Raw genomic sequence first — 72,089 nt, 5'->3', positions numbered from 1 at the left:
TTTGGATAAACACGCAAAGGTTTAGCTGCTTGATGGAGCTGGATGGTTCACGGGATTGGGACTGGGACACAGCACCTCTATGCCGGCAGATTACTGGTACGGACAGGGCTCAGGCGAGTTTGTGGGGCAGAGGAAGGACTATTATTGGCTGAAGATGATTGGCTGATTGAAACCATTCAATTCAAACCTTTTTTTAGTTGTAAACCAATTCTTTTAGTTTTCTGGTTAGGTTCAAGGTTCCCCCTGTATTACCCTTCAATAATTGTCTTTTACTGAACACCAAGTAGGATTTTCAAAAGGACCTAAGTGACCTAGGAACACAAGTGCTATTGAAAGTCAGCTCCCGAATCACTATGACTCTTTTGACAAACCCTATCCTGAGACAGTGTTCATGAATTTCACAGAGAAATTGCAAATTACCAGCATGATCTCAGCCGCGTCTCTACCCTTTTCAGTAGAGTTTGCTAAAGAAAGTGCCCTTTAAACACTGACCTTCAGAACATGCTTGAGTTGTTGCTATAAAGACAGGGATCCTTTCCTTCAAAAAGGCAGCTTGGATTCTCTCAAGAACACATGGGTCTCTTGGGAAGGTCATATCTCCTCCCTCTCTTCTCAGTGCCTTCGTCGTGCTGTGGTTCACTGAAGACAAGCTGCCAAACCGAGAACAGCAACTGCAGACAATTGTGCAGCACAGAGTCAGGGCCCCATCCTTCAACATTTACTTGGCAATGAAAAAATGCTTGTAAATTTCATCCGGCTCAAGACTATAACAGGGTTCAAAAAAGAACTAGATGAGTTCATGGAGGATAGATCCATCAATGGCTATTAGCCGGATGGGCAGGGATGGTGTCCCTAGCCTCTGTTTGCCAGAAGCTGGGAACGGGCGACGGGGATGGATCACTTGATTCCCTGTTCTGTTCATTCCCTCTGGGGCACCTAGCACTGGCCACTGTTGGAAGACAGGATACTGGGCTAGATAGACCTTTGGTCTGACCCAGTCTGGCTGGTCTTATGTTCTTATGTTCTCAACCTAAAGTTCAGCTTTTTCTCTGCTGCATTTTCTTGATGCCAGACACAGCAATCGCCTTTCCTGTATATTCTTCAAACTGCTCTGGATCTTAGACTGATCTTTCATTTTCCTCTTGCATCCATCTATCCGCAGTGCCTGCTCTCTCTGACAGCATACAGGATAATAAAAGTAACTAATGGCGGGAGTCACAAAGTAGCACCATTAAATAGCAGTGAACTGTGACCAGGGGTGAAAGTAAGTATAGTGACTTACCGGTGCAGGGCTGGGCTGGGGCCGGCTCTGGTCCCCGGAAGCGGCGGGGCCTTGGGTGGAAGGGGCGGGGCTGGGGGGAGGTCAGCGCCAGCCCCAGCCTCCCCCGTACCGGCAAGTGCCTCCTTCCCTGGGCTAACAGTGGCAGCTGGGGGCTCTGGCAGCAGTTTAAAAGGCTCGGGGGGGGTAGCAGCGGCCGGAGCCCTGGGCCCTTGAAATCGTCCCCGGAGCCCCGCCGCCGCTTCCCCAGGGCTCCGGGGACGGGGCTCCGGCCTCCACTACTGCCCCAGGCCCTTTAAATCGTCCCCGGAGCCTGCCGGAGCCCTGGGGAAGCGGGGGCGGGGCTCCGGGGACGATTTAAAGGGCCCAGGGCTTGGCCGCCGCTACCGCCCAGGGCCCTTTAAATCGCTGCCCCAACCCCGCTGCCGCTTCCCCAGGGCTCCGGCAGCGGGGCTCTGGCGGCAATTTAAAGGGCCGGGGGCTCCAGCTGCTGCTGGGTGCCGCAGGCCCTTTAAATTGCGCCTGAGGAAACCGCTCCACCCTGGTACGGCGCACTGGCTCTTGCTGGTATGCCGTACCGGGACGTACCGGCTTGCTTTCACCCCTGACTGTGACGCTCTTGGTACAGTGCTCTAAAATAAGGCCCACACTTCAGATGTGCTGGGTGACTGCAGCTACCGGACATGACAGGTCGGAAATAATTCCCCCCCCCCCCCGCCAGCTCTAACCGCACCGGCACGTTTCGGTCGCCTGCTGTGGAGAACAGGCCAGTCCGCTCCCTGGAGCAGCACAAGTGCTAAGTTCCTAGTGACGCCCCCCGGCTCAGATGGGTAACTTGGTAGGGATCTGGGTCAGAGTCTGAACCTTTTCCTCCTCCGAGCAGCAGGCTCATCTCAGTGGCATCCCCTAGAGGCAGCAAATGCTCCTCCGTCTCCTCCTCCAACGATGGAATTTCATAAGGCTCCAAGGAAAAGACAGAGTGTGCTGCAATCCGGCACCTGTGATAACAGGAGGGAGAAACTGATCACCCGTATGATTTGCCCTGTACAAGAGTATCTTGGAACACTGTAGTATTTTCTCTTTTGTAAGGTCAGTGGATCCTACTTTGGCTATTCCCAGCTGTTGGAACGTTTGGGAATTTTGGTATGGTTCCAAGCATCTGAACGCGTGGAATAGGCAATTTTAATGCTAAATTAGAAAGACGGCTTTGCATAGAATCTGGTTTGGTAAACTGTTTTCTCTTCCTTATTTGGTTTATTTTCTGCCTGACAAACATGTTCAGATGAAAAGAAAAAATTTTGAATCAAGTCCCAGGCAAATATTGCTCATTGATTGACTTCTTGCAAAGTTATAGCTAAGATTCCTCAGGCTCTGTGAAGCACAGTTATTACGACAGATCATTTGCTGGATCAAAAAGGTTTTATGAAATGCTGTCTGCTGTTGGAAAGCGACAGACTTCACTTAATGTAATCCAGGTTCCCAATAGTTCTGACACATGTAGCTCTAGCGAGTTCTCTTAATTCTGAAAAGGAATTTGACTAAATCAGATGATTATACAAGTACTAGAAAAGTTTGTCTCTTTTTCATTCTATTGAAAAATGGAGTAAAACTGTAAATGCTGCATTTTTTAACCCTCTAATGGATTTTCAAAAGAGACATGAGCAGATCTGACCTTGGCACTCTTTCCTCTCGTTTATTTGCATTAATTATGTGCTGTGTATGTAACACTGGTAATTAAACAGGAGGAGGGTATATTCTCTACTAGAGAGGTGGAACTTTAACCTGCGCTCCCAATGGAGCTCATAGGAGATGCAGGCTGAGAATCCCAAGGCAAAAACACACAGGAGGCAAAATCCTGGGATTCTTTTTCTAAAACTTGTAAAACAGGGATACTAATACATTTTTCAAATGCAAAAAACAAAACAAAACAAAAATCCCTTAAACCCTGTTGTCAAGGTTCCTCCCCCACTCTGAACTCTAGGGTACAGATGTGGGGACCTGCATGAAAAACCTCCTAAGCTTATCTTTACCAGCTTAGGTCAAAACTTTCCCAAGGTACAAAATATTCCACCTGTTGTCCTTGGACTGGCCGCTACCACCACCAAACTAATACTGGTTACTGGGGAAGAGCTGTTTGGATGCGTCCTTCCCCCCAAAATACTTCCCAAAACCTTGCACCCCACTTCCTGGACAAGGTTTGGTAAAAAGCCTCACCAATTTGCCTAGGTGACCACAGACCCAAACCCTTGGATCTTAAGAACAATGAACAATCCTCCCAACACTTGCACCCCCCCTTTCCTGGGAAATGTTGGATAAAAAGCCTCACCAATTTGCATAGGTGACCACAGACCCAAACCCTTGGATCTGAGAACAATGAAAAAGCATTCAGTTTCTTACAAGAAGACTTTTAATAAAAATAGAAGTAAATAGAAATGAAGAAATCCCCCCTGTAAAATCAGGATGGTAGATATCTTACAGGGTAATTAGATTCAAAAACATAGAGAACCCCTCTAGGCAAAACCTTAAGTTACAAAAAAGATACACAGACAGAAATAGTTATTCTATTCAGCACAGTTCTTTTCTCAGCCATTTAAAGAAATCATAATCTAACACATACCTAGCTAGATTACTTACTAAAAGTTCTAAGACTCCATTCCTGGTCTATCCCCGGCCAAGACAGACTATAGACAGACACACAGACCCTTTGTTTCTCTCCCTCCTCCCAGCTTTTGAAAGTATCTTGTCTCCTCATTGGTCATTTTGGTCAGGTGCCAGCGAGGTTACCTTTAGCTTCTTAACCCTTTACAGGTGAGAGGAGCTTTCCCCTGGCCAGGAGGGATTTCAAAGGGGTTTACCCTTCCCTTTATATTTATGACACCTGTGAAACTATGAAAACTCTCCAGGGACCTTTAGATCATCTAGTCTGACCTCCTGTATATTGCAGGCTATTAAATGTCACCCAGATGCCCTTAGATTGATCCCTAGACTTTAGCTTTAAGCATTTAGTTAGACAAAACCATTGTGTGCCACAGGCAGAGAACAGGAGAGATGGAGTTGCTATCCATGCCTGAGGTCCCTGGGCCAGTGGCATAGCTAAGTAGTGAACCTAGGAAATCTGAATTCAGCTCTTCCCCTAACCTGCCATGTCACCTTGGGCTGAACCATTTAATCGGTTTCCTATCTGTTCTGTCTCTATTGAGATTGGAAGTGCTCTGGGCAGGGGCTGTCTCTTGTGTCCAGTGCCTAGAGCTCTGGGGCCCTGATGTTGGTTGTGGCTCTCTAGGTGCAACTATAAAACAGAAATGAATACCCATGATTTAAAAATATTTAGGTTTTACTAATCATCTTGATGTCTTTTATTAAGATTATCTTGATTGAAACCCCTATGGATTTTGTGTCTCATATTATTGTGTTTGGAGAATATTTGTGCTAACTTGCCATACATTGATTTATACGGTAATTTGTCCTTACAGGTGTATGTAAATTAGAATGATTTGCAACCTTAGTAAATAAGCATGTTCTGTGAATTGAAACATACAAAAGGATGATTGTTGTTGTTGTTGTTTGTTGTTAAATTATTATTTATGTATTTTATGGCATCTCATTTGCACAGCCTAATCCAGCCAGCTCTCGTGAGAATGTAGGGTGAGGTTTTAAAAAGCCCCCAAGCCCCTTGGTGTTTTGGGAAATGCCACTCAGCTTCTTGGCGGGTTTGCACTGGTGGAATGGGAGAATTGCATGAGTTAGTGAATGGGACCTGAATCTGAAGCTTCCTGCAGGTGGGTATATTAAGGCTCTCAAGCTGTGATAAATTGGAGAGAGTCCAGCGAAGGGCAACAAAAATGATTAGGGGTCTGGAACACATGAATTATGAGGAGAAGCTGAGGGAACTGGGATTGTTTAGTCTGCAGAAGAGAAGAATGAGGGGGGATTTGATAGCTGCTTTCAACTACCTGAGAGGTAGTTCCAGAGAGGATGGCTCTAGACTATTCTCAGTGGTGGAAGAGAACAGGACAAGGAGTAATGGTCTCAAGTTGCAGTGGGGGAGGTTTAGGTTGGATATTAGGAAAAACTTTTTCACTAGGAGGGTGGTGAAACACTGGAATGCGTTGCCTAGGGAGGTGGTGGAATCTCCTTCCTTAGAAGTTTTTAAGGTCAGGCTTGACAAATCCCTGGCTGGGATGATTTAATTGGGTATGGGTCCTGCTTTTGAGCAGGGGGTTGGACTAGATGACCTCCTGAGGTCCCTTCCAACCCTGATATTCTATGATTCTATGAAGCTGAGCCCCACTTGCTCTCATGGGGCCCATGCACAGACGCTGGCCTGTGAGCAAGATGTTGAGGAGCAAGACCTATGCTCCCATCTCAAAGGCAAGAGCTAAGTGATATTCTTATTAGAGGGGGAAAAATGAAGACTGAAACCCTGGCACCACTGAAGTCGTTGGCAAAACTGCCATTGACCCCAAGGGGGTCAGGCTTTCAGCCCCTGTGAGGTTCCCTGGTTTTAATTCAATCATCGATGAATTTCCATCTGAAAAACTTAAACTGCGCCATGGAAAGGCAGATTGTGACTGGTGCTGAGAAGGGCGGAGGAGTCTTCCCCTCCACTGGCACAACAGGCAAACAAGTTCAAGCTACTTTCCCTTCGAGCTCCTTCACAGCCTGCCCCTCTGTACTTTTCCGCTCTTAGGTCTTATCTTGTGCCCCACTGCCTCTGACATTGTGCTAACAACACCAGACTCAATCACCCCTTTGTCCACTTCCTCCCAATCATCTTTGTACTCTTTCACTCCACCCATATGCTCTCCCTGAGCTGGTCCTTAAACAATACCCTCTTTCCAAGAGCCACTTCTACTGCAAAGCCTATAGCAGACTGTCCAGCAAGTGATTAGGTTGGAGGGAAGTTGGCATTGCTGATTACTATGTATCCATACAAAAGATTATTAAACTGACTCTGTGTTATGTTCACATTATACCAACAGAGAAGCTAGCTAGAAACAGAAAATACTCTTGCTGGAAGGTTACAACATCACACTCCTCTATTTCCTAGGATTCAGAATGATAACATATATGAACCCCAAAACAGAGGGTGACAAAGCAGGCTGCTCCCCAAAAGAGCAAGGCACAGCTCAATCTACTTGTTCTAGGCTGGCTGCCTATAGACTAGCTGCTGAGGACCCAGATCACATGCTTCTCTACAGAGCCCCCTAGTCTCTGAGCAGGACCAGGAGCCCCCATCTTAAATTTAAAGTGACATTTTACAATTGTCAGTACACCACAATGGGACCGTTGGGGATCCTGGTGCCAACATGCAAGAGGGGAACTCAAACTAACCAAAGAAATCTGTGGGACGGTTCAGACTGATTCCTGTTGTTCTAAGCCAGCTCAATGCCAACCAGGGATTCCCTTTTGCATAAGAGGGATTTCCAGGTTACTCTTTAGACTGCCTTTGTGGTTGCTTTGCCCCGTTCAAGACAATTACCACTTTTTGTGGCAGAGGATGGCTTCTCCAGGCCACTGACTGGATCTGTCATTAGCTGGGCCATATAGGGAAGTGGCCCAATGGGACACATTGTGGGATCACACTGCCAAGTAATTAGTGTCACCTTCTCACATTCCCTAGAATTTCGCCCCGAGGGCTGGCGTACTGATATAAATAGACAAAATTAATCAAACAGGGATTGGTTTGATATATATATTCTCAGTGGACCTGGGTGAATATATTAAACATTGCAGTCTGCTTGATTTCTTTCATACAGTGCCTTACCTACTGAAATCCCTTACTGAGAGAGACTAGGCCTTGAACTTTTGTATACTTGCCAGCTTTTTTACATGCAAATACTGAAGGTATCCACTGTGTATGCCAAGACTGAAATCCCCCAGAGCTGTGGAAACTTGCTGTTATTCTCCAAATAACGGTCCTCCAGAATTAACATGGCAAATGGATATAGGCGGTAGGCCACTGTGTTCTGACATTTCCAATATGCTCTGTCTCCAGAAGATGCTGCCCCATCATCAACCACTCAGTTCTCACTGATACTGTGGAGTTTGTTCCTGGGAGTGTGTGAACCACTTCTGAAAAGGGGGAGTCCGATTTCAAAGGGATGAATTCACTCTGTGTTTTGACTAGTTCTTTACACTGGTTTAGGGCCAGCACACCATTTTGCATACCGTAACAGTGAGGCTGGAGACACACTGTTGTCTCTTAATTGTTAGATGCTCCGCAGCAAAGGATAAAAAAATCTCAAACACACCAAGGGTTGCCTTGGCCTTTTCACCCCAAGTGCCTAATTCTACTAACCAGCTTTGTGAGTTTAAAATGCTTTCCTGGTTTGGTGGAATCGTCGGGGGGCCAGATTCCCGAGGGCTGGGATCCAAACTCACTGAAGTCAGGGGGATTCTTTTCATTGGGTTTCGGTTTGGATCAGGGTCTGGATTTACAAGCAGGTAGGTCATTCCCAGGACACTGCCATGGTGAAACATCTGCCTTCAAATGCCTGGTACAGCAAAGATAAAGCTTCAAAGCTGCATCAAAGCAGACGGTTCTATTTTGAGTCACTTTCCTGTACTCAGCAGAGCTGGGTGGTGGTGGATTTAAGCCACAGTGCCCAAGCTCGGGCACAGCTGAGGCCCAGAGCCCCATCGCCTCCGTGAGGTGTGGCTGTGGCTTCACCCTTCTCTTGAGGGGCTGAAGGACCTTTCAGGTTCCTCCCCAGCTGTCAGTCACCCAGGAAGACTCAGTCAACGCCGGCTGCCAAGGAGGGCTGTGTCAGTGGATAGCTGCTAAGCATCACTGTCTGTCTGGGAGAGGACGGCGTGCACTGAAGTGAAGAGCCCCACCACAGGCCCGGTGTGCAAAGGGCACAGTTATCCCCTCCCCCAGGCTCTGCCAAGCTCCAGTGAACACAATTTAGAGACCTGTCCCACTCCCCCTCTCTATCCTGTGTGGTGGTGATTCCGCAGGAACTTGTGGGCAGAATTTGTGCAGGGCATTCAGGGGGTCAGCGGTGTCATTGGTTTGAGCTTCCCTGTCCTGGCTATGGAGCTGGTCTAGAAACCCTCTGCTTCCACTCTGCATGTGACCTGACTGTGCTTAGTACCATGCAATCACAGGCAGCCTGAAACGGGGAATGGCTATGAAAATAAATAGCTATAGCTACAGACAGGAACAAACAGATCTGCATACAGCTCAAATCCCAGCTTTGTCTCCCTTGTTTACCAGTAGTTTTCAGTAAAGACCACAGACATCTCTAGTGGCACTTGATGTTAGTCTGGCTGTGCAGAGAGCTATGTGCTTGTGAGCTAGGGCTTAAACTCCACTTGTTGCTTCCTAGAGCAAGGCCAGAGTTTGCCCCCTTATAAGGAAATAGTCACAAGAGTGTGTTTGTTATTTTCATTACTTTTCTGCCTGTTTGCCATGCTAATTCCTTGACATTTTAATGCCACAGATTTCGCAGCACCAGTGTGGGCAAATTGTGTCTATTTTGGAAAGCGTGATGTCAGTCCATGTCCCACGTTTGCACAGATAAATGTGTTCATGTTCTCCATCTGCCTCTGAGCATCCTTAGAAAAATACCTGAGCACTGACTGCCTTTAAAAAAGGGTGTCCAAGCAATATATAAATTATACTAAGATGTGAGGGCTTTATTCCCATCACCTGTAAGGCAAGGGAGAGGACCAACTAGTCATACTCCACAGCTGGGAGGTGATTGCCTCCTGGCCTGAGGAGGAGTAGCTAGGCTGTATAGCAGGAACAGAGAGAGCTCAGCTGGGAAGGGGAACCAGAAGAAAGAAGCGAGGGAGAGTTCCTTCTTCTCTGGGAAGGGCCAGTAGTTGGGATTGGCTGGGGTTAGAAAGAAGAGCTACAGGAGCAGGGTTAGCTGTTGTGTAGGGGCCCTAGAGTGGAAAGGGGTCCGGAACTAGGCTCTGGGAAGACCCAGGAATAATATGGAAGCCCAGCAGGGGGCAGAAGGCTAATTGAAGTGGGACTTGAACTCCCAGCAGGGAGAAGCCTGGGCATGTCAGTGCCCTGACGAGGGGGAGGAGTTGAACACAAGCCCAGGAGTGGCAAAGGACCTTTTTGTTTAGAGATGCACCCTGGGAGAGGATTGAACTGTTGTGTGAGTTGGCCAGGGCTGAGCCACAGAGGACGCAGTAAAGCCGTCTGGAGAAGGGACTGGCTGGGACTGACCGTTGTGGCTAAGAAAGTGGCCACCAGAGGGAGTGTGGGTGGCAAAGTCCCCTGCAATGCCGTGTCCAGGCAGGAGGAGGCACCCTAGAGGGAAGGACATGCATTGACATAAGGTTTTATCAAAAACTTAGTTATCTGCTTTGGGTGACTAGATAGCAAGTGTGAAAAATTGTGATGGGAGTGGGGAATAATAGGCACCTGTATAAGACAAAGCCCGGACTATTGGGACTGTCCCTATAAAACGGAGACATATGGTCACCCCATATCTGCTTCCAAGCCTAATGGGAGTCTCTGTCTAGGGTTATTGACTTGGGAAGTGACACCTATTGACAAGCAGATTTGATTTCTCTTTTAGGCCCATAGTCTTCCATCAGAGTTGCACCTTCTTGCTTCAGAGCTCAGTCTGGCCCATGGTCATTAATCAAGAACCAATTTCCAGGAACTGGGACAAAATTTTGTCTGAATAGGATGGTGAGATGAGGCTGCGAAGGCCTGCATTCAGGGAGAAATTAACCAGGGGGCCTCACCAAGCTACTGAGTCCATCACATTAATGGGAGCTGATTTTCCTCTTGTCTCCATGTTCTTCGACCATTACTTGTGGTGGTAACCAACAACTGGACTTGCAGCAGGGAAAGTTCGCTTTGTAGGGCCAAGCAGGGAGGTGTTCACAAGAGGATCTCCATTCAGAAGGTGCTCCGCACAATGCAAAAAGTCTGAGGGGGCATTGCCCTCGGCAACCTGGGCTCTGGAAAAGGTCTGGGGATCTCTCGGGCTGGGAGTACACACAATGCTAGTGTCTGTGAGTCAGAGGGAGTTCTGTTCTTGTATTTTTTCCATTAATTGGAATAAAATGGAAGAGCTCCCATTTCAGGAGGAGATGAGCCAATTCAATCCCGCACAATTAATGACTTTGTCTACAGAATAAATCCAATTAATCATCACAGTGCTGTCCTTGATTGGCTGGCATAAACTCTCTTGATAGATTGTCCACTGCAGGAATGCTTTCAAGCTTTGTACGGAGACAGGGCCAAATTCATCCCTGGGGAGACTCCATTAACTCTACTGGGATGGGGCCTGACTCCCCATTTCCTTGGGTAGTCTCCTACACCTGTTCACACTGGGTGATTCGCTGACATTTTACATCCTCTTTACACTCCCAGATGCAAATGTCTCCCCAAGGTGCAAGGCAGTAGAAGTGAGGTCTTTATAGGGCCTGAGGAAGGAAGACCATCAGCTCTGTCCCACACTGTGAGGTCTCTAGGGCAGGGACTGTCTATGTGCACTGTGCCTAGCACAGTGGGTCTCTGATTCCTGATGATTAGGGTCCTATATCTGCTGTCACCATACAATTAAATAACAATAAAGCTGGTTCAGAGCACTTTCCCATAGCACTTGTCTAATACCAGGCACATATGGACCACTGCCCAGATTGTCAAAGATATTTAAACACATAACTCGAATTGATTTCAAAGGAAATTAGGTGTCTAAATACTCGGGTCTCTCCAAATCAGCTATTCTGACACTGAGGAGTCGGCATCTCCTCTGACTTAGTGGTTTTATAGTTGCATCTGGGTAAATCAGGAGGGAGGCACCAGAGAACCTGACCCTCTGTTTTCAGAGTAGTGACCAGAGTATGTTTAGACTGCTAGGGTCCTTGCATTGCTGTGAACGTTAAAGGAAAAATCCATACTAGGCAAAATTGCCACTTTTTGCATGGCTTCCATTGGCGATAACCAATCAGCCTGTGGATGCTTAAATCTCACCCTATGCTTCCTGGAAGGCCTGTGAACCAAAGCAAATGGGTTGGCCTGAGTTTGGGGTTTGTAACGAACGGTGAAACTGGGTCAGCAGCGTCATGCAGCCCTGCTTCAGACAAGGGTCAGGCCTGGTCGATCTTTTAAAAATAACAGTTCATGATGTATCTTCTAACAAGTACAAGCAGGATTTGTTTGGCTGAGGCAAAGGAGAAACAGCATCATCCATCATCAAATACATCTGCGCTGATGAATCCTAGGAGGTACTGTCACTCTTCAGAACAGAAAACCAGAAGCTTCTGGCTTGCTACCTGCTCTGGAGCTCGCGTGGCTCCCCGAGCCTTGACACTCCTGCACGCCCTGCTCATCTCAGGCTGAGCCTCTGTTATAACCACCTCAGACACAACGAGCGGTCTTAATAATGTAACTAATTTAGCAGACACTCATCATTATTTTATTCTTTTCATTGACTGAAGGATGGTCTTATTTCTTATTAATGCCGGGGAGCACAATGGAGATCTGGCAGGAGTTGTAAAAATAAATAAAGAGAAGCATATCATGGAACCTTTTAAAATGTTAATTTGTCACATCTTTTTGTTACTCTGAAAACAAACCAAGCTCCTTGTCTCCATGCGGACGGCCAGGGTGGGAGCACGAGAGATCTAGGGGCAGCTGAGATTTCAGTTTAACTCTGAGGCTACGGCTACATTACAGAGCTTACTGCGACACTGCTATGGCAGCTGCTGTAAGCTGGCGGGAGAGCGTTCTCCCATCGACTTCCTTACTCCAGCCCGGCAAGAGCTGTGTTGGCAGGAGACGCTTGCTGCCATAGCGCTGTCCACACGTAGTTGGTGTAACTTGCGTTGCCGCGGGGGTGGCTTATTCACACCCCTGAGCACCATGCGTTATACCCACTAAGCTGTAGTACAGGCCTGGTCTCAGGAGGAGCCCATCTGGAGAAATGATCCCTTTTGTTGCGATCAGAGGGGGTGAGGCTCACACAACTCTGATTAACCCCTGCAGTCACACAAGCGAGGGCAATCAGTCCTCTTGCTTTGGGGGTAGAAACTGATCGCCAGCTGGGAAAAGGGAAAACATTCCTCCTGTGGCATAGGACCACGATTACCGCTGTGCACTTATGACAGGCATCACAGTAGCACCCTATGGATCAGGGCCCCGTTGTGCGAGGTGCTGTACCCACACCGTGAAGGATCATCCCTGCCCCATTCGAGGAGTGTGAAGAGCTTAACAAACCTTCGTGAGTGTAGAATCCCAGCCTCCCCCTCCACAGGAAGGCTGGGGCTGTACTTGGGGATCTGGCCTGGGCCTCAGGGTTCAGATTCTGGCTTTGGGGTGACCTGGACCAAGCGACTCTGGGTCTCCGTTCCCCCTCTGTAAAAAGGGGATGATCTTGCCTCCTTTCCCTACCATGGGATGGATGAAAAACAGGATGGATTTTCTCCCTTTTTTTTCAAAATTTACCTGAAAAATGTCTCCAGGATGGTGAGTTTTGAAAACTGTGACACTCCCTCCTCCTGCCTTTTGTGTGCTTAGGCAGTAAGCTCTTCAGGGCAGGGACTGCTGCTTGAGTTGTGTTTACACGGCACCTCGCACAGTGCAACCCTGGTCCTGGCTGGGGCCTCTAGACGCTGCTGTGATGCTACTAAGTGATTTTAAGGTGGCTGAATATTATCCCTAGTTCGCCAACATGGAGACTGAGGCAGAGGGAGAGCCAGCGCCCAGCCCCCTCTCGCTGAAGTAAAAGGTAAAATGCCCCTTGACGGTGATGGGAGCAGGCATGGGGTCTCAGGGAGTTGTGTCCAAGGGAACGCTCTAGCTTAGTCTGCACAATCATGCCTCCTCCGGCTGCTCGGCCCCAGTGCGGATGCACCCTGCCAGGGCTGCTCGTTTATCTGTCGTGGAAGGGCCCAGCTTTGACCCTGGCTCACCCTCGCGTCCTCTGTACGTTGCCACTTGTTTGGTCTGAGGGCACACGGGGGGAACGTGGGAGAGCTGGGTACAGAACCAGAGACTCCCTGCTCCCTGTGACAGCACGTGTGCGGAGACCTGCTGCTTGCAAGGCACAAGGTGATGGGGAGGATGCAGGTTGCTTTGGCACCCTCCCGAAATGATGTCCTTAAATGCGGCTTCCTGGAGCGGTCAGGTTAGCCAAGGCCTAATCCGATTGGCACCGAGCTCGTGACTGGCCAGGAGGTCTGCTTGCGGTGGTGCTGAGACAACTGACTGCTTCTCCCCAGGTGGCCCTTAGCACTCCCCTTACCGCTCAGAGACACTCGGAGCTATGGTAAGGAAAGGATTCAGCGTAAACGCCTACTCGGAGAGATAGAAGGGTCCTGGCTTGTAACTTGGGGGACGGATGTGCTCCTCCCAGACTGCATCGGTGCCACCGCGGAGTCGGTCAGCCTGGAGCTCTTCTGAGGTCAGCGTGAGGTGCCTCCCGTCTCCCAGCTCCTGCTCGCCCGAGGAGACAGCCTGTGCAGTCTGATCCGCGAATGATGGGATGAGTAACTGTGCAGCCCTCCCAGTCTCGCTCCTTCTGAGAGTTTGGGTTGGTTTGGATCGTTGAAGCTGTGCGCTTCCGTTTGTCACTATGCACGCTGCTATTGTCTCAGCTTGCTCACTGGGCAGCGACGCTGCACTTCCAATTGCTCAACTATTCGTGCAGGTGGAAGAGGCTGGTTGTGTGACGCAAACAAACAAGCGCTAGCATAAGGCACACTGGGGAACGGAAAGGGCAAAGGGAGGAGGGCTGATTAGAAATCTGCCCTGTAGTGCTTTAAGCGCTCGTGTGATAGGTTCCCATAAATGTGCATTGGGGGACGAAAATCATTTGAGAACCTCGCCCAGAGCTGATGACTCTGATAGGGAAAAGAAAGCAACAGTCTTTGCCCTAAATATCTTAGTGCCACTGTTTCTTTTGCAGCTAGTCTCCTGGGAGTCACACGTTTCAGGAAGCAAGTGCAGCAGGGACGTGGTATTTACAGAACCTAGATGAGACAGCAACATGTCTCTCTTAACTGATTTGGTTCAGAGTTCCTTTTAATACTTGGTTTTAGGTGGTGCATTGGGACTTCATTTTTAACCAGTTTCTGGCGTCATCTTCATCACTGCAGTATCTGAGCATGGACCTCTGGCTTATGCTTGTCATGCTTTATTGCACTTCTTGCTTTGTGTAGGAAAGTGATTTCTCTCTTCATGGGCAGGATTTATTGCATGGCCAGCCATAGCATTAGAAAGAATCCAATCAGAGTAATACCTACACTCCTAAAGCCACTTTCTGAGTTGTGCTCTCCAGCCAAGGCGCTCAAAGCACTTTGGGAACATGCAGGATTTAGGTCTCACAGCAGCCCTGTGCTAAACGTTATCATCCCAGCTTTACAGATGCACGGAGAGGCCAAGGCCAAGCTACATCCTTCAATTGGAACTGTGTGGGCATGTGCCTGTGTAACCCACACACCTCCTGGGTGCGGTGTTCTGTCCCATCTAGTGGCACGGAGACCACTTAGAGGGAGAGAGAGAAAATGAGTCTGCTCTACAGCCTTAGCTAACAGCCATATGGCTTTTAGCTCATGCTGCAGAGGCTAATGCACTAAGCTCCCAAGGTCCCAGGTTCAATCCCACCTGCCAATGACCAGGGTCTGTAGGTGTTACAGCTGCCTTCCCTGGAGCTCTGCATGAGTGCAGGGGTTTGCTTGGATGCATCGTGTTGCTGGAGAGGGTCCCTAGAGTTACATGCCTAAACAAGTGGCCTGGTTTTTGTGGTGCTCAAAACCCATCGCTCCCATTGATTGAAGTTCCCATTGATAGGTGCCTGATTTTAGACAAGTTTGAAGGGGTCAGAGGAATTGCACTGACTATATTCTGTTTGCACATAACAAACACAACTAGATCAGGATCAATTGCACCTAAGTGACAATCAGGTTTTAGTTCAGTGATCCATTCCAATTGATCTCTCAGAATGAGAGCTACTATAGAATTACCCTGACTTGGTTGCAATACTTTTTGTTAGCAATTATAGAGGATAGGTTGCTAGGACCTCCAGAGAGGCTTTATTGGTAGTAGCATGAGAGCACCAGCCTATGTCCCCAGAATGAAATCCCCCAAGATAACAACTTTTCTGTCAACATATCATAGATAGTTAAGGAGCTGCTCATCCTGTTCCTTCATCTGATTTGGTGTCTAGAAGGGACCCACACTACCCTTATCTTGTGACCCTTTGTCATGTTGTCTGCAGTGACTCGAGCCTGGGTCCCAACCTCAGGGCAGACTGTTAAGACCAGGATACAAATCCCAAATTGGCTTTGAGTTCAATACTTAGATTTCACCAACCAATTATCAAGTGTGTACTCCTCAGGCACTATACCATTCTTAATATGGAGTTACAGTCAATCCCTTTGGGTACTACGATCTGTCTTGCCACCCTGGTAAGCTGACCTTTGATAGATTAGATGGTCCCTTACACCAAGAATCACAGCAATATTCTGGTTACTCCCAGTCCCAAAGGAGCAGTCACTTACTCTCAATCACACCTTAGATCTTACACCAAAGACTACAGTTGTAGCTAATCCTATAATAAACTATATACACATCTATTAATAGGGAAAGGAAACAAGAGTTATTTACAAGGTCAAGGCAGGTAAACCTAGATGCACAAATGAGTTACAATCTTAAATTCAAAATAAAGTAGAAATTTCTATAGTAAGAAAGTTCTATTTGTCCTTTAAGGCTAACTCAGGCCAAACATCTGGGCCTTCTTGCTTATGCCAAGAATATCTTGCCCTCCAGTGTCCAGGAAGCATAGAAATACAGTTCCTTTACGTTAAGGGTTATCATGCCCCTCCTCCCTTTTATTCTGAGCTGCAAATTCAGCTGATGGGAGGAATCCATTTGGATGACTCAACTTCACTGGAGGCTGGGTGAGGCTTAGCAGAACAAAGTTTTTTGTCCTCTTTAATGTCTTGCAATAGCTCATCTGGTGTTGAAGGACCTTCCCTATGGGTGGAACTTAACACCTTCTGTTGGAGACCAGCACTTCATGCTAGTTAATGTCTCTCTCCTGCCTGATGATTTACACAGTCACAGAGGCTTACAATAAAATACTTGAATATTACCTTATAACATGGGATACAGATGCTATAAGTGAGATTAATGTATGCAGCAACTCACAAGGATTCAATAACGTCTAAATACATTCCTAGATTCATAGATATTAAGGTCAGAAGGGACCATTATGACCATCTAGTCTGACCTCCTGCACAATAATTCTTAGAATTATAACCCCTATTTTAACAATACTCACACACAGCTGAGCCAGACTGATTCCAGTCCTGTATTTGTCAGTGTTCAGTTAAGACACTGGGACCTTGGCATGAGCTGGCACCTGGTCTGCCAGTGTCACACCCCTATTTTGTGATCTATCAGTTAGAACATTGACTCATAAGCACTTCAGGTCCTTTCCTCCTGACCTGTCAATAACGCTAAAGTGCCATCCTGCTCGATTTCTCCCATTTTATCTTTCATAAATACAGTGTAATTATTGCTAGTAACACTCCAGTCATGTGATTTCTCCCACCAGGCTTCAGTTATACCAATTATGTCAAATTTCCTTTCATAAATGAGTAATTCTAATTTCTCTTGTTTATTACCCAGCTATTGGGAGACATTACCCAGCCTCTCTAGGCAGCCCTGGAGGACCCACCTTTTCCGCTGCTTTCCTGGGGCGGGATGTGGTAGGACTAAGGGGCCTTCACTATGGGGCCATGAAGGACCAGGTGCAGAGTGTCCCAGTGCTAGAGAGAGTAAGTTGTTTATTTAAAGAGTGTTGGGTGAAGACAAAATAACACATTTGCAGAAAGGGTTTGAGAGACTGTTTGGTTGCTGCAGGAACTGTAGACATGAATTTCCAAACACTACTGCAGTAAGATTGTATTAATATAGCTTCCCCATCCATCCACTTTAACACTTTCAGACTATAAGAGATGCCCTGAGATAACATTAATTTGGCTGCCAAAAGGAGAATCATGCAGCGTATCGAAGGGTTAACTCACAACTCTATCTGCTGTAGGTAGGCAATATATTAAATGAAAGGAAATAGTCTTTACTGGGGAAATCAATTTCCTCTTATCAAATCTCTTTAAGTGAAAATGTCTCAGAATTTTTTGCAACTCCTACAGAAACAGCTTTGCAGTTGGTAACATTTTGTGATCTTATTTGATTTGCAATATGAATTAATACTGGTACACCGGGGCTTTTTTTTTTTTTTTAAAGATCATTGTATATCTAAATAGTTGGGTTATGTTTTGTGACGGGGCAAGGCCAGATGGCTATAGAAAAGTAGTGGGAGATAGATATATTAGCTCCAGGCTAAACAAATCCCTGGTACCAGGATAAGTGAAATGGCAGCTGCTCCAGTGCAATTAAGACACCTGGAGGCAATTAAGAACTTTCCAGAAGGCAGGGAGAAGGCTAGGTTGATTGGGACATCTGAAGCCAATCAGGGGCTGGCTGAAACTAGTTAAAAGCCTCCCAGTTAGTCAGGTGGGTGTGCATGTCAGGAGCTGTGGGAGGAAGTTGTGCTGTTGGAGAGGCTGAGCAGTACACACCATATCAGGCACAAGGAAGGAGGCCCTGAGGTAAGGGTGAAGTGGAGCTTGAGGAAGTGGGGGCTGCTATGGGGGAAGTAGCCCAGGGAATTGTACATGTCATGTTTCTAAAAGGTCAGCTACCATAGCTGATACTATTAGGGTCCCTGGGCTGGAGCCCGGGGTAGAGGGTGGGTCTGGGCTCCCCCCATATTGCCCCCTGATTAATCACTGAGACTGGGAGACAACAGAGACTGTGCAAGGAAGGATAACTTCTCCTCACCTCCCTGGGAGACAACAGAGACTGTGCAAGGAAGGATAACTTCTCCTCACCTCCCTGGGAGACAACAGAGACTGTGCAAGGAAGGATAACTTCTCCTTACCTCCCTTGCTGGCTTATGATGAAAATGGCTCAGTAGACTGTGACCCTTGTCTCTAACGAGAGAAGGGTTACATGGAGGGTCACAGTGATCCTCTGAGGCTAGTGAAATCCACCAGGAAACGTGGGACCCACGGAGGCAAGGACAGAGCTTTATCATAGTTTGTAATTTAAATCACTGTTTAAAGATTCAGTGCAAAGGCCTGGAATATATAGAATGCATGCCTGACTAGCTACACATCTTTGAAGATCTTTGTAGAGGGGAAATACTGCTTTTTTAAAAAAATAGTAAAAATATACAAATTTTTCTGACACATGTGGCATCATCATTTTCCGTTGCAGGTTTTTTTTTTTACTAAAAATAAATAAATATGTTCAGCTTCCACATTAAAAAAATTATTTGAAGTCATGGGAGGCTCTTTTCTCTTCTAAACAAAGATTTGACAGGGGAAGAGGGGGGGCTTGTTGGTTGAGGGCCCATGGAAAGTAAATTGAAAACCTAGTGCTCCCCTGGCTGGGAAGAACCTCCGAGGGCACTGGAAACAGTGGGAGTTGTTTCTTATCATAGAATATCAGGGTTGGAAGGGACCTCAGGAGGTCATCTAGTCCAATCCCCTGCTCAAAGCAGGACCAATCCCCCAAATTTTGCCCCAGATCCCTAAATGGCCCCATCAAGGATTGAATGCATAACCCTGGATTTAGCAGGCCAATGCTCAAACCACTGAGCTTTCCCTCCCCCCAGCTATGCAGTTTCCTCTCACGTCTTCTGCTGAGAGAGGCGAGGTATGCTAGCTGGAGCCATATTCCTGTGGGTTCCCTGTCTAAAGGGACGTCTCAGCATAGGTATATATAATGGCAAGTGAGCATGTGCTGGTGTTAAATATTTGTATCTAACACCATAGGTGTGCATGAACTTTTAGTGTTGATTTGCCTGGTGTGTATGCATGGAGTTGCTGTTCCTGTTGTTTAAGGATGTGGGTTGTGGCTACTGAGGTCACATTCTGTACTGGAAGGTGGGCAGACCAGGGGGCTGCAGCAAACAGCAGGCCCTGCGGAGTTAGTTATGTCTGGTATGAAGAAAAGAATGTAATAGCCAAATACAAGGTCCCCTTGCTTCAATGAGAAGAGCAACACAGCACGTGAGGAGAATGGAGCGGAATATAGTCTGCTCCCCAAGCTTGTCCCTTCTTCAGTGCTGGAGCACAAACTCAGCAGAGTCCTCACCCAGGGGGGTCAGCAGGATCTAGGTAAAGGAGGAAGCATACTGTTGAGTCCGCACTTCTCTCTTATGCCCTTCCTGGGCTGGGAGAACAGGCTGCTTTCCTCACTGCCACGTGATTCTGAGATATACAATAGCTTTGAGGGTTGAGTCCTCAAGAAATGCTGCTGGAACAATCAGGGACTGCTATTGAATTTTTGGCACAATGAAGGGAAAAATAATTAAACAAACTAATGGGTCTTTAAAAGTCATTTTCAGCTAATCTGGGACCACAAACTCTACAATGTCTTCATCATAATTGCAGGGTTATTGAATAGTGTCATTACAGGACAGAGTTAAGGTTATTTGGATGTCCTAATAGTGCATTTCCATACATAAACGTAACTCTGAATTTCGTGGATTTGTAATGCTCCGTTCTGAGATTACTACAAAATCCCTGTCATGGGTTTTATCCTTAAATTACCATCTTGTACTTTCAATGTGAACTCCGTGTTATGTAATTTTTTGTCTTGGAATATGAAATGTAAATATTTGATCAGACAGTCTATCTAGCATTTGTAGACATATTTAGCTGTTCAGCATGAAACCAAAACCCAAGGTAACTTTATATGGTAATGAAAATATGGTTTTGGGTTTACATTTTTGTCCCTATTGGGGGTGGAGGATGGAAAGAAGAATGTTAACTGAACTCCTTCTGGAAATCAGTTCCCCCGTGCATTTCAGAGGGCTTAAAGGTGGCTGTGTATTGAAGGTCTGAAGGCAGCTACCTGGATACAGTAGAAAACACTCATTTTCAATGTTTTGTTTCCCATTCTGTTCCACAGCAGCTCTTGTTATGTGAAGAGTTTATAAAGTGCTTGGAGAGCTGTTTACAGCTCTTCTTTGGGGCTGGATTCCTTCCATTCTCTGAGTTCAAGTTAATGGCTTCATTTCAGATTTCCTCTTGGGGGGTTCAGCCCAAGAGCAAGTGGTGAGCTGGAGCCAGTTCTCACTGGTTCGCTGGAGCCGGTTGTTAAATTTAGAAGCCCTTTTAGACCCGGTTGTCCTGCGAGGGAGAACCGGTTCTAAAAGGGCTTCTAAATTTAACCACTGGCCAAAAGTGGCGCCTTAGGCACCGACTCCGTGGGTGCTTTGGGGCAGGAGCACCCACGGGGAAAATTTGGTGGGTGCAGAGCCGCGGCGGCTTCGCGCTCAGGCCCAGGGAGGTGGAGCGGAGGTGAGCTGAAGAGGGGGGACGCAAGGAGGGCTGCCCTCATCGCAGCAGGTAACCTGAGGGGGGCGCAGGGGAACCGCTCCCCGCCCCACCTCACCTCCGCCACCCTCGGCCTGAGCGTGAAGCCATCGCCTGCTTCTCAGCTCGCCCCGGCTTCCCATGCGAACAGCTGATTCACTGGAAGCCGGGGGGCGGGGGGGGGAAGGGCGGAGAAGCAGAGCAGGGCAGCGCATTCAGGGGTGGAGACGGAGCGGAGTTGAGGTGAGCTGGGGCCGGGCGCGGGGCGGGGAGCTGCCGGTGGGGGCTCTGCACCCACCAAATTCTCCCCGTGGGTGCTCCAGCCCCAGAACACCCCTGGAGTCGGCGCCTAAGGTGCCACTTTTGATGTGATCAGTGGGGGGAGCGGCCGCTCCCCCTGCTCCCCCCCAGCTACGCTACCCCGCCCCTAGGAGCCAGAGGGACCTGCCAGATGCTTCCTGGGAGCCCACCCAGGTAAACAACTCTGGGACTCCCCATCTCGCCCTGGCAGGTCCCTCTGGCTCTTAGGGGGTGGGGTGGGCACCCATTATGGTGGCCCATGAGACCCTCCTGCCCGGTTCTGGGGCAGTCAGGGGACAGGGGAGGGGGATAGATGGGGCAGGGGTCCTGGGGGGGGGGCGTCAAGGAACGTGGGGGGTTGGATGGGGCAGGAGTTCCAGGGGGCGGGGGTGGGCCACGACCCCCTCGTGGGGTGAGGAGGGAACCTATTTTTAGGATTTTGGCAGCTAATCACTGCCAAGAGCCCTTATTCTAATGAAATCAACTCTGTGCAATTAAATCTCCTCAAAGAGCAGCGCCATAACTGGATGGTGCTGAAATAGCAAAATCTTGAAAGCTGTCTGCCCTACCTGTCCCCCTTCTGCAGAACAGGGTGCAGCCTCAGCCTCATGTAGAAGATGTCCCTGCCTCTTGGGTTCGTTTCTCTTTTTGGTAGCCTGAAAGCAACTGATGAAACTCTTGCTTGTTGTCTTCCATTTGGTTCATGCAGTCATTGCTGCATAAGATCAGTGATTTCCAGAAGGCACTTTTTCTTTGTCCGAGGTCACATACAGGTCTCTGGTCTGGCTAAGCTGCACTCTGGACTACTTTATGACAGCCTTGCCTTTCCCCAGGCTTGGGCTCGGTTTGGGTTACCACCTGCAGCCTGTGCCCCTGAGGAGGCTGGGGATCAGCTGGGCACTAAGGATGTCCTGGCCCTGAAATTGGCACATGTGTTATGGTGAGATGTAGGTCACCCTGCCTGTGTCTGTTTCCTGCCTGTGTGTGGCTGTTTAGAATGAGGTTTCTGGGGCAGATTTATGGCTGGAAATTCGAGATTCCCTCTCCTCCTTGAATATTCTGTCATATTCTCCCAAAATTGCTTTTCTTTGAAAAGTCTTGCCAGTAATATCATATCCATGGAAAGTGAACAAACAAGGGTTATGGACTTGAGCTGGAGACAGCCAGAAATGGATAGGGTCAAATGGGCATTAGTTTGTATCTGCCATAGACCACCAGGGAACAGGATCCCTGCAGGGGTGCTGAAACAATTTGTATAGTGGGGGTGCTGAGAGCCATTGAACCGAACTGTAAACCCTGTATATCAGTGGTCTCAACCAGGTGTCCAGAGCCTCCTGGGGGGCTGTGAACAGGTTTCAGGGAGGCCACCAAGCTGCGCCAGCATTAGACTCACAGGGGCCCAGTGCAGAAAGATGAAAACCCACCACATGGGGCTGAAACCCAGGGCCCTGAGCCCTGCCACCCAGGCTGAAGCCCAAGCCTGAGCAATTTAGCTTCGTGGGATCCCCTGTGGCGTGGGGCCCTGGGCAATTGCCCTGCTTGCTACCCCCTGGCCCTGGCCCTGGCTTTTATATGCAGAAAAACAGTTGTCGCACAAGTGGGCCATGGAGTTTCTATATCATGTTGTGGGGGCCTCAGAAAGAAAAAGGTCGAGAACCCCTAATGTATATGATGGAAACCACTTCAGCATCCCTAGGTCCAGCACCTATGGGTGACTGGCTCCATACGCACTTATCTATAATGTGTGGGGGAAAAACACCTGCATAATCATGGGAGACTTCAGTTTGGGTGTCATATGCTGGAGGGCTCCCGCTGTCAGTACTAAAACATCCTTGAAATGTCTAAACCTTAGAGATGGCAACTTCCTAACTCAACATTGGGGACAAACATTTAATAATGGGCTCTTTAGTCTAGCAGAGAAAGGTCTAACATGTTCCAAAAGCTGGAAGTTGAAGCCAGACAAATTCAGACTGGAAATAAGGCGTACATTTCTAACAGTGACAGTAATTAACAATTGGAACAACTTACCAAGGTTGATGGTGGATTCTCCATCACTGACCATTAGAAAAACATCCAAGTTTGATTTAAAAGAAAATCTGCTCAAGAATTAATTTGGGGATGTTCTCTGGCCTGTGTTACACAGGTAGCCAGACTAGATGGTCAAAATGCTCCCTTTTTGCTGTGGAATCTGTGAAAGCAAATGAACTGCCTGTTCTCTGTAAAATAGAGAACGAGGCACTGTGTTCTGCTCATCTATGAGGATTGTTTCGCTCCTAAGGAAAACGAGCACTAACCTGACTTAAAACCGGAGGTGCAAAAACTATATTGGCTGTTTACAGAACAGAGAATAAAAAAAATCTGTCAAATTAGATATCGAAGACATCCAGGCTGTAGTAAAAATAGTGCCTTTTAGCTAACTTTTCAGAAGCCGCAGAAGGCCTTGGATTGGAGAGTGGATCTGATTTTGAGTTTTCCATTCTTAGCTAACCTCTCCGTGCTGATTACTTTTACTTGACCAAAGCCAACAGCCTCAAAAGTACCTTGCTTTCAGTTGCTCGTAGTAGATTTGTAAATAGAGTGTGTCTACATTTTTCTGTAGTGAGATAATTTAATTTTTTTTAGTTCTGATGCAAAGTTGCATCTGCAAAATTGTCAGAGTCTGGAGGGAGATGGGTCAAAAACATACTGTGGTTAAAACATTTGGCATGTTGAGAAAACAATGTATCTGATACCAAATTCCCAGATCTCCTGCTAATGATGTCTAAGTGGTAAGAGTTTATAACACCAGCTTTTGCCAGAGGGGATTAAGGTATATCTTTACTGCAAAAAGGGATTTTTTTACCTTGTGAGAGCTATCTGGATGTAAAAACACACCTTTTTCTTAGTGAAGACAAAAGTCTTTTTACCATGACCATGTCTCCTTTCATTATAAAAGCACAGCCCTGGACTCCACTGTCACAGGTAACAGTCCATGTTTCTGACCACAATTAGTTTAAAATAGGTTAATGATTAAATCATTTTATCATTCACTGCTGACCTATAGAGCTGACATTACAGGCTGTGGATAAACATTATTCAGCCATAATGGGGTTTTACAATTCAGTCAGCAACAATTTCAGGTTTATTATGCGAAAACAACATACATTTCTCTTCTTTAATTGGGTCAGTGTGTTTGTAAACTGATTACTTGATAGAACAAGCTTTTCCAGGGTAAACTTCAGCACCTTGCTCACTTTGTCAGACTAGTTTGTCTAGTTTTTGTCCAGTAGAAATTATGCAGATCCTCTTTGTACTCCCAGCCCTGGAAAAATCCCTGGAAAAATCATGGAGCAGGCCTTCAAGGAATCAATTCTGAAGCACTTAGAGGAGAGGAAAGTGATCAGGATCAGTCAGCATGGATTCACCAAGGGCAAGTCATGCCTGACTAATCTAATTGTCTTCTATGACGAGATAACTGGCTCTGTGGATGAGGGGAAAGCGGTGGATGTGTTGTTCCTTGACTTTAGGAAAGCTTTTGACACGGTCTCCCACAGTATTCTTGCCAGCAAGTTAAAGAAATATGGGCTGGATGAAAGGACAATAAGGTGGATAGAAAGTTGGCTAGATTGTCTGGCTCAATGGGTACTGATCAATGGCTCCATGTCTAGTTGGCAGCCGGTATCACGTGGAGTGCCCCAAGGGTCGGTCCTGGGGCCAGTTTTGTTCAATATCTTCATAAATGATCTGGAGGATGGTGTGGATTGCACCCTCAGCAAGTTTGCAGATGACACTAAACTGGGAGGAGAGGTAGATACGCTGGAGGGTAGGGATAGGATACAGAGGGCCCTAGACAAATTATAAGATTGGACCAAAAGAAATCTGATGAGGTTCAACAAGGACAGAATCCTGCACTTAGGACGGAAGAATCCCATGCACCGCTACAGACTAGAGACCGAATGGCTCAGCAGCAGTTCTGCAGAAAAGGACCTACGGGTTACAGTGGACGAGAAGCTGGATATGAGTCAACAGTGTGCCCTTGTTGCCAAGAAGGCCAATGGCATTTTGGGATGTATATGTAGGGGCATTGACAGCAGATTGAGGGATGTGATCGTTCCCCTCTATTCAACATTGGTGAGGCCTCATCTGGAGTACTGTGTCCAGTTTTGGGCCCCACACTACAAGAAGGATGTGGAAAAATTGGAAAGAGTCCAGCGGAGGGCAACAAAAATGATTAGGGGACTGGAACACATGACTTCAGAGGAGAGGCTGAGGGAACTGGGATTGTTTAGTCTACGAAAGAGAAGAATGAGGGGGGATTTGATAGCTGCTTTCAACTACCTGAAAGGGGGTTCCAAAGAGGATGGATCTAGACTGTTCTCAGTGGTAGCTGATGACAGAACAAGGAGTAATGGTCTCAAGTTGCAGTGGGGGAGGTTTAGGTTGGATATTAGGAAAAACTTTTTCACTAGGAGGGTGGTGAAACACTGGAATGCGTTACCTAGGGAGGTGGTGGAATTTCCTTCCTTAGATATTTTTAAGGTCAGGCTTGACAAAGCCCTGGCTAGGATGATTTAGTTGGGGATTGGTCCTGCTTTGAGCAGGGGGTTGGACTAGATGACCTCCTGAGTTCCCTTCCAACCCTGATATTCTATGATTCTATGATAGCCGAGTACCCCTCATCATAATGAAAATACAGGGGTGAAATACGAAGTTGTCCATTTGATAGAACTTCATTTGTGATTATCATAGGCAAAATGAACACAGCCTTTGTTATATCCTGGAACAATTCTGAATGACACTGGGCTCATGATGATATAATGTGATTTACTATGAATTACAAAATTGGCTTGAAATATGCTCTGCATAACATATTCTGATGGTGTACGTAGCTAATCATGTTGCCTTTCTCTATAAATCTCTATATTTGTGGAAACCAAACTCAACCTTCCATTTGTGTGAGGTGGTAAAAGTGTGAGGAGGGCATTAAAGGGTATTTAGGGTTAAATTTTCAAATGTGGGCCAGGCACATTAATATGCGGTCTCTTCTTTAAGAAATACTGAGTATCTTCCACTCCCACTGGCTGCTATGATGAAGGTGCCTTGCTTCATTTGTTAGTATTACCACAGCTCCTAGCAGCCCCTGGCATGGTGCAGGACCCCATTCTACTAGGCGTTGTACAAACACAGAACAAAATATTCCTTAGGTCTCCAAGGTTGAATATTTTGGCCCTAATAGTCAATAAGGACTAGACCCAGTGAAAACACTGGGAGTCCTTTCATAGACTTCAATAGTAAGTGGCTCCAACCCTCTGCTTCCTGCAACCCATGCAGTTTGTGGATGTCCCTAAACCTCTCACTGCTAGAAGCTGGGACTGGATGACTGAGGATGGATCATTTGATATTTGTCCCATTCTGTTCATTCCCTCTGAAGCATCTGGCACTTGCCACTGTTGGAAGACAGGATACTGGTCTAGATGGACCATTGGTCTGACCAGTATGGCCGTTCTTATGTTCTAGGCAATGGCTGAAAATCCCAGGGAACCTAATTTTATGCAAAGGTTTTAAAGTAGGTATAATAATAGCTATGTTCTGAGCCGAACTACCAACTTCATGAACACTGTGCGACATTGTTTGTGTCTGTTGTAGAGCGTTAACTGGCTAGTATGACTCCACCTTTCTCCTACCTGCACCCTCTCCTTCCAAGTTTCTGTCTCTCAATTTGCACTCAGTTGTTTGTATTGACAAAAATTGCCAGGAAGCTGAAAACACGTCTTCCAAAGAATTTGAGCAAAGTAATTGTCTGGTGGCAGGAAGTAGTAATCTCTCTCTGTGAGTCTTACTTTGCATGACTTTATCAGCTACGCCATAGTCTTCTCAAAGGCTTTGATTTTGAAATTCTTTTAATTTTATATTTGTTGTAAAACTCTCCAGGCGTTACACTGTTTGCTATTAAAATGCTCACTTTCTTTTTCTAAGCTGATTTCTCTACCTTTAACTCCCTAATCTCCCTCCTTCTCTAATGCCATTGTTTAGCTACATAGCCAACTCTTCACCTGGTGTGAGGGTGCTTTGGATTTGCTGATGTGGCGGTCCAGGTAAGGTTCTTGTCTGGCATGTGTTGTGCTGTCCAAAGGAAATCAAGCATGTCACCTCTCTGCCAAAGACTACTGTTAGGATATAGATATTCAGGCCTGTCTGTAAAGGCCTATACTTTAAGAATTTAGGTATATGTTTATCATTAAGCTAGTTATAGAGGTCTAAAAGAGAGAGAATCTGTGTTAGGGGCTTCTCTCACTGTGACAGTCTGGGCCCTGTTCTTAGGCAAAGGCCTTTGGCTAAGTAGCAGAGGCAGCCATAAGCTGGGAAGTGAGCGGTCACCTCCTCACATTCCAAACTAGTCAATATGGGGCTATTAGGAAGGTGATCCGATCTATTCCCTCCAGAGAAAGGGAAGAGCCTAGAAGATGTAAAAGGAAATTTAGTTTGATAGTTTTCTGTCTGGTAAGAACTCACTTATCAATAGACACAGCTGGAAAACCCTTATGTCTTTATAGATGTCGCTGTGAAATCCTCACTTCTGTATTGTTTTGTCATTATGGTTCCCACTTTGCTATTACTTGCATGGTCTCTGTCTGGTTCTGTGATTGTTTCTGTCTGCTGTATAATTAATTTTGCTGGGTGTAAACTAATTAAGGTGGTGGGATATAATTGGTTGGCTAATCATGTTACAATATGTTAGGATTGGTTAGTTAAATTTCAGTAGAATGGTTGGTTAAGGTATAGCTAAGAATATTACTATATAAATTGGGAGCAAACAGGAAGTAAGCTGGGATGCGAAAATATGGAAAAAGGAACTTGGATTTAAGCTTGCTGGAAGTTCACCCCAATAAACATCAAATTGTTTGCACCTTTGGACTTTGGGTATTGTTGGTCTCTGTTCATGCGAGACGGACCAGGGAAGTGGGAGAGTGAAGGAATAAGCTCTCTAACAACTACTTGAGAAGTTGTGGTGTCTAGTGGGTAGGACCCTGCTCTGGGACTTGGGAGACCTGGGTTCTCTTCCTGTTTCTGTCACTAACTTGCTCTGTCACCTTGGGTAAGTCACTTCATGCTCTGTGCCTCAGTTTCCCCTCCCAGACAGAGTGGTATGTGTATGTTTAGTACCATGGGTCCCCAATCTCAGCTGGAGCTTGCAGGAGCTACTGTAATACAGACAATAAAGCCTGAGTACAATATGCTCTGGTAACTGATGGAATAGGAATACCAGAGCCTCAGATGCGCATTGCCTTTCCCGCAAGGCAGTACATGGGGATGCTAGCTCATTCCTGCCTCCAGCAGGTGATATTTAATTTGTGGCGGGCTCTGGTTTTACTACTGTGCAGAATGCTTTATAGTGACTGAGAAGTAAGGCTGACTTACAACCACCTATATCTCTAACTCCTTGCTTGTAAGCACCCAGTGGAGTTTATTGGCCAGAGTAGAAAAAAATAATGTGTCTGTCTCAGAGTATGTCCACACAGCAATCAGAGGTGTGGCTGCAGCATGTGTAGACACATCTCGGCTAGCGCCAATCCAGCTAGCTTGAACCACAATAGCAGTGAAGCCATGGCAGCATGGGCGAGCTGCTCAAGTACATACCCTCTGTCCTGGGGAGGGGAGTGAAGCCTGGGTTGCCACAGCTTCAGGGCTATTGTTATTGGAGTTGGAGTAAAGCTAACTCTGGTTTGTTTACATGTGCTGCACTCATGCCTCTGATTCAGTGTAGACCTATCCGAAATACGTGGAACGCAGCTCTCACCCTGCTGTCTAAGAGCATACACTGGAGACATTATTTCTGTCAAACGATCAAACTGGCTTCTTACCCAGCAACAGGAGCTTCTCTGACTGTTTTCCACGAAGATGCTGACCTTGCACACCAGCTTAGTCGTTTCCAGAAGCCTGTGTAAAGAAGTCTGGTGTTGTGTTCTGACGGCAACTAGGGTTGGTCTCATCTTGATCTCCAGAAGAAGTGAATTCCACAGCCGATGGCGTCTGCTGAGCAAATACTGCACTGGTCTGCACGAGTTTCACTTTTGTGCATGTTGGCTGCAGCTGCCACTGTAAGGCTGCTCTTTGGGACAGCTAGCCCCTTGTCCAGGAAGCGTTCTAAAGGCAAGTGCAAGTCTAGAAATATTGTAGGGAAAGAGCTGAGGAGCAGCTCCAATGAGGTGACATCCCATCAGCCTGCCCCACATACTAACCTTGAAGTACCTTAGGGTGCCTCTATGTAACGGCAAAAGACCCCGTTTGTCATTGAACTTGGGACCCTTGGAGCTTAGTGCATGAGCCTCTGAAGCATGAGCTAAAAGCCAACTGGCTCTCAGCTAAGGCTGTAGAGCAGTCTCATTAATTCTCTCTAAGTGGTCTCTGTGCCACTGGATGGGACAGACCACCACACCCAGGAGGTGCGTGGGTTACATCTACACAGCCCAGGGGCAGCTAATCCCAGAGCCTCAGTTGACAGACTCAGGCTCAAGGGGGATGGAGCTAAGAAAGCCGTGTAGACATTTGGGCTGGCGTGTGGGCTCTGAAGCCTAGGGAGAGGGTAGGCCTCAGTACCAGAGTGCCAGCCTGCACCACAATGTCTACACAACTATATTTAATGCCATAGTGTGATCCCAAATCTGTGGACCGGGGCTCTGAGACTTGCTGCTTTGGGCTGCCGCTCGCTGTGTAGATGCACCCTAAGCTTTCTGCCTGGCCTTCCCTATGAGCTTTAGTTAGGGTACATTGGAACCATCTAGCCTGCTGGTAATTTGGAAAACAAAATTTTTGCAGGTAAGAAATTGCCAGAAACAGCTGATATCTAGCTCTTATTACAAAACTTCTTTTATTTTTCCAGACTGGATGTGTCAAAGCAACTTGTTGATGTATTAAACTATCATGTCACGCTAGGAACTGATATATGAGAGGGTAAGCTGCATAAAGCCAGGCACATAAGACGAATGTGCCTAGCTGAAAAATGTGGGTACACTGTTCCAAACTAATGTTCCATTTAAACAATCCATTGTGATGTGTCTGAATTGTGTACCAGATGCTTATTTTAATCAATGAAAGGTCAATGTCCTCTATAAGAAATAAGTGAAGGACCACACTTTCTACCCACGATTCCTTATTCTAGTGGGGTTGCAGTGGATGGGAGTTACAGTGCAGCATTCTGTGTCTCTGTTTATTCCTGCATGATGGATCCGTGTCTTCATAGCTTGCACCAGGGACTTCTGTTCTCATAAAATGCACATTGAAGATAGGTATGGACACTTTAAATTACTGGTAACACATTATATTAAGGGTACACTTGTGAACAGTGTATGAAAGGTTAACACATGATTAACAGATATTTTAGTAAGTGATTAGTTAATTCTTAGACTGTTTAATGTCCAGCAATCAATAATTACATATAACTATGCCTTATAATCGACAAAATCTTTGAACGATGTGGTTATATTCATGTACAACACATGCAACTCATGCCTGTAACATGCTTATAGCATATATTAATTATGTATTACCCTATATGAACTATAATTATAGCCTTTATATAAAGTGTGGGCATTTAGTGTCTGTCAAATATTGGTCCAGGAAAGATTAACATGATAATTATGACAGAATCCTGCATCCATATAAGAGGATATGTCTATACTCTTGTCTTAGCCCATGCTCCTACAACGTTTTTGCCCAAACCCCTACCGTCCACACACACAAAACCCGCAAGCATTTGCTTACTTGTGCTTTGCTTGGTTGCATGGCTAGGGGCGTGGGTTAAAACCTGAACCCACCTGCTTTGCAGTGAGGATGCAGGCAAGATCATTCAAGTGCTGATAGTCCTCCAGGGCCTTCCCACAATTCTTCTTCACAAGTCTTCCCCCAAAATTCTTATGAGATGTCTCCAGTGAAAGTGTGGCTGGCTGCCACATCCCTTCAAAGACAGCCTACGAGGCTCTCCATCTACAGTTTACATCACTGTCTCATGAGGACCACACAGCTGTATGTTCTTTCTGCTCCCACCCAACTTTACCTGCAGCTTTCTACATGTTGCTCCTTGTCCTGCAGCCTAGTGTCCTACCTTCTCCTTCCCAAAGCCGCAGCAAAGGTCTCTTCCTCTTTCTCCCGTAGGGGCATGAAACCAGCACACTCTCGTCTTCACCTAGGAACACAGGAATTGCCAGACTGCACCAGACCCATGGTCCACGTCTACCAGAATCGTTAAAGTAGCCAGGACCATATACTTCAAAGGAAGCTGTGCGCTACCTCATGTTACACAGACGTGGTGTAATCTGCCCTCTACTTTAGGTCTCCTCCTCCTTCCTCATAACAAGGAATTGACTTGAACTGTGAAGCACGGGCCTTAATATCTCTCCTGTTATTTGTGGGCATTAACTATTTTAACTCTCAATATTCTTGTTATCTGTGTCAATGTCTAATCCTTTTCTGACTTGTGGCCTACTGCCATATTTTCCAGCTACTGCATGGTCCTTCCATGCCCACGGCTCAGCACTAGCTCCCTTATTCCTGCCTCCCTAGCCAGAGACATCTCGCCTGCTTTCCTCTCTCCTCTAGCTCCTTTCTCTTCCCCCTCCAGGTGCCTGCCTCTAGGTTCAGCCCTTCAGAGAGCCCACCTGCCTTTCTGTAGCTACCTAGAAAAACCCTGCTCTTCTTAGACGGCTTGTCTCCCTCCGCAGAGCCGGCTACCTATTCTGCAGGTTCCTTTATTTACCCAGTCAAATATTTGCAATGTGTTGACCCCTCCAGAAGCTGCAGCCAATGTCTCTTTTCCTGTCCTTCAGCAATGGCCTCCCCTTTTGCCCCCTCTTGCTCGCACTCGGCCCCTTTTAGTCCAAGAGCTCTATGCTATAAACCCAGTAAAACCATGTCCACAGCACTGTTCCTTAAAAGCAGAGATACATTGCTATAGGGGCTGTCCTGCTCTGCTGGTCCTGACAGACTGTCCACATTAATGCCCATGCAAGCCCCCGTGAGGTTTTATGTGTTGGAAGGTGGGTGGGGAGTGTGGGGGAAAAGGAGACACCCTTCTGCTTTATATCTTTCTTCAGCTTCTCTATGGAGCCTTGAAAGGTTTCAAACCCCACAAACCTCCCCGCTCTGCTTAGTCTCAACCAGTTTAATTTATTTGATTAAAACCACATCGGTACCCGAGTCTGAAGCTACTTGTTTTCTTGTGGCAAAACCTTGGGATGATGATGATTGGCAGGTAGCCTATCAGACAGCAGCACAGACTTTCTTGCATTTCACCATCCTCCGCAGAGCTGTTACCTATCTAGCTAGGTACCTGTATGTCCCCGGTAACAGTAGTGTCTGCTTCCCGGTAGTTACGGTTTGAGCCTCACTACTCCCCAGGAGGTAAATAAGCATCATCCCCACTTTATAGGTAGGGAACAGAGACACCAAGAGATGAGGTGAGCAGCCCAGGATCACACAGAAGAGCCAGGAACTGAGCTCAGCTCACTTAGTCCCTACCTAGTGCCTTAGCGAAGAGGAGGGAACTGTTCTGATGCAGACAGAGAAATCCCACCAAGCTTGTGTCTGAAACTGAAGCCAAACCTTGGGGAGGGAAGATTTCTTTGTGGAAGGTTCTGCGCTTTGGGGGGTTGATTGGAACCTAACCTGGGGAAGCTTTGAGGGCTGAGAGCTACAACCATTATTAGAGAGAAAATCTCCTGTGTCATGACCTTAATTACCATGTGCCATATAGTGATTATCTTAATGACTAGAGCATTAAAAAATGCTTGGAGCTGAAGGATGGAGTTGTAATGAGATGGCAGCAAACTCTGATACTTTCTGAACTCTGCCAGTGATCTGTCTTCTTAATAAATAAAAGAGAAGAAAAGTTCTGTCAACCATTCTGTGACCAATATGTTAATATTCCAGGCACAGGCAGGGCCTGGTGAGATGTGGTGGATCTGAGATCTGGTGAGAGCAAGCAATGCCAGGATGGATTATTGGGTGCAGTGTGTGTGTGTGTATGTATGTGGTGTTTTTTAGCAGCTCTGCACTGCTGGCTCAATCACATCTACGCTGCTGACAGCATGCAGCAGTGTGACCCATTTCTGCGTGGGCAGCGTAAAAGAGGATTGATTTCTCCATGCCAGCTTATTGCTTAAAGTCTGGGCTTTTCATCTCTCTGGCAATCAGGATAAATTGTCTCTGTAATAACACTGTAGCAAGCTATTCTTTATTGAGGGAGGATGGTAGTGAGTATGCCTTCTGTTTGCATTAATTCTGACACGATTTACTGGTGCTTGCTGATCCATAAATTCCAAAATGGCAGGACCATCAAAGGTCAACACAGCAATAATATTAATGCCTATGGAAAAGGTTGACAGACTTCCAGGAGCAGGGCTGCTGCAGCTGGGGTTAGGGGGAGCTGCAGCGTGTGGAATGCTTTTCTCTTAGATCATGGTTATAAATTAACTATGGTTCACTAGCCCATGAAGCAAGTGGTGGGCCCTCCCACCAAAATCTGTCAGTCAAACCTTAATTAACGGCACATGAGACGGGCAAGAACGAAGGTGGAGCAATCTCTTTTATACACATGGAAAGCTTTTACAGAACACACAATGCTGCTACTGTTAGGGCTTTTTAGAACACAAGCATTGCAGCTGCCGAGAGAATTTCAGGCTGTAACTGCTAAGAGCTGGCCCGCGTGCAGAAAGGAAAGCAAAGGGGTTTGGTGTGGCAAAGTAAAGTGCATTGGAAGAATTATATCTGGAAGTTTGCAGTTCACTTCCAAGCCTTCAAAGAGCTTTACAAACCTGACTGAATGAACCCTCTTGGCTCCGTGTAAGCAGGTAATGACTATCTTCCTTTGTCTCCTGGGGAAATGGAGGCAGAGTAAGGCCAAGATTTTCAAAAAGGACAGGTGATTCTGAGTGCCACCATTTTGGGTGTCCACTTCAGGATGTCTTAAAGGGGCCTGAATTTCCGAAAGTGCTGACTAGTCCAAGGTGGCTGTACGCACACCACTGGATCACTCCTTTCTCATTATAACACAGATGTCCGTTAACCTTATGTAGCCTTCAGCTCCAAAACCCACAGATCTTTACCAGGTTAGCTAAAACAACAGATCAGCAGCTGGAACTGAAGACTGATATTCCATATTCCATTAGAAATAACTGCCTGAACTGTGTCTGACTCTTGTAAGTGTTGCTAGTCCAACATTTTCATGAGCACCAAATCCACCTACAAGTATATTGCATTGCTCATTCAATTAGAATGGGACAGTATATTCACAGTCTGTACAAATTTGATGCTAATGATTAAAACATACAGGCAACCAAAGCATATTTCGGTTGTCTGAAATAGTTACAAACTGTGATACACTGATATAATTCTGTTGATGAATTTTGCCACCAAAATTCAAAGATGGAATCTTTTTTGTATTGTCTTTCAAAATGTACATCATGGCAACAAATGACTTTTGCTCACTTAGAATTGGAAACACTTTTATTTACATTTCCTAGCCAGAAAAGTCATATTGCTGTTGATTTAATGCCATAGTAAAACGGCAGAGTATATCAAATCAGTATGGGGAGGCTGAAAATGGTATTAGGGTGAAAAATATATCCAGTTGCATGGTGTAGCACAGTAAACATGCCTAATACTGAATGCTGATCCAGTGGTTGTCTCCTTGGTGTTCTCTGCAGGCTAGATCGTCGGACTCAGTGGGTAGTGATCAATACCTCGATGTGTAGTTGGCAGCCAGTATCAAGCGGAGTGCCCCAGGGGTTGGTCCTGGGGCCGGTTTTGTTCATCTTCATTAATGATCTGGATGATGGGATGAATTGCACTCTCAACAAGTTCACGGATTACATTAAGCTGGGGGGAGAGGTAGATACACTGGAGGGTAGGGATAGGGTCCAGAGTGACCTAGACAAATTGGAGGATTGGGCCAAAAGAAATCTGATGAAGTTCAGCAGAGTCAAGTGCAGAGTCCTGCACTTAGGACTGAAGAATCCCCTGCACCGCTACAGGCTGGGCACCGCCTGGCTAAGCGGCAGTTCTGCAGAAAAGGACCTGGGGATGACAGTGGACGAGAAGCTGGATATGAGTCAACAGTGTGCCCTTATTCCCAAGAAGGCCAATGGCACACTGGGCTGCATTAGTTGGAGCATTGTCAGCAGATCAAGGGACGTGATCATTCCCCTCTATTCGGCTCTGGTGAGGCCACATCTGGAGTACTGCATCCAGTTTTGGGCCCCACACTACAAGAAGAATGTGGACAAATTGGAGAGAGTCCATTTGAGGTCAAAGAAAATAATTAGGGGTCTGGGGCACATGAGTTATGAGGAGAGGCTGAGGGAACTGGCCTTATTTAGACTGCAGAAGAGAAGAGTGAGGGGGGGATTTGATAGCAGCCTTCAACTACCTGTAGGGGGGTTCCAAAGAGGCTGGAGCTCGGCTGTTCTCAGTGGTGGCAGATGACAGAACAAGGAGTAATGGTCTCAAGTTGCAGCGGGGGAGATCTAGGTTGGTATCATAAATATAAAGTGAAGGGTAACCACCTTTCTGTATACAGAACTATAAAATCCTTCCTGGCCAGAGGCAAAACCCTTTCACCTGTAAAGGGTTAAGAAGCTAAGATAACCTCACTGGCACCTGACCAAAATGACCAATGAGGAGGTAAGTTACGTTCAAAGCTGGAGGGGGGCGGGAACAAAGGGTCTGTCTGTCTGTGTGATGCTTTTGCCGGGACCAGGTCAGAAATGCTCTTCAGAACTTCTGTTAAGTTAGTAAGTACTCTAGCTAGAAATGTGTTAGATTTCCTTTTGTTAAATGGCTGGTAAAATAGGTTGTGCTGAATGGGATGTATATTCCTGTTTTTGTGTCTTTTTGTAACTTAAGGTTTTGCCTAGAGGGATTCTCTGTGTTTTGAATCTGATTACCCTGTAAGGTATTTACCATCCTGATTTTACAGAGGTGATTCTTTTACTTTTTCTTTAATTAAAATTCTTCTTTTAAGAACCTGATTGCTTTTTCATTGTTCTTAAGATCCAAGGGTTTGGGTCTGTGTTCACCTATGCAAATTGGTGAGGATTTTTATCAAGCCTTCCCCAGGAAAGGGGGTGTAGGACTTGGGGGGATATTTTGGGGGGAAGACGTCTCCAAGTGGGCTCTTTCCCTGTTCTTTGTTTAACATGCTTGGTGGTAGCAGCATAGGGTTCAAGGACAAGGCAAAGTTTGTACCTTGGTTAAGTTTTTAACCTAAACTGCTAAGAATAAGCTTAGGGGGTCTTTCATGCAAGTCCCCACATCTGTACCCTAGAGTTCAGAGTGGGGAAGGAACCTTGACATTTGGATATTAGGAAAAACTTTTTCACTAGGAGGCTGGTGAAGCACTGGAATGGGTTACCTAGGGAGGTGGTGGTATCTCCATCCTTAGAGGTTTTTAAGGCCTGGCTTGACAAAGCCATGGCTGGGATGATTTAGTTGGGGTTGGTCCTGCTTTGAGCAGGACTAGATGACCTCCTGAGGTCTCTTCCAACCCTAATCTTCTATGATTCATACAAAGGAGCTGGGTTACTCTTTAATTTGAGTATGCAGGGTGGGTTCAGTTCCCACGTCTGGGATTTTGTGCTTCAGTTAGAAGTGGCCAGGAACCATTGTGGGAAGGACACCTTGCAGAAGTTTGGCAACACTTTTGGTTGATGTGGTGGAAGCACCTCAGATATGTAAAGGCAAGTTTGATCTCAGGAGCGGTATCTAGTGTTCCTTTCGGTAAAGGATGTAGTTTCTGAGTAGAATATAAACTCGGAGGTAGATAAAGTAGGGGATGTTCCAAAAAAGCCCCAAAACAGACTGAAATGTAGCTAAAACAGTTTCCTTCCATTTGTTATAAACATGGACTCATGCCGCTTTTATAGCATTATATAAATACTTTCAAGTCAAGGCACAGCAAATATTTACTAAGTTCTGATGACCTTCCTGTACTGTAATAAATAAATTACAGCATGAGCTCTGATAGAAGAAAGCGGAAAGAAGTAAGCATTTTGAGAGGGTCACTTAGTTGGGCACCTAAAGCTGATGATTGGTATCTAGAGGCTTTTAAAAATCACACTGGGCACCTATATGAATCTTTGAGAGCTGAAATACCATTGAAAACAGGCCCTTAGAACTTTACTATGTGGTCAGTAGCCGGTCATCTGTCCCAGAGACTTTCCTGCAAATGCATGGTCTAAAGCTCCGTTCCTTCTGAGTAAGTGTCAGAGCTTCTAGACCAGGTTCTCAAACTGTGGGTAGGACCCCAAAGTGGGTCACCACCCCATTTTAATGGGGTCGCCAAAGCTGGTGTTGGCCCTGGGCCCCAGCAAGTCTGAAGCCCAAGCCCCATTCCCCAGGGCTGAAGCCCATGCCGAAGCCCCACTGCCCAGGGCTAAGGTTACATGCCTCTTGCCCAGGGCAAAAGCCCTGGGGCTTCATATTTGGCCCCCTTCCTATGGCGGCAGGGCTCAGGCAGGCTTTGGTCCCCCCTCCTGGGGTCATGTAGTAATTTTTGTTGTCAGAAGGGGTCACGGTGCAATGACGTTTGAGAACCGCTGTTCTTGATTGAAGCAGGCAGGAGATTGAGAGGTTATTAAGATAGCTGTATTAAGGACCTTAAAAAATATAAATCTAAACTAGTTTTCCTTTCTGTTCCACACTGAGCTCTCTCATCCCCTGATCCCATTTACTCACCACTGCAGTCCTATCTTTTTCTCCTTTAAATTCTGCTTTGCAAAGTGTCTTATTTCCTATAACCAGTCCTTTGTATGATGGAATAAGCTACTTGTGTTTGATGTGTCCTCATTAAATACAGGGATGAAAGTAGGTTTATCTTTCAGTGATCCAGCCAGACTATTTCCCTTTCTGGCCCAGGAATAATAAACCTTAGGTATGTTAATATAGTGGAACTAGATGTCAATGAAAACCATTATTCACTTCATGCTGTTGGTAGGTCTGCTTTAAAAGAGAGTCAGTTCATTATTCAAAGCCACATTTTAACCAAGTGGATTTCAGTGAGGTTAAACTAGTCTCTCACAGAGAAATTTGGAAATGAAAATCGTAGGCTGCATATGCACCAAGTACAAATGTCTTATCTACTGAAGCACTCAATGTCTATGCTGTAATTATAATGAATCAAATATGGGCAGCTTTGCAAGATATGGGCCAAAAATTGCATTTAGTTTTATTCAAGAGTGGTTTACAGCATAAATTATGACTAGCAAGGACTGTGGCTTCCTATGAAAAAAGGCTCCAGCAGTCTTGTAAAACAGCTTAGATTCTTATTCTAGTTCTCAGCTCAGTGTAAGCTACTGCAGTTGCATCTTATGTTAATTTTTTCCAAAACTGGACGGCCATCAAATAAATGATGCAGATTTTGGAATAATTTGTTCAGCTACTGTGACTTTTAGGTTTCCAGTTTTGTTCACTGAACAAATTCTTAATTATCTCAGGGCAATTGAAATGCTCTACAAATCTTTATGCTGTCAAAGTTATTTCTGTGAATAATGTACAAACTAATCTCCTGAGAGGCTATCTATATTTGAAAAATTTACTAATGGGTTGTCTTTTTCCCTTGCACATATGCTGACTTATAATTTACAGCAGCCTTTCAGTAGCGGTGCCTAATCCCTGAGCATCACAGCGAACAACATCACTCTGTGGAACGCAAGGCCTGGGCCCAGCAAATGTCTGGCTACGAAACTTCTGCTCCTTCATCTCCCTGTCCCCGTCCTCTCATTTCCCTCTCCATTGCTGTTATCTATGGATCTGTTAGCTGAGTATAAACCAGGTTTGCTCTGCCCATTAATACAACACTGTTCCCAAAATTAAACATTAAACATCCTACAGTATTTTCACTCCTGAATGGAGCCTCCAGAGAGGGTATTAGAAGATGATTTGTTAAGGGACCAAAACAACGGCTTGTTCCTGGGAGACTCTCAGTATTTTTCCATGTTCTATTTTTTTCATTTGCCAGCAGCTGTCAAAATATTTTCATAAATATATTTCAACAAACCTAAGAGTGAAAAACAATCTAATTTCCCCTAATTAATGTAGCTCAGAAGGGCTATTATCCACTTAAACTCTTCCGACTAAGCCGTAAATGCTGCTGGAAGATAAATATTCTTATGAATATTTTTATTCTATGCCAGTGACTTTCAGCATTTTGCAAGGAGACGGAAAGAGTGGCTGCCATTTCAAACACTTGCCAGCCAGTGCCACACTGTGGTGTCTGAGATGGGACAAAAAGAAAAGGAGGACTTGTGGCACCTTAGAGACTAACCAATTTATTAGAGCATAAGCTTTCGTGAGCTACAGCTCACTTCATCAGATGCATCTGCTGTTACTCTGAAACCTGAGATGGGACAGTAATTGAATGTAACTGTAAGCAGTGTCAGGATGAGCTCCACCCTGACATCTGGTGGTGAGGTGTGGCAAGTTGTGGAAAAGAACTTCAGGGGCCAATCTCATTTGCATAGGCACACCCACCCCGCCTAGAATGAGGCCATAGCTGCCCAAATGGTCACTTTGGCTGCTGTGGGATCCCCAGTGTCTCTGTTATTGGGGCGGGAAGAATAAATTGTTATTACCCTGATTATGGGAACTGTGCTTGGAACTGCACGTGGCCTTTTGTTATGATGGAGGGATTCACCATCAACTAAGTAGCACTCGCTAGGCAAGGGTCATGGGTTTTAGAACTCTGTGACTGGAGAGAGGCTGGGGACAAGTATTAATACTGGGTGGCATAGGCCCCTTGGTGAGGGCCTTACATGCTAATTGCACTTCCTCCTCTCTCCACTGTGGAATCTCAGAGCTAATTTTGATTCCATTAGGAGTCTAGTTACAGGCTGCTGAGCTCACTTCGGGCTAATGGTGCACCAGCACTGAGGCTCCCCTACTGCAAGCTGAATTCACCAAAGAGCTGAACTGACTAAGAGCTGAAATCACTGAGTGTTGTGTTAAGTAGTGGCTGAGCCTGAAGATATATTGTGGAGCAGTTTGTGGGACGGCTGGAGTGCCTTGTGGACAGGCTGGTGGAGCAGTTCGTAGGACGGCGGGAGCTGCTTGTGGGCCGCGGAGCAGAGCTGAGCGAAGGAATTCGTGGGGCGGCTGGTGGAGCGGAGCGAAGCGAAGGCCTATGGAGCTGTGGGGCAGTCAGCTTCAGATCATGTAAGGTGCCTCTTACCCCCGTCCCATCTCCACCCAGGTTGGGAGGTAAAGCTCTGCAGATAAACTTTCGAACTCTGGGGCTGCCCTGACCAGGGACAGAGACTTTTGGGTCATTGGACTTTTGGGACTTTGGGTGATTTTGGGTTGCTGGACTCAAGAACCAAAGGGAAAGGGGCATGCCCCAATTTGCTTGGGGTGGGTTTTTTTACTCATGGGTTGTGTTAGGAATCCTGTTGGTGGTGTTTCCCCAACATAATGCCACATTGTTTCTCTCTGTTATTAAAAGGCTTTTTGCTACACTCAGACTATGTGCTTGCGAGAGGGGAAGTATTGCCTCCTGGAGTCGCCCAGCGGGGGTGGTATATATTTGTCCCAGGTCACTGGGTGGGGGCTCGAGCCGGTTTGCATTGTGTTATTGGAATGGATCCCCTGGATACTGAACCCGGCCCTTGTTGCTGCCAACTCTGACGGGCAGAAGGGTTACATAACAATAAACATAATTTGCAATAAATTCTAAATCCTGCAATCCATCTCCACCCATGTAACAAAAAATAGCCTACCAAAGAAATACCATGTCACCTACTACACGCATACCCTGCATGTTCTTCTTCTCCAAAGGCTTGGGAAAACACATGGGCTGTGTCGCAAGACACCAAAAGAAACAGATTCAGGGTAATTTGGATCAAAGGTTTCGCGGGAATTCCCTCTCCTTTTCAAATGAAGAGCCATAGCTGGTTGCCACTATGGTACTATGCCATACACAGTGAAGTGGTCTCTTAGTCAGGCGGATGCAATGTCATAATTGTCCCCTTTGTTTCCTTGTCTGTCACATTTGTCCAGCTGTGTCTCTTGTCTTGTACTTTGATCATAAACTCAGTGTGGGGCAGGGACCATCCTTGCTATGTTCATACAATGCCTAGCACAATGGAAACCTGGCAATAGAGATAATAACGTTATAATGTTATTGGTCATAGCCCGCCCCTTTAGACTTCACTCTGCCAGCCAGGGCTGATCCCAGAGCACTGAGGGGGGGGGGGGAGGCTTGCTCTTTGGAAGATACTCTCTTCAAAGGTATGCTGCTGTGTTGAGTTGTCCAGGTGGACTGCAGGGGTAGCAGATCCCATTGCACTAATCAAATCTGGAAGTGACACAGCATGGATGGTGTCGGAAGAGCCACATCAGGGAAGAACAATCACAGCCTGCTGGGCCACGATGACGCAGACGTCTCCGCGCGTGGTAAGGTTGTGCAGTCTTCATGAGAAACATTGAGACTAAAGGAAATTGATGTCTGCAATGAGTTATCTTTGAAAACTCATGGCAATTGGGGGAGGTCCCGGATGACTGGAAAAAGGCAAATGTAGTGCCCATCTTTAAAAAAAGGGAAAAAGGAGGATCCGGGGAACTACAGGCCAGTGAGCCTCACCTCAGTCCCTTGAAAAATCATGGAGCAGGTCCTCAAGGAATCAATATTGAAGCACTTAGAGGAGAGGAAAGTGATCAGAACAGTCAGCATGGATTCACCAAGGGCAAGTCATGCCTGACTAACCTAATTGCCTTCTATGATGAGATAACTGGGGATTGGTACTGCTTTGAGCAGGGGGTTGGACTAGATGACCTCCTGAGGTCCCTTCCAACCCTGATATTCTATGATTCTATGATAACTGACTCTGTGGATGAGGGGAAAGCAGTGGACGTGTTATTCCTTGACTTTAGCAAAGTTTTTGACATGGTCTCCCACGGTATTCTTGCCAGCAAGTTAAAGAAGTATGGGCTGGATGAATGGACAATAAGGTGGATAGAAAGCTGCCTAAATTGTCTGGCTCAACGGGTAGTGATCAATGGCTCCATGTCTAGTTGGCAGCCGGTATCAAGCGAAGTGCCCCAAGGGTCAGTCCTGGGGCCGGTTTTGTTCAATACCTTAATTAATGATCTGGAGGATGGCGTGGCATCCTTCAGCAAGTTTTCAGATGATAGATGGTAGATATGCTGGAGGGTAAGGATAGGATACAGAGGGACCTAAACAAATTATAAGATTGGGCCAAAAGAAATCTGATGAAGTTCAACAAGGACAAGTGCAGAGTCCTGCACTTAGGACAGAAGAATCCCATGCACTGCTACAGATTAGGGACCGAGTGGCTAGGCAGCAGTTCTGCAGAAAAGGACCTAGAGGTTACAGTGGATGAGAAGCTGGAGATGAGACAACAGTGTGTCCTTGTTGCCAAGAAGGCTAACAGCATTTTGGGCTGTATAAGTAGGAGCATTGCCAGCAGATTGAGGGATGTGATCATTCCCCTCTATTCAGCATTGGTGAGGCCTCATCTGGAGTACTGTGTCCAGTTTTTAGCCCCACACTACAAGAAGGATGTGGATAAATTGGAAAGAGTCCAGCGGAGGGCAATAAAAATGATTAGAGGACTGGAACACATGACTTATGAGGAGAGGCTGAGGGAACTGGGATTGTTTAGTCTGCAGAAGAGAAGAGTGAGGGGGGATTTGATAGCTGCTTTCAACGACCTGAAAGGGGGGTTCCAAAGAGGATGGAGCTAGGCTGTTCTCAGTGGTAGCAGAACAAGGAATAATGGTCTCAAGTTGCAGTGGGGGAGGTTTAGGTTGGATATTAAGAAAAACTTTTTCACTAGGAGGGTGGTGAAACACTGGAATGCGTTACCTAGGGAGGTGGTGGAATCTCCTTCCTTTGAGGTTTTTAAGGACAGGCTTGACAAAGCCCTGGCTGGGATGATTTAGTTGGGGATTGGTCCTGCTTTGAGCAGGGATTGGACTAGGTGACCTCCTGAGTTCCCTTCCAACCCTGATATTCTATGATTCTAAGGACTGCCAGGTTGGGTCCTTTGTAACATCGGGAAATGTGGATCCCCTGCTTCCTCCACTCCATCCATTACTTAATTAATTTTAGTGAGCAAATACAATGGAAAGGGTCGGTAACGACAAGAAAACAGCCAACCAGCCACAAAATACGTCCACCTATAAAAACCACCGAAGGTACAAGTCTGTGAACTAGGAAGCACATTTCCGAGAGATCACCAGTTTCTTTCTAAGGTTATGGCTGCACTGCACTCAGCGGGTGTGCTTGCAGCTCAAGTAGACTTACCCAGTGTAGCTTCAATCTATCTAGCTTGGGTCCCAGAGCAGTGAAACTGTGGATGGTACAAGCTGCTCTGAAGCAGGAGCTGCCACTGGTTCCCTGCTCTGGGACCCAAGCTAGTCCAGGGCTGTCTATGTGAGCAGCAATCCCAGCCCGGGACTGCTATAGAGACACATCCCCTTAGTCTTGCTGCGATTCAAGAGCCTGTGCCTCTTCGAGTGGCAGAACGGGTTAGCTCTGCCTTGAAGTCGGTGGACTCGAATATAAACAGCAATGCTATTTAGCAGGGAAGTGAAGCGGTCTGGCAGCCCAGCCACTGATACAGCAAAGAAAGCCCAGCAGGAATGCCATTTAATGAAGCCTGCCAAATTACAGTGCTAAGCAGGTAATGAGTGTGATTTAAAGCTATAATATTCCCCCCTTCCTGTCACAATTTTTGTCAGGAGAAATGATTAATTTTGTGGCATTTTCTTTTCCATTACAGGCTCTGATGAGAATGGGAGCGTGTGAGCTGCCTATTACACTTGGTGAAAGGTGGCAGTTTGTTGTGATATTTTCTTCCCCCCTCCACTACTTGACAGTGTTGTTGTTTGGCAGACACACACTAGCCTCTTCTTTTACACTCTCTAGCTTGTACTTGGACTCTAATCTAATCTAGCCTGGATTCAGCACAATAGTGTCTGAGGGCCGAATGGCAGAGAGCAAGAACGTTGAATACCGAGAGGAAAGATAAATGCAGCAAGTTAACATAAATCATAATATCCATTGGTCGGCCTTTAAAAAAAAAAAAGAGTGTAGCAAGACAGGCTAATTTCACAGTCTAGATCTGTTCTAAAGGCTGGGTTTCAAATGGGACATAGTCCTGATGTAGATTCGTCCGTTGTGTTTTTTGCACTTCTTGGAATTGGATGATCACTGGTTTTTAATATGGATGCAAATGTACCAATGCCTGCAGAGAAGGCTCTTCCAGCAATGCCTCTAGCTTCACGGAACACCAATAACGTCAGGGCAAGCTGCTGTTTGCAAACAGGGTACGGGACAATGCACCAAATCCTAGCATGCATTTGGAGTAACAGCGCTTGTGTTCTCACTAGACCAGAGGATTATTACAAATAGATGGGGGGTTCTACAGCAGTGGCATCCATATAAACGTGTAGGCGTATCAAGAGTATCACTGGTTTTTCAGAAGGAACTGGCAGTATTTTAAATAGAGTTTGTCAAAATGTGTTGAGATTTTGATGACTTTTTTGAAGAAGTTTTTGACATTTCTTGTGGCAACCTATTGTTCTGTTCCTGACCAGTTTATAGAATCTCTGGAAAAAATTGAACCAATCATACTTTTGATTAAATTAGATAGAAACACTAGGCAGTTTACCTCTAACCTAACTCTCACCTTGCTAATTTTGCCTTAGGGAAAAAAGAGACCACAAAGCAATATTTTGAGGTGTAATGGGCACTACACTAAAGTGTGTTGATAGCCGATTGTCTGTGGATCAGAAACATGCAGAGAAATTGGTCATTCACACTGAAGATTTGGTGTACTCTTGTGATTGCTGTGTGCTTTCCTCCCTTTCTTAGTGCATTTTGTCATTGACATGTCTTACTTTATTGTTTTCATGTCCATCATTATCAAGAAAGATGGGCATTAAATTCTTTATCAAGATGCGATTTCACAAGTATGCTCATCTGCCATTAAAGGCAAACATTTGTTTGCTCTGGATTCTGCATCTAGTTCTTGGGAATTCCAGGATCAAGCAAACTACTGCTTTATCCTTTCTGCTCTGTGCCTCATTTGTTTGTGTTGTAGGGAGTTGAGCACCCAAAGCAGATCAAATGAGGTTAACAGGTATTATCTGCATGCGTCAAACCGCACGACCACAAACCCCAAGCAGGGGTAAATGTCTGTTAACTCAGGGTGCACATCACAGCGTACCCTTGGCTGCACTTTGGAGTCAGCACTGGAGCAGCTACACCAATTGCCGAGCACTGACTGCTGAGCTGGAGTTGTTCCAGGCCTGTGTTTAGAAAAGTCGACACAGTCTTCAGATTCTGGAACCTTCCAGTTCAGGAAACTTATGGCTCTTGATGGTCCCAGCCCTGGATACTTTATACTCTACATATGCAAATGAATGGATGCTCAGCTGGTGAATGCAATTGGCTGCTGAACAACACTCTTTCAGCTTCTCTCTCGGGTCATACTTTTACTTTTACCCTCAAGTTGTATAGAAAATTCTTGTTATGCAGCTAATTATTAAAAAAAATATGAAACTGTAATAATTGTAAACTGGCTGCATTGTGACTTCAATAAGATTGCACGACCTATATGTTCACTACATCAAAGCAATCCAGTCCTGCAGCTCCATAAAAGGATAGGGTGGAAAATGCATCTTTTACCGGGTTCCTTGGCTTTGATGGTAACTCAGTTGCAAAACTATTCTGAGCCACTGACTAACTTAGTTCTCTTGTCTTCATTGTCTCGTTATTTCGCACTGGCCTTTAGGATAATAATGATGTATTACTGCTGTGTCGTCTCTTCCCCACCCCTTGTACCAAACTAGTTCAGAAAGCAGGGATGGCAATATTTTTGAATGGCTTCCTTTGTTTATTTCTGGAATGGGACCTGTTAATTTTAATGTTTTATCAGGGGGAGGTGAGGGAGAATAAAACCTCATTGTGTGGTGGAAATGTTCTGACCCTTTAGCACTTCATGTGGCACTGGGATTGAGAACGAACGTTCATCACCAAAAAATGGAGTGTGCTGACACTTCCCCCCCCATGACACCATGAAGCCAGGCCAGCATATTTTCCACGCAGCAAATAGGACCACATGCAACATAGACCTTTTGGGAGGGACAGGGAAGACGTACACTTCCCTCCACCTCTTCCCACAGCTTTGTTTTAAAAAATCTTTGTGTCAAAAGTGTAACCCTCATGCTGGGCCATGCCTCTCCTTAACATGACGTCCTTTACAGCCATGCTTAGTAAAGTAGGTGCTGTTACATTCAATATGAGCTACATGTCTGCAGACCCAGAAGGGGCTCGGTAAAATTCTTTCTCTTGCTTAGCCTCTTAGCTCTAAAGAACATTTCTCTGAGCATGTGCAGATCTGGATTCTCTCCTGTGTTGCGCTTTGCCGTCATTTCCGAAGGCTGTCATTCTGGCGTGGTAGTGAGTTCACACTCATTCTGCGCAGGTGCACGGAACAACACAATGAGCAATCTGGAGAATCAAAAGTCCTCAGTGAGGAAAGTGTTGTTGTTTAAAGAAAAAGCAAAGTATCTTCATCTGAGCCCTATTCTGAAGAGCTCACAATCACATAGCTCGCACATCGATGCCTATTTTGTAGAAATTGGAGCACCTATGAGCATTGGGTAAATAACTGGTAGAGCTCTTACCTTTCCTAATTAAAGCAATTGGTGAAATGAAAGTAGAGAGGAGTGTTAGCCCTTACTGAGAATTCTCTCATAGTGATTAAGGCAGATCAATGGGGCTCAGCATCATGTTAGCTGAGGGCTATCCACTGAAGAAAAAGTTACTTTTATCCCACATTTACCTCACTTTGTTGCTGTGGATTTGGGAAACAATTAGCAAAGTGCACATGCAGAAAGGATCAGCAAACACACAGTGTCTATTACCTACCTGGTAGACTTGCCACTGAATCAATGAGCAAAGTTACTTGGGTCTTAACAACAAAATAAAAGTAACACTCAACTCCTGTGCATAAATATTCTCTGTGCATAAATAAAGTCTGCTGCAGTTTCCACGGCATGCATCCGATGAAGGGAGCTGTAGCTCACGAAAGCTCATGCTCAAATAAATTGGTTAGTCTCTAAGGTGCCACAAGTACTCCTTTTCTTTTTGCGAATACAGACTAACACGGCTGTTACTCTGAAACCTGTCACTCAACTCCTGCTGATCAATCAGTGCTTTTCTAAAACACCCCTCACTATGGGATCACCATCACTTATGGCACATAAGGAGGAGTAAACAAGTGACTTCTAGCTTTGATATGGTGATGGGACTATGTCACAACTTAGCCTTTAGTTTTAGTTACATTATTTTGATTTATGAATTCTTGAAAAAGGCAGGGAGCAGTGAAAATCAAACATAGCCATTTCACTGAATTACCTTATTCTTAAGCAGTATTTGCAATTGCTGGAAAAGTGGCTTGTGCATATTGCTAGCAATGTGCCAACCTCAAAAAAATTGAGACAACACCCAAAAGGTCCAGGGTGACATCCTGACTCCACTGACATGAGTGGGAGTTTTGCCATTGATTTGATGGAGCCAGGATTCCACCCTGGGTGTTTATCTGAACCTCATGACGTGAGCCTGCAAAATCAAGCAGGAAATCAGCAGGAACAGACTTTCTGGTAAAGTTGCTGGTGCCTCTACTAAGACATGGAAGTCTGTGTGAAAGGGGAGGAAGAATATGCACAGAATAATGACTGTCACTCGTACCACTGAAAATCAGTTTCCATATGTAGGGTTCAGAAGACATGCCAGGGCAAATTGGTGTCTACGTTCCCTCCTCCTGTTGACCAAGGTGGCACAACAATATTCTGAGGATCATAGGGGTAGCTGTGTTAGTCTGGATCCACAACAATATTCTGTTGCTCATTCCGCTTTCTTCGTAGCGGTGTGCCAAGCTTGCCGGTCATGGGTTGTATCCTCACAGGTCATTAAGCGCAGCTCAGCAGATTGTATGTACTGCTTAATGCAATCCTTGTAGAGGAGTTTGGGATGGCCGACATTCCTACTGCCTTTTCAAGTTCGCTGTACAGAATTCTCTAAGGCAATCAATTGTTACCCATACGTATAATATAGCCAACCTATGCCATTTGCCTCCGCGCTAGCATGGCTGCCAGCCTTAGGAATTTATTGTTGGTGATTTTGTCAGACCATTTGATTCCCATTATGCTGCATAGGCGGCGTTGTTTCAGACAGTTAAGTTTTTAAAAGGGGCAGGTCTCTAACGAGTATAGAAGACGAGGGGAGCACAACAGCTCTGTAAACTTGGCATTTTGTGGACACTTGGACCCCCCATCTTGTCCATAGTCTTTTTGTACATGACTTAAAGCTGAAGCAGCTGACTTTAAGCTTGCTGAAAGTTCTTTGTCAATGTGGGCATTGTCGGAAACTGTGCCACCCAGGTAACAGAAAGACTTGATGTTGTTTAATTGGCAGCCGTTCAATTTTATTTCTGGTGGTGATGGAAGGATGAGTTTCTGGCTGATGGTTGGTACGTGATTTCTGTTTTCTTTACATTAATGCAGAGGCCAAAAAGGAATACAACATGGGCAAAGGAATTCAGCAAATGTTGCAGCTCAATCTTGGAAAGGGCGACGAATGCTGAGTTGTCAGCATACAGTAGATCCTTTATTTCACTTTGCTGGGATTTGCTTTTGGCCTTGAATCGGCAGAGGTTTAGATGTCTACTACTGAATTTTGTTGTTAGAGTGACACCCCTGGTGGCAGTACATGCAGCTACTTCTAGCACTCCAGCCAGGAAGAAAGTAAATAATGTAGGGCAAGCACACAGTCCTCTTTAACCCCATGGACTTCAGAAAAGGAATCAGGTGAGTCAGCAGCCCTGATACACAGGCTTGCATGTTGTCATGGAAGTACCGTATAAGGTTGATCAGTTTGTCTGGGCAGCCAAACTTTGCAAGAAGGCTCCAGAGAGCAGAACATCTGACCAAGTCGAATGCATTATTAAGGTCGACAAAGGCAATGTACAGGGGCATTTGCTGTTCAGCAGCTTTCTCCTGTAACAGGTATAGGGTAAATATCATGTTGGCCATGCTGCACGAAGAATGAAAACCACACTTGGATTCAGGGAGTACATCATTTGCAATAACCTGAAGTCTTTTCAGCAACAGCTTACCCAGGGTCTTACCAGCTATGGAGAGGAGCAAAATGCCATGACAATTGCTGCAGTCGTATCTGTCCCCTTTGCACCTGTAGATAGTTACAATTTTGGCATTTTTGAAATCTTGGGGTAAGAACAAAAGAACAGCCATACTGGGTCAGACCAAAGGTCCATCTAGCTCAGTATCCTGTCTTCTGACAGTGGCCAATGCCAGGTGCTCCAGAGGGAATGAACAGAGCAGGTAATCATCAAATGATTCATTCTGTCACCCATTCCCAGCTTCTGGCAAATAGAGGCTAGGGACACCTGGCTAATAGCCATTGATGGACTTATCTTGTTCTTTTTTGACCCCTGTTATATTTTTGACCTTCACAACTTCCTCTGGCAAAGAGTTCCACAGGTTGACTGTGTGTTGTGTGAAGAAATACTTCCTTTTGTTTGTTTTAAACCTGCTACCTATTAATTTCATTGGGTGACCCCTAGTTCTTGTGTTATGAGGAGTAAATAACACTTCCATATTTACTTTCTCGTTTTTCCAGAAGAAAGTAAATAGGTCTAGCAAAGCTTTGTGAAGTGCAGGACCACCGTGTTTCAGCACTTCAGCTGGGTTTTCATCAGCTCCAGCTCCCTTTCTGTTTGCCATTTCTGTAAGTGCGTTCTTAGTGTCCTCCAAAGTTGGTGGATCTTCGAGTTCAAATTGATCTAGTCTTTGCTTGATTGAGTCTACTATTTGATCATTTGTGCTCAACTCACGATTGAGGAGAGTTGCAAAATGTTCTTTCCATCTTTCTAGTACCATACTGTGCTTAGTCAGCAGGGTGGTGCCTTCAGTGGACAGGATTGAACAGATATTGACTCTTCGTGGTCCGTAAATGGACTTTAACTCCTGTAAAGAAAACAAGTGTTTTCAAGTGTTATTAGTATCAACAAGAGCATGTCGTTCTGTTGCTTTATTTCTCCACCAAGTGTCCTCCATCTCCCTCAGGTTTTTCTGCACTTCAGGTTTTGATTTCCTGAAGACTTCTGCAGTCACGAGAGAGGAGGGATGCAGAATACCCAGAACTATTTCTCAGTCTTAGGGGTTTGTTTTGAATAGAGATGGACTTGGGAGGCCAAATTAATATTCAGATTCTAAGCATCCCCAAACTGGGAGATGTTTGTATCTAGGCTTTGAGTTTGGTGCACTTGTGACTTTGAATTTTTTATGCTGAGGTTAGGAGGGGACAAAGGTTCTTATTTCATTTTACTGGGAAACAAGCCAAAACTATCCTTACGTTTATATTTCAGCAGTTTTGCTGCCAGCCTCCTAATGGCCAGAAGGAAAGTCTGTGGCTGCTTTGGGAGTTCACATACTTCAGGAACAGAGCTGAAGAAGAAAACTCCTGTAAATGCAGGTAGAATAGTTGGTTAGTAACTGGTCTTTGCTGGCGACGGAAGGTCTTGTACCTAAAAGGAACAATCTGCATTTTTCAAGTGATCATTAACCTATTTTTACTGTAACTGTTTTTTTTAATGCTGTAGCTCTTTTCCTTTTTTGTTAAGGACTTGAGCAACTGGAAGAAAACGTAATTTCCTGCTTGAGTCCAACCACTCTTGAATTCAGCCCCATCTCTTCCGACATTGTGTATGAAAGTCATTATTTTCTAGAAAGGGATTCCTGTTTGGTTAATCCACTGTAATTAACATGGATCTAAGTGTAATTTAGATAATGTAGGACTGACACTCTTTATTAATGAAGTTCTTCATCAGCGTACTGGCTTGTATTTCAGTGTAGATTCTATAAATAAATAAGGTGTACCTTCAAATGTCAATCAGCTCTTATGGATTTCTCCCTTCTTACTCCATTGTTATCCTCAATGCAGCAGCTTGTCTTCCAGTTGCCAACAGACCGCTGCCCAGTTTTAATTAACCAGTTATCCAGACCATATTTTTCATGAGTTCATTGGATTTTGAGTTGCTAAAGCTGAAGTACAGAGGTGAGAACATCCATACACTTATAAGTGTTTTTTTAAAAAATCAGAATTAGAAATTAAAGTTATATTACATACAGAAAAAATGTTAAACGGACATGGAGGTTGCAAAAGCACTCAAAAGTTAGGAAATGTCAGAGTTAAGTTTCCTTGTACAATCTTAATTTGCGCCCCCCCCCCCCGGTTCCTATACATTATGAGATAGCCTTTAATTATATGATGAAATATTGTTTTTTCCACACCCACAGGGGGCCCTGCATCATTCAGTGCACAGGATGGATGGAACTCACTTAATGAGCAGCTATTCCATATTTAGTTTTCTCCACAGTGTACAATCCTGGTCTGAAGACAAAATTATAAATTTCTCCTGGGCTTTTCTTTGGTGCTCACATCTATAGTATCTATGTGCTTCACAAAGATTAATTAATTTATCTGCATGGTGCGATCACAGTCAGAGCTGTGAGTGGATGGAGCATGCTCAGTCGCTGTGTGAGCATGGTGCGTGCACAGTCTGGTCGGCACTAAGAGCATGCTCAGTGAAGCTGGACTCTTCAGGGAACTGAGCTGGTAAAATCTAAAGTCTCTACTGAGCATGTGCAAATTGCAATTTTTCAAAGGCTTATAACGGGGGTCGGCAACCTTTGGAACGCAGCCCATCAGGGTAATCCACTGGCAGGACTGTGAGACATTTGTTTACATTGACCATCTGCAGGCACGGCCCAGTTTTCGCCGTTTGCCGTTCCTGGCCAATGGGAGCTGCGGGAAGCGGTGGGACGCAGGGACGTGCTGGCTGCCACTTCCCGCAGCTCCCATTGGCCGGGAATGGTGAACTGCAGCCACTGGGAGCTGCAGGGGGCCCGTGCCTGTGGACGGTCAATGTAAACAAAATGTCTTGTGGTCTGCCAGTGGATTACCCTGATGGGCCACGTGCCAAAGGCTGCCGACCCCTGGCTTATAACTTGGCTAAATTTGAGCATTTCATGTGAATGGCAAAAGGCACTTCTCTGACACAAAGGCCACCCCTGCTAAATTTCAAGTCCCTGCTCCAAAGCCCAGTGGCACCAGAGCTGTTCAAAATAAGTTGCCAGAATTTTTTAACATGTGCAAAATAATGGATTTTCCCCTAGCTTCCTTCTCAAGAGTTTAACTGTTTTGGCTAAAGTTTTCCCCAAAAAATTCAGCCTGAGGCAGACAACTAGCATGGAAAATTTCAGTCCAAATTACTAAAATTTGGCAAAGTTAAAAGCAACTGAAAACAGGGGCTTATAATGGGAAGCATTGGGCAACCTTAATCATAGGCTGTGCTACCAGCCCTACTAAGGATAAGAAATGACTGAAAGTAAATCTGAAATGGGAATGTAACAGTGCTTGCAAAGTTTTTAAATGAATGATTTTAACATAGGATATTAAAATGTATCCAGAAGTCTTCTTCTGGCATATGGCTTTCAACAGCACAAACAATGAATTAGACGTTGGGTAAGTGGTGTAGCCACTCTATCATGGCAGCACCATCTGGAGTCATCAAGTGCATCCATCTATCGCCAAGATGATGAAGAGGGCAATCCATAACCAGATGGCATACTGTTTTTTCTTGAGCTCCACAGAGCAGGATGGGGAGTTAAAGAAGCTCCACCGGTAAAGATGTTTGTTAAACCTCCTGTGACCACAACATATCATGTTTTAATGAAGGAGAATCTTTTGGCTCATTCTGAGGGGCACGTGAGATCTGATCTGGTGGGACAGATCTGAGTTGTCTGCCAAGAAATGCTCCATTGATCCAAAATATAGTTCTGCACCACCTTCTTGCTGCTGTTCTTTAGAAAGGTTGCGATGGATTGTCTGAAACACACAACTATTTCAAAAAAGGTGTGTCTTGACTTTCACTGGCATTTTTGATGTAGCTTTGAGATGAAAGTGTGAAGGAAACTGTCTTGATAGTTGGCTGCAGGCAATAATGTGGCCGATATGCGTCTCTCATGCCTAATCACTAGTGGAGCAAGGCCAGCCAGGTTTGGGAGTTTGGAGCAGTCCAGGTCGCACCAATAATGATATTGAAGGGCAGAGTTGTTTGTTGAGTCCAACTTGCCAGAGTGACAACTGGAGCCCCATGCTGCTGCAGTGTATTTGACAGGTGCAGTCATTAGGGTATTGGTAGATGTCCATAAGGTAGCAATACTAGAGCCCCATGAATTTCCAGCAAGCCTGCAGAGGAATGCCACTCTTGACTGAATTTTGGTGCGTGTCTTCATGATGTGTTGTCAAAACGACAGAGAGGGGTCAAGTTTTATCTCCAAATAAATAGGGTACAGTTCAAAAATGACTGGCTGATTGTTCAGAAGGACCTGCAGCTATCAACGAACTAACCGGTTGGTTAGCTGGAAACAAGATGACACTGTCTTTACTGTTAAGTTTAAGTAGTCACTGCGAAAAATACTTAGCCTAGGTATCAACGTCAAATGACAGGTCAAACTTCAGCTCCTCAAAGCTCCTTCTGGCAGAAGATATCCAGCAGTAATAAATCACAAATCAAAGTTTTACCATGAACTTATTCTAATTCTCTACTTCTCTGAAGAGGAGATTTTGTAGACCTGTGAACCTAGAAAAACCCATGTACCCTTCTTACAGCTCCTTGTCAGTGTGCTGATTAAGAGTTAAGGGACTGTTCATCCAAAAGTAATTTTAAGTGTAGAAATTTAAACAGTTACATAAATATCAATTTATTACAAGCATGCCTTTCCAGGAAATGATGATCTATCAAGCCTCTCTCTCATACCCACTCACACACACTAACGACAGGTATGCACTTAATGCTTCAAAATGACTCCTGGGTTTTCTTGAATCTCACTAGCAAAAGTAATCCTAATCTTGGTTTGCTATAAGATCTTGTGTTACTTTAACCAATACTGAAACACTGTCAAACTCTGTTATTTATAATTTATGCATTCATCAAGTCAAAGTTTTTTTTCCTTGACAGTTGACTGTCACCACAAATCAGGTTTTATGTGAAATACCTGTAAGCTTTAGCTACTCTCTGCATGGATGCTTTTTCACAGCGTATAGCCATAGTTTCCGGTTAAGACTTCTATGCTAAACTAGTGTAATGAATTTTCCAGTCTCTTGTAAAAACTTATGACTTTGTACCTGTCTGTGCTGGGCCATTTAAGAGCAGATGTCATGAGCCCAGGCATAACGGGAGTTTGGGCCTTTAAGAGCGGAGAACCATGGGAAATGTAGCTTCCAGGAGGTGCTGTTGTTATACCAATAAAATAAAAACCAGCAGTATCTTATTAAAGAGGAAAAGACAAAATACCACATTTATTGTGAATACAGAAAGAATCACAGTAAGCAGTTAGTTATAGCTATAACATTCCATTCAATCTCATGTTTATTCACACATTCATTCATACAAACACACACACACAGGTTCTGCAAGGTTGTTATCATAGTTACCAGCCTTAGAGTTGCTCATGCCAAGCCACTGGCCAGGTGGCCTGGACATGAGGAGGGAGCAGGGCCTTGTCAGATGCTCATCTGATGCTCCTGGAAGTTGGTTTGCAGAATCAGACCCCAAAGTTCTCACTTTCTAGAGTCTATTTTTATAGGAATTTCTTCTTATGTCAGTCTATGGGAATTGCTTCATCATGCTGTTGCTGAATCAATCAGCAGATAGCATATTCCTGACAGCTCCGTGCTGCTAGATGTTATCTTGTTCTTTTGGTTCTCCCATTCTTGAGGCTGTTGGGTGGATTCCAGTCTGCCCTTCGGGGGTCCTCTGATTATTTCCACTTGACGCCTTCTTCAGCCGATGGACATTGGATTCTTAGGCTGGCACGTCCCCGATCATTCAGTTCTTATCCACACCAAGCATCCATCCACATACATCCTCTAGCTCTATTTTAATCACAATTGTTAATACAACAAAAGGGGGGGGAGTCTCTGGGTGCTGTTTCTGTTGTTACAGAGTATTGCTTTGAGTCTCTCTCTCTGTGCAAATTGCGTTGAGAACAGACTCTGTCTTAGAATGTACTAACACAATTAGCACATTGCAAGTTTCACACATAGAGGGAGAGAAACAGTACCAAAAACCAAGAGACCTCTTAATTAGTAATACCCTGGAATTTAAACTCTGGGGAATCAAACTCATTTGTGATTTTAATACAGAACTTCTTTAATATGATCCAACACTGTTGAGGTCATATTGACTGAGGGAATCATGTACTAGCAGGTCTGAAGAAGACACCTGTGGCATAGTGAGAGAGGGAGGGGAGTGAAGATATGAGCTAGGGTGGGACTTGTTGTGGTAGGAGGCAGAAGGGCTGGTGGAAGAGAGCTGTGAGGACGCGGGAACGGGATGGAGAAAGACCCTAAGGAGGGGTACTTTGAGAAGCTTGAACAGGATGGTTGAGAGAGGTGTTGAAGGGGGTTGACACTGGTGCTTGCTTCAGGTCCAGGCTGGGAGTTGTAGCAAGGATGGGAGAAAATCCCAGTTCCCTGGTCCTGTGCCAACTGGGCAAATGGACTGCTGAGCCCAGGAGGGAGTCGGATGAGGAATTGTATCCCAGGACAGATGAAGAGACAGTGGGCACCTGTGAGGGCTCACCCTGAGTGAACAGAGGAAGAGCTACAGAGTCTGAGGACGGCTGGAAGATTGTATTTGTTCTGGTAAGCGAGGAAGGGATGGACTTCATGTGACATAGTTGCGGGGGCGGGGGGGGGGCGGAAATCACGTCAACTTGCCAATGACACATAGGCACATTTTTTCCTGAGAAGTATTTAACTTGGAAGAGCGAAGGCACCATTTGGATAAAAGGAAACACGTATCGGAAAGCCTTTGTGAACTAGACCTCTCACACCAATAAAGAGCCCAGCAGGGGGACGAAAATAAAGAAAATGTTGCTGGGACATCCACTTCTCTGGCGCCAAGGAATTCTGACTTAGACAGACAAATGAACCGGTGAAGGTCTAAACCAATGTGGTTCTACATCAGTATTTTAGACGTGCTCGTGCTTTTTAAAAAGAAGGCTGCAACAAAAGTATTCGGCGATCTATTTAAAACCCACATCAGGTGGACAGAGAAAGCTCAAAGGCATGCTTCCGTTTCAGGTTGGTTGGGGTATAATCTAATCTTGATGACGTGCCATGACTTGCACATACACAACACATCCCATATTGATTTGGAGAACTTGCCCATTCGTTAGCTGACACTTTCCACCTAGACAGTCTTGTGAAATCCCAGATGGACTCTTATGCCAGCCTGAAATCGAGTGTCTGACTACATTTGGCTGCAGCAGTATCAGGTTTGTGATGGACAAGGCCATTACAAAGGGCCTGACATATTCTTCCAAAGCCGTTTTTAGGCATTTCCTGTAAGTGATGGAAGGTTGAACTGATCATGTGAAATTCTCTGATGTAGCTTATTCACCATCCTGCTATTCAGGACAGTTGCTTCTTACACAGCAAATGAAATATTGCTAAACTGCACTATGTAATACATGATCCCAACACACTTTATATTTGAAATGCCTCTGCTATTCTTCAATATTTCAACCGTTGAAGCAACAGATACACTGCTTGCAGCTAAAGGACAGCCTTCTTTAAATTGTTATTTGGAGCACATTCCTGTATTGGCTGGAGTTTGAACTATCAATCTTTCAATAGACTGCTGCAGGCAAAATATTTCCAATACACATTTTCTGAAAACTACAAACAAAATAAGCACCATTTGAGTCTGCAAGAATCAAGCTCAGTGTGTTTTAATCTGTCACACTAGTTTTACACGTAGTCATAGAACCATAGGGCTAGAAGGGACTGTAAGGGTCATCAAGTCTACAGGGATAATTCCATTACACGTGTAGACAGGTGTAATTCCAATGTGTCAGATTGGCTTTTCCTCAGTCTCACTCAGGACTGAGATGGGAATCGATCCTGTTGTGTCTATGTCATGCCTTTAATTGCTAGCCTATTAATTTTGAGAAATGGACAGATGCTGGGTGGTGGTGTAAGTTGCTTTTGGGACCCAGGTTCAAATTCATAAGTCACAATTATCAATGAACTATGTTTTTTTTCCTCATCTGTGCACATAATGAAACAACTGAGGTTTCAAGAAACCACTTGGAACGGGATAGCAAGGTCATTGGGAGGTAGGATTGAGATGTATGGAAACAGCTGTGTGTGAGTTGAGGGGGAAAATCCAACCCATGATATGCTTGTTCATTCCTTTAAAGGAAACTTTCTGTACATTTCACTGCTCCTTTTCATGGCTACAGAAATGCATTGAAACCAGGAAAAAGCAATAGTCCAAAGGAACATTTTAAAAACAGCTGGAATGGTGTGAATTTGAGGAGCTGAATAATCTCTAGGTTTTGCCCTTTTAACAATCCCCCCTGAAACATCAGCCGTTTTATGTATGAAGACCGGTAGATAGGAGCCCCATTTTGGAAGAGAGATAATTGCAGGAGACTTTCACAGCTCTTGCTGGGCACGTGCTGTGTTTTTTCCCTGGGTTATTTTCCTTAGTGTTTACTGCACACATAGCACTTCTCTAAGGAGAGTGGGGCTAAAGCTTGTAGGCTTTTCGATAGCATTCATCACCACAGTAGAGACCACTTCACAACTAGAGTGAGTGCCATTGTATTTGGGATTCATTATTCTCCTAATTTTCCACATGGGCCTATCCTCCAGGAACTTATCTAGTTCTTTTTTGAACTTTGTTATAATTTTGGCCTTCAAAACATCCCCTACCAAGGAATTCTACAGGATGACTGTGCATTGTGTGAAGTAGTACTTCCTTTTGTTTGTTTTAAACCTGCTGCTTATTAATTTCATTGGGTGACCCCTGGTCCTTGTGTTATGTGAAGGAGTAAGTAACGTTTCCTTATTCGCTTTCTCCACACCAGTCCAGATTCTATAGGCCTCTATCATAGCCTCCCCCCCTTAATTGTGTCTCTTTTCTAAGATGACAAGTCCCAGTCTATTTAATCTTCCCTTATATGGAAGCCGTTCCAGACCCCTCATCATTCTTGTTGCCCTTCTCTGACCCTTTTCCAATTCCAGTATGTCTTTTTTGAGATGGGGTGACCAGATCTGTACACCAGATGTACCAAATCTGCCCAAGCACACAGGCAGGATCATCTGTGGGGCTTTCTACATTCAAATGCCATCACTGGATTTAAGGTTGCAAAATTACTTTGACATTGACTATCCCCACTTCACATGAAGCTCTCTATGTTTAATTTACCATATGTTTACAATTCCAAATGTTTAAATATTTAACTTGAGTGACATTTGGCTGCCTGTAGTGTTAGAATTCCAGCAGTAAACCAGTGAATTAAATATAAAACAAACAAAAGCCCTTCTCGAAAAGCTGATCCAGGGAATGAGAAAGTTCATATGCAAAACATCTCTACTCTCCAGGCACTGGAGGCCTTCCTTCAAGGCAGAGGGCTATAAATATTCCCACTTCCTTTCTATATTTTAATAATTTCCCACTCTGCTTCTTGTTTATTTACCGGGTTCTTCTCCGAGACGGTGCCCTCGCAGCTTTTCCAGGATTCAATCTCTGTTTAATTCGCTGTACATCATGCTGGAGAGCTACAGGAGCTCGGCAGGAACACTTCTCTGAAAACAGGTTGAAAGGGGTTCAGTAAAGGTAAATGCCAGACATGCTGTGACTTATAAAAATTCCCTTTTAAGATGCTCTCTCCACTGCTGTGCAAACTTGGAGGTTGGTGAACAAGGAGGCCCGGGCTCCTTGCAACTTGTGGCTGATACTAAGACTCTCTGTTTCAAGGCCATGAATTGTTTATAAGGTGGGCTCGTCTGGATTGTGTTTGACAAAACAACTGGAAAATTGATCCTGTCCCCACAACTTACGCTCCTGCTGGAAGAAAGGTTTCCCGCAAAGTGACTCTTGTTTGCTTCAGTAGCGACAGTGCACAGTTTTAGAACAAAGAAATGGCAGGTTAACAGGTGCGGGAGCTACCTGGCTTTCAGCTCTCGATTGTTAGCACTGACGGCAGTGGGGGTGGGGTTTTAAGATTGACAGTGGATGGCATCCTCACCAGGGGTGCAGGAACAGGGGGGTCATAGACCCATCACTTTTTACTGGCCGTAAGGGTGAAAGATGGAGGGGGAGGGGGCAGAGCGGGTGGGGACTCACGGGGAAAGGGCGGCAGGGGGGAGCAGGGCCCTGGTTCAGGTACCAGTGACCCCCACCACTTTTAGGAAGCTTCTGTCACTCCTGATCCTCACTGCTTTCCAAACAAAGTGATCCTTGCCTAAAGTCAAAATAGTCTCTCCTTTGGTCTAGCTGATTGAGGAAGAAGGTCTTTGTAAGCCCAGGGGTAACATTTTCAAAGGAATCTAAATGACTTCAGGGCCTAAGTGTTGATGTCACTTTTGAAAATGGGACTTGGGCTCCTGAAGAATTTAGAAGGTCTTGAAAAATTCAACCCCATTGGCCCTGGGTCACCCCCGTGGTTACTTTACTGTCAGTGTAAAGCAGGGTGTCGGCCTGATTTTATGGAGGACTGAAAGATGGCAGGGGAAATAAGGTTGTGTGGGTGCTTTGCTACAGCGTACCTGATAAATTCAGATTGAATGGGAAGAAAAGGTAAGGTTTAGCATTCTGTTAGCGTGCTCCAAATCTGCCACTCTGACTACTTCATCCTCATATGAATGACATGGATACTCGAGTCTGACTGCAGCACAGGGCTCGGGCCAATGAAGAAAGTCTCAGGGAAGGGGATTGAAATGCTTTTAAAAATAAACACAATCATATTTAAGATCTCAAACGGAGATGGGCTAGATGTGCAGATTGGAAAGGAAAACCTCCAGCGGGGAATCCTGATCCCTCTTCCCCTGAGATAACTGGCTCCCCCAGAGCGGCACTGAATGGAAGCAGGCACCACGGGGCCGACTTTCAGAAGCAGTGCACGTCCCCGACTCCCACTGATCTCAATGGGCACCCGCAGGATCCAGACCCCCTGAAACTCAGGCTGGATAAGGGTAGTCATGGGAGCCTCTCCAGTTTGTGGAGCTTACCTTCTGCCAGCTCAGTCTAGGACCTCTACAGGAGGGAGCTCCCTGATGGCTCCAGCATATTCAGTCCATCCCTCCCCCTGTTTTACAAAAGATTTCAGGTGTTTCCTCAAGGACAGTTGTAAACAGGGATGATAGATGATGATCATTACAGCAGTGCCTAGCAAGCCCTAGCTAGCAGCAGAGTTCAGTGTGCTAGGTGCTGTCCCAAAAAGTAATAGAGAGGCTAGTCCTTGCCCCAGAGACTTACCAAGTGAGGTGGCAGACTGGCTGCATTAGGTGGATGAAAGGCGAATTGCAGGGAGGTGAGCTGGGAGGACGAGGCTGCAATAAAGTGAGCAGAGTTTAGTGGAAAGGCAGAAGTCTCAGCTCACCATGTGTCTACTCAGATCCAGATGGGAGGGATTTGTCCATCACGATGGTGAGCTAGGCCTGCAGCATGGGTTTGCTGCAACTCCTGGACAACTTCAGGTATTCGTGATGGTGTCATCTGCTGTAGAGGAAGCATTGAAACCCTGCAGGGCTCATTTTATGTCCTTTCTGGCATAAGGTCTTTGGCCTGCACAGCGTGTTTGTCACTTGTGTCTCTACATTGCAGTGAGCTCATGAGAATCCATCGCCAACAGCTCTGTAACAAACTAATATTTGAATAAACCTCAGGTCACCTTGTTTAAATGTGTGTCCCGACTCTGTTCTGTGGCTCACACTGCATTTACACTGCAGTGAGGGGTTCTGTTCTAGCTTTATTGCTATAACCTTTCACATGTGTCTTTCTCCCCCTGGACTATTTCCTCTCTCTCGCCTGCTAAGGTGTTCACAAGCTTCGGCTGGCGTGATCAGACCTGTCATTTCCCAGTGTTTACCAAGGGTCGTTTCAGTGCTTTCGGTACTCAGGCGTTTCAGAGATGCTGCTGCCGCTGATTCAAGTGACCTGGATTATTTACGCCTATTATTTACGCCTATTCTGTCCTCAGCCAACAGCTCACCTAAAAGCTCCAATTGTCAGTGAAGGCAGATTGCAGATGGAATGGAACGTTATTTCCTATAGATAAACTGGGTAAAAGACAGCGCTTTTAAAAAAAATTCTATTAAATATCCCCTCTTCCCGCAGTCCACCAATCCAACTCAATGTCTCCTCAACACACTCAGTTGTCACCTTGTTTCCTCTGTATCTTACGACACTGAAGGTCCTGTCTCAGTTGAGGAGATGCACCAATATCCAAGTCCTCCGCATCAAACGATGTGAAGAATAGCTACGCTCCATGATAAGTTGTTGTAACCACTTCTGATCTGCACTCATTTGTGGTTTCTTTGTCACGCCCTCCTCCTACCTGGATGGTCACACAAAATCCCTTCTCAAGCTGCTGAATAGCAGAGATGCAGGCAATGGAATTGGTGATATCGGAGACACAGATCCTAATCCCCAGTGAGTTCTGTGCACAACTTCCACCATCCTCTCAGCTGTGCTGTTCTTGGAGTGCATCATCATTGGGTCAGTTTCTGTATGTTTCTATGATTTTAGGCAGTATTTCAAGGGTCATGTTCCTTCTAGGGTCAACTTTTTGAGAATTAGTTCTCCACACTACATGACCAGGCACAAAAAAGCCTGTCAGCATTATGGCTGATTGCCACATTTTTTCAGCAAAAATATTTTCATCCATTGTAAATGCCTCCTTCTCAGAGTTCTCTCTGTTACGGTAGTTCCTTTCCCCTCCCAGCTTCCTTCTTTTCTTGGTGGGAAAGTGATCTGATTCTTTTATTTTTTGTACGTTAAATTCAGAGGTGTTTCATAGGACTTGCCATATCCCACGAAACTACTGGACAAGCTAGCCAGCCTCATGCTATGGACAGTAGTTGGCTCATTCAGATGGAAGGCCAGTCCTTTACAACATGCATGAAACTAAATGCTTTGCTTGGAGTATGTTGGTGGAGGAGAAGGGCAGATGTAAGGAATAATTAAAATTCATTTCTGGTCCCTGCAGATCAGCTTGGGCTCTGAAGCATGAGATTAGATGTCTCCGTGCTGTGTCTCTCTCTCTTTTTCTTTATTGTACACCAGCACTGCTGGTAACCAACATTGAAACAGAAGCAGATTTTTTGACATTAGTCATGGTGACATCATAATCATCAGCATGAGTTGCTTTGATAAAGCAGTTCTGTCATCCATTCCCCATTGTTACCAACAAAGGAGCCTGCAATTTAATGGCAGAGTATTATGTAATGTGTTCCTAGCAGGATACCTTTACACTTGCATTGACCCCATGTCCTACACAAAAGGGTAGTAAAATGGAATCTCTATTCCCTGTCCGTGAAATTGGAATTTGAGTGCATTGTTACTAAAAAGCGAGTATGCAGATGTATATTTCGGACACTTTCCCTAGAATACTGTTATCTCTTTTTGACTTGAACAGTTAGCCAATATTCAGCACCTTCCATGTTTTTTTGGTTAGGAGGAGAAATTGATGACAGAATTAGTTAAATCCAAAACTGACTGGAAAGAGTTACCGGGGGATCTCACAAAACTGGACAATGAAATGGCAGATGAAATTCAGCATTGATAAGTGTAAAGTAATGCATAGGGTGACCAGACGTACCGATGAAATTGTTTGTCCCGCGTCCTGACCGATGTTCTCCAGGTTTTTTTTTTTTTTTTGCTTGGGGTGGCAAAAAACCCTAGAGCCAGCCCTGGTGAGGGCGTGAGCCTGTGGCTGCCTGCCATGTGTCCCGATATTTTGTTCTTGTCATATGGTCACCCTAGTAATGCACACTGTGAAAAAATAATCCCAGCTATACCTATGTAGTGATGGGGTCTAAATTAGCTGTTACATCTCAAGAAAGAGATCTTGGAGTCATAGATAGTTCTCTGAAAACTTCAGCTCAATGAACAGCAATGGTCAAAAAGGCTACCAGAATGTTAGGAACTGTTAGAAAAGGGTTAGCAAATCCTGTGCTGCGTTCAGTTCTGGTCACCCCTTCTCGAAAAAGATATCGTGGAACTAGAAAAGGTTCAGAGAAGGGCAGCAAAGATGACCAAGGGTGTGGACCCGGCTTTCATGTGAAGAGAGACTAAAAACATTAGAGTTATTCAGCTTAAAAAAGAGATGATAGAGGTCTATAAGATCATGAATGATGTGGAAAAAGTAAATAGAGAAGTGTTATCTACCCTTTCTCACAATGCAAAAACCAGGAGTCACCTAATGAAATTAATAGGTTTAATACAAGCAAGAAGAAGTACTTTTTCACACAACACACTGTCATCCTGTGGAATTCATTGCCATGGGATGCTGAGATGGTCAAAAGTATAACTGGGTTCAAAACAGAAGTAGATACGTTCATGGAGGATATGTTCATGGAGGATCCATTAGCCAGGATGGCCACAGGGATGCAACCTCATGCTTGAGGTGACCCTAAATCTCTGTCTGCCAGAAGCCAGGAAGGAAAGGATATCTCCAAAGTAAGGAAGGATATGTCCCCCTGATGCTCTAGTACTGGCCGCATTGGAGACAGGCTACTGGGCTAGATGGAACATTGGTCTGACCGCTCTTATGTTCTTCAGGTTGATGCAATCCTGTTTGTTTACAAAGAATATTCAAAGTCCAGTTTCTCTGCACACACAAGGAATCAAACAGGAGGAAGTTTCCATGTTCTCAGTTCCAAGCCTCTTTCAGTCAGCACTCAGCCCCAAAAGCTCTCTGCCTAGAGTTTTTCTCAGGGCCACATTCCCAGTGTTTGTTCTGCTCTGTCTTTGGCTTTCTGCTCCTTGTCTGCTGCTTTGCACAGGCACCATGCTCCAATCTAATCAGTCCCCTACCCCTGCCTTTATCAGACCACAGTGGAATCCCCTTGGGCTGCATGGGTAAAGTCCTATTCCAACCTCGTGTAATGGGATAGGAGAATGCTTGCTGAAGCAAGATTATGTACAACTCTATGTTCAACTCCCATTCTTCCTTCACCTCTGCTTATCTCTTTGCTTAAGCACAGGCTAGAACGCTGTCTGTTCAGAAAGCATTACACAGAGCTAAACGTCAGGGCTATTGTATGTAGAAGAATGTAAGTGGGTGTTACCAGCTCTCATTCAGCTTCACAGAAAGAGCACCAGACGGTTTCTCAGGCTGTAACTACAGGAGAGTGGTGCAGCCGTACCAATGCAGCTGCGTCGCTGTAACGCTTGTGGTGGGGACGCTCTAAGTCACCTGGAGCGAGCTCGCCTGTCAGCTTATTCACTCTTGCCTCCACAAGAGGAGGTAGCTGTGCCAGCAGGAGGAACTCTCCTGATGACATAGCGCTGTCCACACGGGCGCTTAGGTCGGTGTAATTTATGTTGCTCAGGAGTGTGGATTATTCACACCCCTGAGTGACGTTAGGTATACCAAAGTAAACAAACAATTAATGCACATAAAACATTGTAAATGGTATAAAATATGTGACTAGTTGTTGGAGTTCTCTCGAGACCTCTTCCACTTGGTTTCCCAAGAACTCAGTCTGAGTCCAGTCTTGTCACTCAGGTTTCTTTATTTGGCACTGTAACAAAGTGGGAATATGAGTCCTGTTTGTGCCTCAGTTTTCCCCATATGCTGAAATGTAACCTAGGGGACTGTTTGCTCCCAGGGAAGGCTGAGACACGTAAGTGTGGGTGTTGCCCAGCTGTCTTGGCCTTAGTCCCCATACCAATGGAGAATCCATGAGGACAATGATTAATCCAATCACCGGGACATTGATACTTAGAAACCAACACATGGATTGCTCCACCTCTCTGCAAGAAGCTGAGCACCATTTCCCCAGCTGCAGATCAAAAGACTGGTGAGGGGTGAAGTGAGGGACAAGAGTTGGCTGCTGGAAGGAATCGGGGCTGGAGTCTGATGAAGGAGATCAGATGGAGAGACAGACAGAGCTTGAACCAAGGGGTTCACTACAGCTTGGCTGGGCTCTGGGCTGACCAGAATGGACTGTGCTTTAACCTTCATTTCTCTAGACTATCCTATGCTGTGTCTCAGTTAATGAATTAACCCAACTGTTGTGACAGCGCTGTTTGTTTGAGCATCACTGCAAATGCTGGGCAAGGTGCATTAATCCCTGAAGGGTGGACAAGTCTCCACCGGTGTCTGTTGCAGCTGGACTTGCTGAATGGAGCTCACCGTGGGAAGCAGGAGTGCTGCAGGCCTAGAGATCCAGTCTAAGGAGGTGGTGAAGCCGCGTGGCTTGCACTGGAAGAAGAGCAAGATCTCAAGGAGGTCTGTCACACTTAAGGGGTTCCCCCTAGGGCTACAATACCAATCCTGAGGATCCGTGACAGTAGGGTGACCAGACAGCAAATGTGAAAAATCAGGACAGGGGGTGGGGGATAATAGGAGCTGATATAAGAGAGACACTCAAAAATCAGGACTGTCCCTATAAAATCGGGACATCTGGTCACCCTATGTGACAACGCTCACAGTAAAGCTATGCTGAGTTGCTCAGAGTCAAGCATAGGGGGTGGGCACAGGACGTGCCACACATCCAAAGTTACACAGCAAAACTTCACTGTCTAGACATTTGTACTAACACGTATAACACCTGCATTCTGAACAATGCATTGCATTACATGCTTTCGAATTGGCTTGGTTGCTCTGCAGGAAGCAATCCCCGCAGGGCAGGCTCTCTGCACACACGGTGAATGCATGCCCTACTTTTTACTTCAGCCTCACCTTGTCTTGTCCATCGTAAATAGTACAAATCTAATATCTCAGCTAGTGTAGATGGCCTGGCTCTGCTAATCCATTCACCTTCCCAGTCATGTCCCCTAAAAAATGAGGAAAGTTACTTACGTCAAGATCTTAACAGGACTATAACAGGGTTTAAAAGGTTTCAGAGTAACAGCCGTGTTAGTCTGTATTCGCAGAAAGAAAAGGAGTACTTGTGGCACCTTAGAGACTAACCAATTTATTTGAGCATAAACTTTCGTGAAGTGAGCTGTAGCTCACGAAAGCTTATGCTCAAATAATTGGTTAGTCTCTAAGGTGCCACAAGTCCTCCTTTTCTTTTTGAGGGTTTAAAAGAGAACTGGATAAATTCATGGAGGTTAAGTCCATTAATGGCTATTAGCCAGGATGGGTAAGGAATGGTGTCCCTAGCCTCTTTTGTCAGAGGGTGGAGCTGGATGGCAGGAGAGAGATCACTGATCATTACCTGTTGGGTTTGTTCCCTCTGGGGCACCTGGCATTGGTCACTGCTGGAAGACGGGATACTGGGCTGGATGGACCTTTGGTCTGACCCAGTCTGGCCATTCTTATATTCTTATGCCCAGGCCTACATCAATATTTAAACTAAAGTTATTATGTAGTTACAGATATTTAAATATAAAGTTTCAACACGGCATTTACACTTCTGTGCTTTAGCACACACATCTGAAGACATTCGCCTCCAATCTCCTCTCAGAGATGATTTCTCAGTCTTTAGAGTGTGATGATATTACAGAGTATGTGTCACCTGGACTCTTCAGAGCTTAAGAAGAATGGCAACATCTCGGTTGTTTCAAACACTTCAGAACCCTGGCAGCAGACAGACACTCTGGCGTCTCCAGCGCCAGCAGCTTTCCAACTGACTGGTTTTCAGTTGCTGGTGAAACAGAAATCTGTAGCGTCTATCCAAAATGGCACAGGTCAGTATAGAAAAGAGCCTTTCCCCGCATCTTTATAAGACCAGGATTTCACCTGAGGGCACTAACTTCTCCTCCTAAATCAGGCTCAAGTTCACAAGTCCCTACCTCACTCAGTTCTGCACCTGTTTTTCTTTAACTCAGACAGAATCCCAGTTGGGAGCAGTTAGCTGAGAGCGCTGTGTGAGTTCCACGGGCTCTGAACCTCTAGGAGTAGCAGATGCTCCCTGACCGCTCTCCCTCTAGGTCCTTGGAGCACACCAAAGTGGACCGAACATTCCCATGTAAGTAAAGCTGGAACTGCACTGACAGGTATCCAAAGTGGCACAGGGATTGGGGCCCAGCCCTCCGAGCAGAGACATCTCTTGGGCCTGCGTGAGTCGGCATCTGAGCCTGCAGAGCTGTCTTTAATTCTTCTACTTATACCCTTCCCTGCTGGTGCTCTGACTGGCTCAGCTGTCAGAGGGTGACCTGCCAGACAGATTGCCCACAACTGCCCAGGGCGGCTTCAGAAACTGCTGCTGAGCACGTCCAGTAACTGCATCCCCCTATGCTGGATGTTTCTGGACCTGGCTAGCTCTTGCCCTGCCCTGCACTGCACATGTGCAGATTCATGGAGTATTCAAACAAAAATCCACGTCTCCTCCCCATTCTTTCTCTCCTGTCCTTTGGGCCAAAGTCAAATGCTGCAGTCTAAAGGCGGCAGGTTACACTTCCAGCTATCTAGTCTATAAAGGAGCTCAATTGCTGTTTTCACTTATCCTGAATGTAGGGTGGCTGTTAAACTCTCCAGCTTCAATGAGGTTTAACCCAACCCCTAACAATATTTTGCCACTGACACAATCACTGTGCCAAAGAGTGGAGCCAAAAGTGAATCTGTGAGCACCCCCCGGCTTCTTTTCAGACTTTGTCTGGAAAATATAAATCCATATTAAACCAGTGTAAAATGTTCATGTAACTCTCTGTAAATTGCTACAAAACATGTGACTCACAATATTTCACTGTGCTGCGAATTTTGTTTTAGAACAACCACGTTGGTGGCTAACAAGAATCGACATGGAATGGCAATCAACTGAGACCAGAGACCCCAGGCTGCCAGGGAGTGTTAATCTGCCTGTCCTGTGATGGGCTGCTCCCCATGCAAACTGGAAGATGTAAAATGATTACTTGGAATAATTTGGTTTCAGAGTAGCAGCCATGTTAGTCTGTATCTGCAAAAAGAAAAGGAGGACTTTTAAATAATAATTTGATTATTGTATGTTCACCAATTGGGAATTCTAGTCCTAATTTTCGTATTGTCTTTATGTCCCCTGAGAACCATTTCTGTGCTCAGAGTGGGTCAGTGTGTGCTGGAAAAGGCAGCCTCCTCTCGAACTGTTGCTGTCACCATCTGGTGCTAAAAGAAAAGAGTACATGTTCTTCGTCACTTCCGAAAGTGGCAGCATGATGGTGCTGTGATGTGTGCGGGGGTGTTTCTACCAGGGTGCTGCTGAGAAATGGAGGTTGATAGGGCATTCAGAGCGGTGCGCGACTGCGGATTTCAGCATTACCCACAGTGGAGTTGCCACTTGAAACTTGAATCTGTTTGTCACAGTCGTCACCTGGGAGGCAGCGGTGTAAATCGGCTGCAGCTGGAGAAGTCCTTGAATCTGTCATGGAACAAGGTTGGTTTCTATTTTGAAAAAGGGGCCCATCCAACAGCTCTCGGTGCCTACGCAGGCTGTTTGCCACACAAATGGAAACTGACCCAGTGTCACCTAGGCATCCCAAATCAACCATATGTAAGCCCCTCGTCAACTCACTAAACCTGATCCTTACAAAAAGCCTCTTTCCATGCTCGGGCTTTGCAATCTACCTTAGTAAAAAAAAAAAAGTCTGAAGGCTGGGGGAGGTACGTGTAAATGTCACAGCCGGGCGATTTCCACTGTGGATGCTGTAGCTCAAGACTCCTGACCCCCGCGCCAAGTGTATGTAAGGGTTCTTAACTCCAGCTGCTGGGATATAGCCCTGGGAGACTTGGGGTCTCTGAGATACACAGGACCCAAATCCTAAAAGGCTTCATAGATGAGAATTGAAATGGTGAATTGCATCCTGAAAAGACTCAGAAACTGCAGTTTCTGGAGCACTGGTATCTATCTCATGCCTCTTCCATGGAACGCTGCTAGAGTATGTGGTCAATCACAGTCTACAGCAGAACGGGAGAGCACCTATGCTGGTCCAGTCTTATGCTGATAAAAAGTAGAGTTACCTCACCTAGAAAAGCTCTATATGGTCTAGCAGGGAACAATAATCTTTCTGTAGAAAAAATTATTTGCTTTTAGAATTCTAGTCTAGAGAATTGTAACCTGCCTGCAGAATCCAATAGGTTGGTTGTGAATTCATAGAATCATAGAATATCACGGTTGGAAGGGACCTCAGGAGGTCATCTAGTCCAACCTCCTGCTCAAAGCAGGACCAATCCCCAATTAAATTATCCCAGCCAGGGCTTTGTCAAGCCTGACCTTAAAAACTTCTAAGGAAGGAGATTCTACCACCTCCCTAGATAACGCATTCCAGTGTTTTACCACCCTCCTAGTGAAAAAGTTTTTCCTAATATCCAACCTAAACCTCCCCCACTGCAACTTGAGACCATTACTCCTTGTCCTGTCCTCTTCTACCACTGAGAACAGCCGAGCTCCATCCTCTTTGGAACCCCCTTTCAGGTAGTTGAAAGCAGCTATCAAATCCCCCCTCATTCTTCTCTTCTGCAGACTAAATCCCAGTTCCCTCAGCCTCTCCTCATAAGTCATGTGTTCCAGACCCCTAATCATTTTTGTTGCCCTTCGCTGGACTCTCTCCAATTTATCCACATCCTTCTTGAAGCGTGGGGCCCAAAACTGGACACAGTACTCCAGATGAGGCCTCACCAATGTCGAATAGAGGGGAACGATCACGTCCCTCGATCTGCTGGCTATGCCCCTACTTATACATCCCAAAATGCCATTGGCCTTCTTGGCAACAAGGGCACACTGTTGACTCATATCCAGCTTCTCGTCCACTGTCACCCCAGGTCCTTTTCCGCAGAACTGCTGCCTAGCCATTCGGTCCCTAGTCTGTAACGGTGCATTGGGTTCTTCCATCCTAAGTGCAGGACCCTGCACTTATCCTTGTTGAACCTCATCAGATATCTTTTGGCCCAATCCTCCAATTTGTCTAGGTCCCTCTGTATCCTATCCCTGCCCTCCAGCATATCTACCACTCCTCCTAGTTTAGTATCATCCGCAAATTTGCTGAGAGTGCAATCCACACCATCCTCCAGATTATTTATGAAGATATTGAACAAAACTGGCCCCAGGACCGACCCTTGGGGCACTTCACTTGATACCGGCTGCCAACTAGACATGGAGCCATTGATCACTACCCATTGAGCCCGACAATCTAGCCAGCTTTCTACTAGCAATTCCCTAGCAAGTTCACCTTTGTGTGTTACATTTTAGTTTAATTCCTATTAGTTTAATCACCATTAAATTCGATAGGATTTTTCCACCAGGGTCAATGGTACAGCTGCACTGACATTCACACAGCCCTGCTACACATGTTTAGCTTTCCCCTCTGCTGCATTCCTTTTACAGCATAAATGTAGCTGCAGTCATGGCACTTGCTGTGTACGGCCCTCTGGATTCGTGTTCTTTTTCCTTAACAACAGAGAGAACAGGGAACTGTCAGGTGCCTGCACAGCGTTGGAGATTGTTCTGTTTGAGATGGATTGGGCTGAACAGCTTCCTCCATCTAAACCCTCCGTGGAGAGGGTCACTTGGAACACCGGTTATTTCACAAAAAGAAAAGGAGTACTTGTGGCACCTTAGAGACTGTCAAGGTTCCTTCCCCACTCTGAATTCTAGGGTACAGATGTGGGGACCTGCATGAAAGACCCCCTAAGCTTATTCTTACCAGCTTAGGTTAAAAGCTCCCACCACCAAAGTGTTACACAAAGAATAACAGGGGAAGAGCCCACTTGGAAATGTCTCCCCCCCCAAAAAAAATATCCCCCCAAGCACTACACCCCCTTTCCTGGGGAAGGCTTGTTACAAATCCTCACCAATTTGCATAGGTGAACACAGACCCAAACCCTTGGATCTTAAGAACAATGAAAAAACAATCAGGTTCTTAAAAAAAGAATTTTAATAGAAGAAAAAGTAAAAGAATCACCTCTGTAAAATCAGGATGGTAAATACCTTACAGGGTAATCAGATTCAAAATATAGAGAATCCCTCTAGGCAAAACCTTAAGTTACAGAAAGACACAAAAACAGGAATATACATTCCATTCAGCACAACCTATTTTACCAGCCATTTAACAAAAGGAAATCTAATCCATTTCTAGCTATATTACTTACTAACTTAACAGAAAGAAAAGGAGGACTTGTGGCACCTGAGAGACTAACAAATTTATTTGAGCATAAGCTTTCGTGAGCTACAGCTCACTTCATCGGATGCATTCAGTGGAAAATACAGTGGGGAGATTTACATACACAGAGAACATGAAACAATGGGTGTTACCATGCACACTGTAAGGAGAGTGATCAGGTAAGGTGAGCTATTACCAGCAGGAGAGCCGGGGGCGGGGTGGGAACCTTTTGTAGTGATAATCAAGGTGGGCCATTTCCAGCAGTTGACAAGAACGTCTGAGGAACAGCAGGGAGGTGGGGGAGGGTTAGCGTTGTTCTAACCCTCCTCAGGCCCTACGCTCCAAGCGCTCCCAGCTATCTTTGAGACACCACTGACTTCCTGAGGAAACTACAGTCTATTGGTGATCTTCCTGAAAACACCATTCTGGCCACTATGGATGTAGAAGCCCTCTACACCAACATTCCACACAAAGATGGACTACAAGCCGTCGGGAACACTATCCCCGATAATGTCACGGCAAACCTGGTGGCTGAACTTTGTGACTTTGTCCTCACCCGTAACTATTTCACATTTGGGGACAATGTATACCTTCAAATCAGCGGCACTGCTATGGGTGCCCGCATGGCCCCATAGTATGCCAACATTTTTAAGGCTGACTGAGAACAACGCTTCCTCAGCTCTCATCCCCTAATGCCCCTACTCTACTTGCGCTACATTGATGACATCTTCGTCATCTGGACCCATGGAAAAGAAGCCCTTGAGGAATTCCACCACAATTTCAACAATTTCCGTCCCACCATCAACCTCAGCCTGGACCAGTCCACACAAGAGATCCATTTCCTGGACACTACAGTCCTAATAAGTGATGGTCACATAAACACCACTCTATACCAGAAACCTACTGACCGCTATGCCTACCTACATGCCTCCAGCTTTCATCCAGAC

The 72,089-nt window shown here is 45.5% G+C and overlaps 1 long non-coding RNA gene across 1 annotated transcript; it reads left to right on the top strand.

Annotated features, from left to right (window-relative positions):
- The first annotated feature begins 33,536 nt into the window (after window positions 1-33,536).
- LOC311522580 lies at window positions 33,537-38,943 on the top strand. The gene is made up of 3 exons (XR_014712172.1): window positions 33,537-33,780; window positions 35,508-35,611; window positions 38,573-38,943. It is a non-coding gene; the product is annotated as an uncharacterized lncRNA (long non-coding RNA).
- Window positions 38,944-72,089: the final 33,146 nt, after the last annotated feature.

The sequence above is a fragment of the Lepidochelys olivacea genome (assembly GCF_965140295.1).
Source record: "Lepidochelys olivacea isolate rLepOli2 genome assembly, chromosome: 6".
In the NCBI taxonomy this organism is placed as follows: domain Eukaryota; kingdom Metazoa; phylum Chordata; order Testudines; family Cheloniidae; genus Lepidochelys; species Lepidochelys olivacea.
This window is presented reverse-complemented; position numbering and strand designations above follow the sequence as displayed.